This window comes from Scyliorhinus torazame, chromosome 18, assembly GCF_047496885.1.
Source record: "Scyliorhinus torazame isolate Kashiwa2021f chromosome 18, sScyTor2.1, whole genome shotgun sequence".
In the NCBI taxonomy this organism is placed as follows: domain Eukaryota; kingdom Metazoa; phylum Chordata; class Chondrichthyes; order Carcharhiniformes; family Scyliorhinidae; genus Scyliorhinus; species Scyliorhinus torazame.
Window position 1 is genome coordinate 153,839,892 of NC_092724.1, and position 70,676 is coordinate 153,910,567.

The 70,676-nt window shown below is 49.8% G+C and overlaps 2 protein-coding genes across 2 annotated transcripts; both read right to left on the bottom strand.

Moving 5' to 3' along the window:
- Positions 1 to 19,493: 19,493 nt before the first annotated feature.
- On the bottom strand, positions 19,494 to 41,370 carry LOC140395633 (pyrroline-5-carboxylate reductase 1, mitochondrial-like). Its single transcript, XM_072483639.1, has 7 exons — positions 41,089 to 41,370; positions 33,719 to 33,789; positions 30,736 to 30,915; positions 27,619 to 27,840; positions 25,591 to 25,683; positions 24,021 to 24,184; positions 19,494 to 22,902 (listed from the first exon to the last, which is right to left on the bottom strand). The coding sequence occupies exons 1-7, from the start codon at positions 41,153 to 41,155 to the stop codon at positions 22,761 to 22,763; spliced, it is 939 nt and encodes a 312-aa protein (XP_072339740.1). The 5' UTR covers positions 41,156 to 41,370; the 3' UTR covers positions 19,494 to 22,760.
- A 3,016-nt stretch (positions 41,371 to 44,386) lies between these two features.
- LOC140395634 (myeloid-associated differentiation marker-like protein 2) lies at positions 44,387 to 53,646 on the bottom strand. The gene has a single exon (XM_072483640.1). It carries the CDS (start codon positions 52,986 to 52,988, stop codon positions 52,089 to 52,091), a length of 900 nt encoding a protein of 299 aa, XP_072339741.1. The 5' UTR covers positions 52,989 to 53,646; the 3' UTR covers positions 44,387 to 52,088.
- Positions 53,647 to 70,676: the final 17,030 nt, after the last annotated feature.

Here is a 70,676-nt window from a genome sequence, read left to right on the forward strand (position 1 = left end):
CCCTCCCTCCTGATCACACGGCCCTCCCTCCCTCCTGATCACACGGCCCTCCCTCCCTCCTGATCACCCGGCACTCCCTCCCTCCCCCCTCCTGATCACCCGGCACTCCCTCAGTCCCTCCCTCCTGATCACTGGCACTCCCTCAGTCCCTCCCTCCTGATCACTGGCACTCCCTCAGTCCCTCCCTCCTGATCACCGGGCACTCCCTCCCTCCCTCCTCTTGATCACCTGGCCCTCCCTCCTGATCACCCGTACCAGCCTCCCCGAACAGGCGCCGGAATGTGGCGACTAGGGGCTTTTCACAGTAACTTCATTTTGAAGCCTACGTGTGACAATAAGCGATTTTCATTTTTTCTCCTGATCACCGGGCACTCCCTCCCTCCTCCTGATCACCGGGCACTCCCGCAGTCCCTCCCTCCTGATCACCCAGCCCTCCCTCCTCCTGATCACCAGGCACTCCCTCAGTCCCTCCCTCCTGATCACCCAGCCCTCCCTCCTCCTGATCACCCGGCACTCCCTCAGTCCCTCCCTCCTGATCACCCAGCCCTCCCTCCTCCTGATCACCAGGCACTCCCGCAGTCCCTCCCTCCTGATCACCCAGCACTCTCTCCCTCCTCCTGATCACCAGGCACTCCCGCAGTCCCTCCCTCCTGATCACCCAGCCCTCCCTCCTCCTGATCACCCAGCCCTCCCTCCTCCTGATCACCCGGCACTCCCTCAGTCCCTCCCTCCTGATCACCCGGCACTCCCTTCCTCCTCCTGATCACCGGGCACTCCCTCAGTCCCTCCCTCCTGATCACCCAGCCCTTCCTCAGTCCCTCCCTCCTGATCACCAGGCAGTCCCTCCTCCTGATCACCGGGCACTCCCTCCCTCCTCCTGATCAATATACATTGGTCAAAGATGTTACCCCACCCCCTCACCAAGTTAGGAAAGTGGCATTTTGACTCCGCATACCTCATTCCCAATATTCAGAAATGAATGTCTGCTGCTGGGGAGCATGGGGCAATAATGAATTTTGTCAATCGTGCCTCAGGAGTGTTTAACGGAGCCATTTTACAGCCAAGCAGTCATTCCATGTGCCTTAATCTGGTGCCCGTGTCCCGCTGCTGACCTGACCCTCACATAGATCCTGTAATCCCCCTTCTCCATTCCAGAAATCAGGAGCCACCCCCCCCCCCCCCCCACCCCCAGGAATAAGAGATTTGATGTCAAAATCAGGTGTTATTTTCTTTCAAATATAAAACCATTTGCATAGAAAGTGAGTTTGTAATCCTCAATAGTCATTTATTGAACCTCCAACACACCATGTGTTCGTTACAAATATTATATTGATGTATTGGAAATGCTTACCGTTTTTTTAAAAATCCGACTTGCTTTCCCAAGCTTCGCCTGAGGCAGAAAGGCAGGGGATGGTGTCACAGGCCCAGCACCAACACAGATACAGACGATCCCCCCATCCTCAATCAAAACCCAGGGAGCCAGTATGGGGAGGGATTGATTGGGCTTCAAGCACAGCTTGGGTCCAGGGCCCAGGCAGTTCCAGGGTACAAGCATGTATAGAAGGACCGGTTCAACCTGTAAATCAAAGGTCTTGAGATTATAAGGCCCTCTCACAAAATAGCAATTGGGGCTCACTTTTTCTTCAAAAGCTCATCGATAAATTCACAAGAGTTCAGCATGTCTGCAGTTTGTGCATTCTAAGGCAAGCGCTTCCCATGTGTCGATGGGGATGTTGCATTTACTTGGGGAGGCTTTCAGCGTGTCCTTGTAACAATTGCAGAGCTCGGAGTAGAGCGATTTTTTTCAGGATTCTTGTGTCGAGCGTGCGGGCAATATGGCCAGCCAATCGCAGCTGGTCAAGCATAACCAGTGCATCAAAACAGGGGAGATTGGCCTGGGAGAGGATGGTCTTGCTGGTACGCCTATCCTGCCATCTGTTGGTGCTGGGTCTGGAACACCCTCCCCTCCTTGGGACACCCCCTCCCCAGTCTCCCTTTCTGCCTCAGGTCATACTTGGAAAAAAAGTAGGATTTTGCAGGACAAAGTTGGTGATATCTCTACAGGGAATTGAGGTGTCTGCTGTAGATTGTCTATGTTTCTGACGCATACAGGAGACGGGGACCACAGCTGCTCTGTAGACCATGAGCTTGGTACTGGATTTTAAGTCTTGGTCTTCGAACACTCTGTTCCTCAGGCGTCCGAAGACTGCACTGGCGCATTGGAGGCGATGCTGAATTTCATCGTCAGAGTCTGCTCACACCGAGAGGGGGCTCCCAAGTATGGGAAATGATCCACATTGTCCAGGGGCTCACCGTGGATCTTCATGGTCGGGGGGGGGCAGTTTTGTGTGGAAGGGGCAGGTCCGTAGAGGACCGGATGCTTAATATGAGGCCCAGTCTCTCATACGCCTCAGTGAATGCATCGACGATGGTTTGTCGCTCGGTCTCTGAGTGTGCACACACACAGGCGTTGTCTGTGTACTGCAGCTCGATGACCGAGGTTGGGGTGGTCTTGGTTCTGGCCTGGAGGTGTCAGAGGTTGAAAAGTTTCCTGCTTGTCTGGTAGGTTAGCTCCACTGCAGTGGAGAGCTTCAGGTGACTGGGTGGAGTGTTGCTGTGAGGAAGATGGAGGAGAGTGTTGGTGCGATGACTCAGCCCTGTTTGAACCCAGTTTGCACACATATTGGGTCTGTGGTGGTTCCGCTGGTGAGGATCTCGATGTGCATGTCATCGTGGAGCAGGTGGAGAATGGTGAAGAATTTCTGCGGGCAGCTGAATTTGAGAAGGGTGTTCCACAATCCCTCACGGTTGAGAGTCGAAGGTCTTTGCGCGATCAAGGAAGGTCATGTACAGAGGTTGATGCTGCTCCTTGCACTTTTCCTGGATATGTTGCGTGCTGATGATGATGTCCATTGAGACTCTTGATGGGCTGAAGCCACACTGAGACTTAGAGACGGGCACTACAGCCACTGGGAGGAGGTGGCTGATTCTTGAGATGACCTTCCCCGTGGCAGAGAGTAGGGAAATCCCTCTGTAATTTCTGCAGTTGGACCTGTCTCCTTTCTTGAAGATGGTCACAATTTTTTTTAAATATGTAAATTTAGTGTACCCAATTCATTTTTTCCAATTAAGGGGCAATTTAATGTGGCCAATCCACCTAACCTGCACATTTTTGGGTTGTGGGGGTGAAACCCACGCAAACACAGGGAGAATGTGCAAACTCCACACGCACAGTGACCCAGAGCCGGGATCGAACCTGGTACCTCGGCGCCACTTTGCAGCAGGGCTAACCCACTGCGCCACCGTAAGGTGGTCACAATTAAGGCATCTCTGAGATCACCCAGCATGCCCCCTGCCTTCCAGACAAGGGTGATGGGGTTGTGGATTCTGGTTTTAAGAGTGACTCTCTGCCGCATTTTAATACGTCTGCCGGGATTCCATCTGAGCAAGAGGCCTTGTTGTTTTTCAGCTGTCAGGTGGCTTTTTCAAACTCACGGTGAGCTGGGGTTGCGACTGACACGGTGGCGGGTAGCATGTTGCGGGATGGAGTCGAAGGCACTTGAATCAAAGGCTATGTCTTGGTTGAGAAGGTCCTCGATGTACTCTGTCCAGGGGGCGTTGACTGCCTCTCTGTCTTTGATGAGCGCCTCTCCGTTTTTGGCTCTCAGTGGGGTGGGTCCCTGGGTAGTCGGACTGTAGAAGGTTTTAATTGCATTGACGAAGCTGTCCTCATCGTGATTGGCGGCGGGTTATTGAGTCTCCTGCACTCTTTCCACCCACCATCTGCTGTTTAGGTCGCGAGTTCTTTCTTGCATCTTGGCCTTCAGTTGCCTGGAGGTGTGTTTCCTCTCACTCCACACTATTCACCTCAAATATTCCCTGTGGGAGTGAATTCAACATTCTAATCACTCTCTGGAAAAATACATTGTTTTCTGAATTCCCTGATGGATTTATTATCTTACATCTATGGACTCAGGATTTGCACTATCCTTCTGATACAGAAACTGACAGGAAAGATTGAACTAACTGGAGTTCTTTTCTCCAGGAGAGAGGCAACTAAGGAATAAACTAATAGAGGTCTTTGAAGTTGTAACGGGATTTGATGATGTGGATAAGGGAAATAGATGTTTCCACGTGTGAAGAATACAAAACTTCAGCGATGAATGTAAGTGATGTTGGTTGAGGACCAGGGTTGGGCAGGACACCAGGCACCTGAGCTTCTTCACACAATGCCATTTACCTCCATCGGAGAGGGTAAATAGGGTCCTGGTTTAACGTCTCGTCCAAAATACGGTGCCTCCAACTGTGCAGTCCTCCTTCAGTACTGCACTAAAGTGTCAGCCAAGATTATGTGCTCAAATCTCTGGAGTGAATATTGAGCCCACTACCTTCTGATTCAAATAAGGGTGTTACCACAGAATCATGGCTGCACCTTTACAGGCTAAAGTGCTTATTGCAAAGTAACAGTGTTTTCCTAGGTGCCCTGCATTGCAGATGCTGCCATCGCATTCATACACCCAATGATCGAGGAATCTCAAAACTCTTCTGCATGGGCCCAATGCATGAATCATGAAACTATTGAATGGTTACAGTGCAGAGCAGCACGGTGGCGCAGTAGTTAGCACTGTTGCCTCATGCCGTTGCGGACCAGTGTTCAATCCCGGCTCTGGGTCACTGTCCGTGTGGAGTTTTCACATTCTCAACGTGCCTGCGTGTGGGTCTTACCCACTGATGCACGATCAATGACCACTAAAGCGAGGTTGTAGTCCAATTGAAGGCTTTAATAAGCTAGATGTTTCCCCCAGCAGCTCAGGTACAGAAAGAAGGCTGCTGGGTCGGCACGGGCTCTTATACCCCGCCTTGCAGGCCGGAGCTACCATACAGCTTGACCAATAGGAAACATACAATATCTACCAATGGTGTTCCAGCATTACCAGGTACCGTAATACCTCTACACAGACTACCACATTCACCCTCTGTTAAAAAAGAGTCCGGTGGGGGTGGTGGCTTGATATTGCAACATGGTAACGTGGTAGAAATTATAGTTATGGAGGTACCATATTATCTTCGTCCAGCGTTTTGTAACTATTTACAGATTCATAATTAACTATACACTTTAAAATGAAGCAATCAGTCGAATGGGGGCCCTGGTCGTCCTCTGTGATCGTCGAAGCTTCGGTGGTGACTCCGGTGGAGGCTCGGCTGTCTGTGACTCCGGGAGCGTGGCCTCGATCTCTGTGGCAGCTTCAACACCCCTAGACGGTGCTGGTGGGGAAAACGTTTGACCTGGGAAGGAAGCGTCTGCGGGGTCTGTCGGTGGGTGGGGGGGCCTAGACAGGGCCAGCGGAAGGACCGATCCCCCTGTAAGGTGCACTGGTTGGAGGGAGGGTGGGACTGATGGCTGGGGTATGCGTGGGGATCCGGCAGGCGCCAGGTCTCATAGGGAGACCGTATCTTGTCGGCCGTCGGGGTACGCCACGTAGGCGTACTGGGGGTTAGCGTGGAGAAGATGGACCCTCTCGACCAACGGGTCCGACTTGTGCGCCCGCATGTGTGTTCGGAGCAGGATGGGTCCGGGAGCTGCCAGCCAGTTCGGGAGCGAGGTCCCAGAGGAGGACTTCCTGGGGAAGACAAGGAGACGTTTGTGAGGTGTTTGGTTGGTTGTGGTACAAAGCAGTGACCGGATGGAGTGCGGGCATCCAGGAGGACTTCCTGCCAGCGGGAGACTGGGAGATTCCTGGACCGTAGGGCCAGTAGGACGGTCTTCCAGACCCTTCCGTTCTCCCTCTCTACCTGTCCGTTACCCCGGGGGTTGTAACTGGTCGTCCTGCTCGAGGCGATGCCCTTGCTGAGCAGGAACTGACGCAGTTCGTCGCTCATAAAGGAGGACCTCCTATCACTATGTATGTAAGCGGGGAACCCGAACAGTGCAAAGATGCTATGGAGGGCCTTGATGACGGTGGTTGCGGTCATGTCGGGGCAGGGGATGGCGAATGGGAACCGGGAGTACGCGTCAATCACGTTCAGGAAGTACGTGTTGCGGTCGGTGGAGGGGAGGGGGCCTTTGAAGTCCATGCTGAGGCGTTCAAAGGGACGGGAAGCCTTTATCAGGTGCGCTTTCTCTGGCCGGTAGAAGTGCGGTTTGCACTCCGCGCAGATTTGGCAGACCCTGGTGGCTGTCCTGACCTCCTCGATGGAGTAGGGCAGGTTGCGGGTCTTGATAAAGTGGAAAAGGCGAGTGACCCCCGGGTGGCAGAGGTCCTCGTGGAGGGCTCGGAGGCGGTCCACTTGTGCGTTGGCACATGTGCCGCGGGACAGGGCATCAGGAGGCTCGTTTAGCTTCCCGGGACGATTCAAGATCTCGTAGTTGAAGGTGGAGAGTTCGATCCTCCATCGCAAGATCTTATCGCTTTTATCTTGCCCCGCTGTGCATCATCGAACATGAAAGCCACCGACCGTTGGTCAGTGAGGAGAGTGAATCTCCTGTCGGCCAGGTAATGCCTCCAATGTCGCACAGCTTCTACTATGGCCTGGGCCTCCTTTTCGACTGAGGAGTGGTGGATTTCGGAAGCATGGAGGGTACGTGAGAAGAAGGCCACGGGTCTGCCCGCTTGGTTGAGGGTGGCCGCCAGAGCTACGTCAGACGCGTCGCTCTCGACCTGGAAGGGGAGGGACTCGTCGATGGCTTGCATCATGGCGTTTGCAATGTCTGCTTTGATGCGGCTGAAGGCCTGGCGGGCCTCTATCGACAGGGGAAAAGCTGTGGATTGGATCAGGGGAAGGGCCTTGTCCGCATAGCTGGGGACCCACTGGGCATAGTAGGAAAAAAACCTAGGCAGCGCTTCAGGGCCTTGGAGCAGTGAGGGAGGGGGAACTCCATAAGGGGGCGCATGCGTTCAGGGGCAGGGCCTATAACTCCATTTCGCACTACGTAGCCGAGAATGGCTAGACGGTCGGTGCTAAACACGCATTTATCCTTGTTATATGTAAGGTTAAGGGTCTTTGAGGTCTGGAGGAATTTTCGGAGGTGGTGTCGTGGTCCTGCTGGTCGTGGCCGCAGATGGTGACATTATCGAGATACGGGAATGTTGCCCATAAACCGTACCGGTCAACCATTCGGTCCATCTCGTGCTGGAAGACCGAGACCCCGTTGGTGACACCGAAGGGAACCCTTAAGAAGTGATAGAGCCGCCCATCTGCCTCGAAGGCAGTGTATTTGCGGTCACTAGTGCGGATGGGGAGCTGGTGGTAGGCGGACTTAAGATCCACCGTGGAGAAGACCTTGTAATTCGCGACCCTGTTTGCCAGGTTGGATATGCGGGGGAGAGGATACGCGTCCAGCTGCGTAAACCTGTTGATGGTCTGACTGTAGTCGATGACCATCCAATGCTTCTCCCCGGTCTTTACCACCACTATTTGAGCTCTCCAGGGACTGTTGCTAGCTTCAATGACTCCTTCCCTCAGTAGCCTTTGGACCTCTGACCTAATAAAGATCCGATCCTGGGCACTGTACCGTCTGCTCCTGGTGGCGACGGGTTTGCAATCCGGGGTGAGGTTCGCAAACAGGGAAGGCGGATTGACCTTGAGGGTCGCGAGGCCGCAGATAGTGAGGGGGGGGGTATAGGGCCGCCGAATTTGAAAGTTAGACTTTGGAGATTACACTGGAAGTCTAAACCTAGGAGTGTGGCCGCGCAGAGGTGGGGAAGGATGTAGAGCCAGTAATATTTAAACTCCCTTCCCTGGACTGTGAAGTTTGCTACACAAAACCCCTTTATCTCTACTGAGTGGGAACCGGAGGCCAGGGAGATTTTTTGATTAACCGGGTGGACGAGGAGAGAACAGCGCCTTACCGTGTCGGGGTGTATGAAGCTCTCCGTGCTCCCAGAGTTGATTAAGCAGGACGTCTCGTGCCCGTTGATTAGTACTGTTGTTGTAGCAGTTGAGAGTGTTCGAGGCCGGGGCTGGTCCAGGGTCACCGAGGCTAATCGCAGCAGTTGAGTGTTCTCTTCGGGCGGTGTGCGGTCTGCCGAGCTGGGGTCCTGGGGGTTCATCCAAGATGGCGGCTCCCATTGGTCGCACATGGCTGGGGGTGCACAAAATGGAGGCTCCCGTCCATCGAACATGGCGTCCGCGGGGCAAGATGGCAGCGCCCGGGGCCGCACGTGGCCCTGGAGGAGGAAGATGGCGGCGCCCATTGGCTGCACGGGGACAGTGGAGAGGTTTGGGCGGCGGTCCGCATTCGCCACCGGAGACCGCGGCGACTGCACGGGCCTGGCATACCACCACAAAGTGGCCCTTTTTACCACATCCCTTGTGGTGGATGCGCGGGCCGGGCAGCGCTGCCAGGGGTGCTTGGCCTGACCGCAAAAGTAGCAGCGGGGACCCCCGGGGTTGCCAGGCCGCCTTGCAGCACAAGCTTGTGGGGGGATGGGGGATGTCTCAGGGTCGGCTGCGGAGGGGTTCCACGCTGCCCAGGGGGCTGCCGCGCGGTCGGGAACGTAAGCGCGGGCGTTTCTGGAGGCCACATCCAGCGAGTCTGCGAGGGCCCGTGCCTCCTTGAGGCCCAGGGTGTGTTTTTCCAGCAATCGCTGGCGGATTTGGGAGGACAGCATACCTGCCACGAAAGCGTCCCGGATCAAACGTTCTGTGTGGTCGCTCGCCGAAACTGCAGTTTCTCCCCAACACCAGGATCGGTAGAATTCTTCCAGCGATTCCCCAGGGATTTGTCGCCTCGTTGGTAGCAGATGTTGGGCGTAGACCTGGTTTACCGGGCGAATATAATGTCCTTTTAGCATCTCCATTGCTGCATCAAAGTCGTCCGCATCCTCGATGAGGGTGTAAATTTCTGGGCTCACCCTTGAGTGCAGGACTTGCAATTTCTGTTCTCCCGTGGGTGTGTTTTCGGCCGTTCCGAGATATCCTTTAAAACACGCCAGCCAGTGCTTGAAGGTTGCCGCTGAGTTCGCCCCGTGGGGGCTGAGTTGCAGACACTCCGGCTTGATTCGGAGCTCCATCCTTTTAAATCTAGCTTATTAAATTGATGCATGATCAATGGCCACTAAAGCGAGGTTGTAGTCCAGCTGAAGGCTTTAATAAGCTAGATGTTTCCCCCAGCAGCTCAGGTACAGAAAGGAGGCTGCTGGGGCGGCACGGGCTCTTACACCCCGCCTTGCAGGGTGGAGCTACCATACAGCTTGACCAATAGGAAACATACAATATCTACCAATGGTGTTCCAGCATTACCAGGTACTGTAATAGCTCTACACAGACTACCACACCCACACAACCCAAAGATGTTCAGGGTAGGTGGATTGGCCACACTAAATTTTGAAAGAATGGTTACAGTGCGAAGAAGGCCATTTAGCCCATCAAGCCTGAGTCAGAATGAATTACTGGAGGTATTATAATTTAAAGATTTTGGAGGCTGCCTATTCGTACTTAGGGATCAACGGTGAGAGTTATGGGATAATATTTTCTCACAGTCAAGAGGGCCAAATTTAAAACTAAGTAACAACCACACAGCAGCAGCGAGGAACGTTCACTTCGGGATGGGTCACAAACGACACCCATTGTGGGTGACAAAGGCACGTCGAAATATACAGCAGAAAAGTTTCACTAGGATCAGCTGCATTGCCAACTCCTACAATTACAATAATTTACATCTAAAACATTGCCTCGCGATCTTAGACATGAAAGCAATTTCTGCTGAGGTCAATGCCACGTGATATAATTGCTGCAGATATGCAGTGGCAGTCATTATTTCAGCTCATCCGACATGCCACAGCAGAGACACACAGACTGAATGCCTGGATTTGGGAACAAGGCATTAAGAACGTGACCTGGGAACGTTTTTGCAAAACAACTGGAATATTGTCTGTGTTGCTAACCCTTTTCACTAGATTGTGTAAAATGCTCTCAGACCATCCCTCCAGTTTGGGCACAAATGAAGTTTTGAAAGAAATAACACCTTGTCGCTGTTGAACACACTGAATCATCTTCTCGCTTTGATTGAATTTCACACGGTTGGAAGTTGCAATGCATGTCACAAGGTTTCTTCTAAATCTGGAGCACTGCCAATAGGGACCAATCATCCGAACTAATCTAAAATTTAAAAACATCATGCTCTTCTTTGCATTCTGCAGATCAAAAAAAAGATCAAACTGACTGATGTGTTAAGTAAGTTGATTCAACGTTGACTGCAACTGGATGCAGTGAAACTAGAAACAGGCTTCTGACACGAGATGGTCCAACCCTGTTTTATTGAACTTCCTGATCGCTGTACATAGTCTGCTGTGAGTTGACACTCTGTCAATCTAACTGATAACCGACCCATGAAAAACACTTGACCTGCCTACTTGATCCCATTTGCCAGCATTTGACCCATAACCTTGAATGTTATGATGCGCCAAGAGTGCTCATCAGGGTTTAGGCAGCACAGCTGCGCAGTGGTTAGCACTGCTGCCTCATGGCACCACCAGGTTAAGGCTGCACACCGGCGCAGTGGTTAGCACTGCTGCCTCACGGCACCGAAGCCCCAGGTTCCTCGATCCCGGCTCTGGGTCACTGCCCGTGTGGAGTTTGCACATTCTCCCTGTGTTTGCACAGGGTTTCGCCCCCACAACCCAAAGATGTGCTAGGTGGATTGACCATGCTAAGTTGCCTCTTAATTGGAAAAAATGAATTGGACACTCTAAATTTATCAAATTAAAAAGTGCACATCCAGGTACTTTTTAAAGGCTGTGAGGCAACCGGCCTCTACCACACTCCCAGGCATTTCATTCATCAAATAAATTAGCATTTACACAAACTTTTAAAAAATAAATTTAAAGTACCCAATTATTTTTTCCAATTAAAGGGCCATTTAGTGTGGCCAGTCCACCTACCCTGCACATCTTTGCGTCGTGGGGGTGAAACCCATGCAGACACGGGGAAAATGTGCAAACTCCACACGGACAGTGACCCAGAGCCGGGATCGAACCCGGGTCTTCAGTGCCGCAAGGCAACAGTGCTAACCACTGCACCACCTTCATTTCCACCAACACAGTGATTGAAACGTTTCTATTACAGCGAGGCATTGGAGATGAGGTGACAGCTTCATAGCTAGACCTGATGCTAGCCATAAGGGGAAGCAGAACTCTGGAGAATTTGATTTGGGACTGAGTTGTACACCAAACAACTACATCCGGGGAAAGTTAACACTTTAGAAAAGCAGGTTTATTTATTCCTGCTTTATTGTATATATATATTGTATATATATATATATATATATGGTGTCTAGCATTCTTTCAATTCAAAATGGATAGCACACAAATAAAATATAAATGTATTAACCACCAGGAAGCTCTAACGTTTTAATTTACAGAAACTGTATAAAAGCATGCAAGTGTGTGTGAGGAGAAAAATCCATAAACAAACACAAAGTATGATGGAAATAGTCAGCAGGCCAGGTAGCATCTGTGGAGAGAAAAACACAGTTAATGTTTCTGGTCAATGAACTTTTGTTAAAACCAGAAGAGTATACTGTAGGTATCAAAAATGATTAGATCAAATCTATCAGAGCTTAACCTTCCAAGCTGGATTTGTGCTCTGTGACAATGAATTTCTATTTGTCAGCTACTCATCCAGGCAAGTGGAGAGTATTCCACCACTCCTGACTTGTGCTTTGTAGGTGATGGAGAGGCCTTGGGGGTCAGGAGGTGAATTACTCACCGCAGGATTCCTAGCCTTTGACCTGTTCTTGTAGCCACAGTATTTATAAGGCTAGTCCAGTTCAGTCGCGGATCAATGGTTACCCCCAGGATACTGACTGGGGGAATTCAGTGTTGGTCATTTCTTTTTTATTCGTTCATGGGATGTGGGCGTCGCTTGGCTGGGGCCAGCATTTATTGCCCATTCCTGAGGGCATTTAATAGTCAACCACATTGCTGTGGGTCTGGAGTCACATGTAGACCAGTCCAGGTAAGGACGACAGATTTCTTTCCTTAAAGGACATCAGTGAACCAGAACAGTTTTTTTCGACAATCAACAATTGGGCACCTTTAGATTTTTAATTCCAGATTTTTATTGAGTTCTAATTTCACCATCATGGGATTCGAACCGCAGCCAGAAGTCATGATCTGGGTCTCTGGATTACAAGTCCAGCGACAACACCACTATGCCACTGGCTCCCCATAATGATGTGGAGGACGGTGACTGAAGCCTCTTCTTTCAGGGAGTTGTTTAATTATCCACCGCCATTCACGACAGGGTGTGGCAGGACTGCAGAGCCTAGATCTGACCCCCCCCCCCCCCCCAGATCCTCCCCTGCACTCCCGGGACGATGAGGCCTACTTTGCCTCTTTGAGCCCACTGTCAGCAGAGCCCGATCTGGGGGCGTGAAGCGGATGGGGGATTGTCGCTTCCTAGCCGAGCATCAATGGGCCACTGATGGAGGCTCTTCCTCAACGTTGACTTCTAGCTGAGGGTTAGGTACCCCAGTCTCCATTTCTGAGCTTGAGTCTTCTTCCTCTTGGGTTTGACATGGGTTGAGACCCCCACCTGGAGGTAGGTTGCAAAGACATTGAGGACGTCGCCCCGCCCGGAGTAAGTTTCGCTGTAGAGGCTTCTCTGCTCCTGAAATGGTCCACATTATTTTATGGTCCTCTCCCGGGTCTCGACCTTGCTTGGCACGGAGCCAGTCTTTTCCACTCCAACCTCTGGGATCCAAGGGGATCCGTCTCCGAAATGACGAACGTAGGCAGACTCCCCCAGCCTGAAGGTCCTGTCGGGTCGTTGGATATGACTCCATTTCCCCACTTTGGTTGGAAAACAATAGAATGAATCTGGTTCGGGGGTGTTGGCCCATCAGCAATTCCACTGGCCCAATCCCCGTCGTAGTATGTGACATGGTGCTGTCATTGAAGAGGAACCGATTCAATTTGGTGTCGAGCGAGCCGGCATTCTGTTTCTTCATGCCGCTTTTAAATGTTTGGACGGCCCATTCAACCAGGCCAACGGGTGGCACAGCACCATTCGGATGTGTTTCATCCTGTTGGATTTTGCGAATGCCTGGAATTCTCTGCTGGTAAAGGGGGGGGTCCCATTGTCGGACATGAGGACCTCTGGTGTCCCATCGTCTAGCGAGGCCAACGGTAGGAGCTTCTGGTTTTCCTGCCACGATGGCCACTGTTTTACCAAATGTTCAATGTCGGAGTCAAGCCTGGGCTACCAGACGTAGCTCCGTGCGAGCATCTTCATTTGGGAGGCTCCAGGGTGACCACTGTGTCGCCCCCTTGAAGATTGGGCACTTGCTTGGGCGAGGGACGGCCACTTGGGCTCCCCACAGGATGAAGCCATCTTCCATGCTGAGTTCCAGGCATTTAGACCGGAAGGACTTTCGGTCCTCCCTCGGTTGTCCTTGAATTCCACCACTTGGGATCACATAGCGTAGTTTTTGCAGCCTGGGATCTTTCTGGGTCCATGTCTAGATTTGCTTGGCAGATACGGGCATGGTGTCCATGAAGTCTAAAATCATGATAACTTTGTCCATTACTGGCAGGGAGGGGGGAGGGTGCAAACTTGTGGGCAGCGGTAGGTGACTCAGGATGTTGCTATGGGCTATGTGTGTTCCCGGTGATGCTCAAAGGAGTACTCATAGATGCTGACAATAGTGCCCAGCGTTGAATCCGAGCCCAGGCGATGGGAGGGAGTGCTTTGTCCTCCTCAGAAAGGCCCAGTGGTTTATGGTCCGTGATTATCATAAAGTTTGAACGTATATGTACGAATGGAATTTCTTCCCTCCGAATATCACAGCCAGGCCCGATTTGCACATGATGTCGTTCCACATCTGCCAGGGTTTGTGGCGCATATGCGATCAGTCGCTTGGTGCCCTTGTGCCATCGATGGGAGAGGAAAGCCCCTACTCCGTACGGCGAGGCATCACATGTTGCAACCAGCGGTCTTGTGGGATCGTAGTGTGCCAAGATGTTGGGACGACAGAAGCTGTTGCTTCACTTTTGTGAACGTTTCCTCCTGTCGCACCTGCCGCACCCACTTTTGGTTCTTCTTCAACAATGCATGCAGGGATGCCAATCAGGTGGTTAGGTTGGGGATCGATTTCCCGTAATAGTTGATGAGGCCTAGGAATAACTTCAACTTTGCTGTGTTTCGCGGGGTTGGTGCCCTTCTATGGATTTTACTTTGTCCTCTACATGGTGCAGGCCATCTTTATCGATGCAGCACCCGCTTGCCCGCCTGAAAGATGTGCTTTCCCCGATTGAGGCGGACGCCCAATTGGAGAATCGCCGTAGGACTTCCTTCAAGTTTGTCAGGTGTTCTTTTTTGGTGGCTCCTGTGATTAATGCACCATCCAGGTACACTATCACCCTAGGCAATCCTTGAAGGGTGTATTCCATGATGTGCTGGAAAGTGGTGCACAGCAATGAGAATCCAAAAGGTTGGTGGGTGTATTCATATAACCCCTTCTGGGTGTTGAGGTGACATATTTCCTGAATGCTACATCAAGCTCCAGCTGAGGGCATGCATGGCTCATGTCCAGCTTGGTAAATGTGTGGCCTCCTGACAGTTTTGCATACAGGTCTTTGATGCACGGCATGGTGTACCATTCAAGGAGGGAGGCTGTATTGACGGTTCATGCATAGTATCCACAAAGGCAGACCAACTTGTCGGGCTTTAGGACTGGAACTACTAGCACAGCCCATTCCGCAAATTGTACCGGGCATGTCTGGGCAAGGATCTTCCGCCGCCCAAGTTTGGCTCTACCTTGGTGACTAAAGCATAGGGGACTGGTTGGGTACTACTGGATTTACAAATTATTTAGGGGTCCTTTAAGAAATCAACTAAATCTATATTGGAGAATAAAATGATTCTTGAAAAATAATAAGTCTGCAAAAGTATAATCGACTTATAAAAAATGAGTGAACTATTGAACCCTGACCATGACGGTCTATAGGTACTGACAATGTTTCAAAAGATGTACTGTATAAGTATACTTAAAGAAGCAGTATAAAGGCACATTCAGCAGAATTGCAACAACTTAGTAACACAGTAAGGCTAGGCCGGACATGATGCAAAGATTTTGACCGTGAGAGAAAATACATGGGAAACTGTCCTGTGTCAGGGAAACACAAATTAATTTGGAGTAAGTGATTAATGTCTAATTAACCAATCAGATGTTAAGTGATCGGCACCTTTTTGAACGAATTAGGGAGGGGGGCCTCAGCTGAGAATTAGAACCATTGAGAGTAAATAAGGGGCTAAACCATAGATAAGGATTTCCTTAAGAATATGATCGTATGATTGATTATTAGGAGAATTGTAACCTTCCGGAATTCTTGAAGCATCCGCAAAAATTATTTCTTTGAAGTATTTTCTTTCCCTTTATTTTAATGCTAAAATTTCAAAGATTTTTCGCTGTAGTCTGACAAGTTTATGTATCACTTTGATCTAAGTTTTGAATAAATCTTTATGCAAATGTATTAAGTAAATTATTGAAAAAATAAGAGTGTTTTGGATACCTCTTCAACCGGACTGAGTATCTTACTTTTGGAATAAAAAGGTCTTCCAGGCTCTGAAGTACTGAAGGTAGGGCCTCTGGATCTATGTACATTTTTGCCCTTGCTCCTTTGATTTTGCCGAGGCCATCCTGAAATACCTCGGGTATTTCCCGATTAATTTGTATGGGCCACCGGTTGACACTTTGAAAATTTGTTGCCAGTCCAATTGGATTTTTTGCAGCCAGTCTCTGCGCAGGAGACAGGGCCCTGGTCCTTGTACAACTATGAGGGGAGTCAGACCATCTGTTGCCCATGGGTGACCGGGGTCACGGTGGTTCCTAGAATTCATAGATGCTCCCCCGTGTACGTGGCCAGCCTGGCATTGGTGTCTCGCAGGCACAGGGGCTGATGCCCGCTCAGAGGCACCTGAAGGTCTGTTCTCCTATAATGGAGACAGCATCTCCTGTGTCCACTTCCATTTCCAAGGGGTGGCCGTTGACCTGGAGTTTACTTTTGATAGGAGCACCTTTGAGGATGGTAATTCAGATGCAGTTCAGCTGCATCAGTTCATTCTGTTCGGGCTGGTTGTTTTTTTCAAGGCTTGGGCCTGAGGTGGATTTGGCTTCTGGCCCTAGTGGTACCCATACTGATTATTCTGGCCCTCTTGCCATGGGCGTACCCATCGGCCACAGATACAGTACTCTTGCGACTGTTCCCCGAAGTCCCCCGGGGAATCTTCCCTAACATTTCTGGAGTTTCACGGCTGTCAAACCCATATCCTTGCATGCAGTGGCTGAGTGGTGAACAGGTAGTGGGTAGGGTATGGAAGGACTTTCTATGGGGAGCCCGGTTTGCCCACATGAGATGCGTCTGATGTTGAGCACACTACAATCCATTGAGCCTTGAAGTTCCTGGGCCCCTTTCTTGATATTTTCCAGGAACAGTGCCAGTTCTATGGCTCTTTTAAGGTCGAGGGGGGGGGGTTTGCAAGCAGTTTTTTCTGTGTCACAATGTTGTTTATCCCGCATACCAGTCGGTCCCGTGGCATCTCCAGTAGGGATGACCCATGCTCAGTGTCCCACCAGTTTCCTGAGCATGGTCAGGAACTCCATTATGGGTTCTCCAGGGATTCTTCTGGCCATATTAAACCTGTAGCTCTGGAGAATTACCAATGGTCTTGGGTTGTACTGATTTGCCACTATTTCCACCAGATCATTCAAGGTATTTGATTCCGGGGCTGCTGGGTATGTCAAACTCTTAATGATGCAAAACATCGGGCTCCACAAGCAGTCAAAAGGATTACCTTTCGTCGGTTGTCACCTTCTATGCTATTCCCATGAAAGCAATAACACATTCTTTCAGCCGCATCACACGACTTGAGTTTCCCAAATAGTGGCATTCCCAGGTTCTCTTTGTTAGTTTCTTTACCAGAGTTTTTTTCCCCGTAAAATCGGGCTGTCCAGATTCCCATTGTTGCTCCTCATTGCCAGTGTTGTGATCCAGGAGATATGAAGATTTAAGCAGATTTATATTAAATTCAAAAGTAAAGCCACACCTGTGATGCACAACACAAGTGTCCGAGCCTGGAATTAACACCCGGTCTGAGTCTGGGATGGTAGCGAGTACCCGTTGGGCCGGTCTCCACCCAATACCATAGGATCCCGTTCTCAACAAGCTCTGTGGGAAGATTGATGGGTGATTCCCCAAGGTCCTCCTGAGGGTTATCACACCCTCTGCACTCTTCATTGACCACCTGGTTTGATGGTAATGGTCGAGTAGGGGATATGTTGATCCCTGAGATTACAGGGTGTGGCCGAGTACAATTCTGCTGCTGCAGGTACCCACAGTGCCTCAAGGATGCCCAGTGTGGAGTTGCTAGATTTATATGAAATCTATCGCATTTTCGCACAGTGGTAGTGCCACACAACACGGTGGAGGGTATCCTCAATGTGAAGATGGGACTTTGTCCCCACAGTGTCTGCGCAATGGTCACTCTTCCCGATATCGCCATGGACAGATGCATCTATGGCAGGCAGGTTGGTGAGGATAACCAAGTTGTTTTTTCCCTCTTGTTGGTTCCCTCACCAACTGTCGCAGACTTGCTTGACAACTATGTACCTTCAGGATTTATACTTCAAATAATAAGGTAAATTTCACTTTAACTTCTGATTCAATAAAGTCTTCAGCATCCATGTCACTCCACACACAGATGTGGCATGAGATAGCTGCACAGTTCCATCATATGCTATTCTTTATTTACCCAGAGTAGGTCAGGAGACATCAGACAACATCTTTCAACTAAGAGTTTCATGGGTATGATTATCGTTGGCAAGCCACATTTCCATGAATCATTTCTTCCACAGGTCACGACAATCCTGATTGTGCAGCATTCCAGATCCTCTTCAACTGATCAACCAGTAACACCCCAGTTCACAGTTTAACCACTTCTGGGAAAACACCCAGTTCCTCAGCATCTCTGGTCTATTCACACATCTATCCAAATTTTAACCCCTTTTAGCCAGCTTGCACATTACTTCCAAGACCTCCTGTCTCCTTTCGGCCAAAATTTTCTGGTGACCTTCTTGCCATTCTCCCATCCCACCCCTGACCTGTCCTCAACTTTATGTGCGACAGGCAAGCCCTAGGTCAGCCTGCCCAACTGAAGTCCTTAACTGTCCAAATATTAGACACATAAGGGCTGCTTTCCATCCACTTTGAGGCCTTAACCAGCCCCTCAATTTTGAAGCTGGAGCTCAATGGCTTAAGAATGCCCCGCAGATAACCCTGCTTGGGCATCGGAGGAAGGGGAAGGTCCCCTTTTTAACAATGGGCACCCACCTCAAGGTCTGTCCCCTGTTGGTGGTAGTGCCACACAACACTGGCCTTTCTATCAAGAACTCCCCCAACTCCCTGAGGCTTGACCTTCTTTGCCACCATGAGACCCGCTGCATTTACCTCTGGGACTTTAAATCAGTGGACTGCGTGCATTTATGTAGCATCCTTTATGGTGTCAGGCTCTCCCAAACCACTTTACAACCAATTCAGAAATAAAGTCACTGCCCTAATGTATGGCTCGGGCTGCAGATATGCACACAGCACGTTTCCACCAAGAACAATGTGATAATGACCAGATAATGGCTGGGATTTACTATCCTTTCCCACCCGCCAACGGGATCTTCGGATCCTGCCGACTGCGGGTTTCCCGACAGTGGGGAATGCATACAATGGAAAACCCCATCGACAGCTACGGGACCAAAGACTCTGCTGCCACGAAACATGTCACGTGTGTGTGGGGGGGGGGGGGGGGGGGGGGGCGCGGTGGGGGGGCTTGAGGAATAAATATTAACCAGAATATCGCGGAGATTTCCCATGCTCTTGTTCAAAATAGTGCCCCGTGATTGTTCACGCCTGCCTGAGGAAGTAGACAGGGCCTCAGTTTGACATCTGATCCAGAAAAGGGCACGTCCAGCAGGGTAGCACTCGCTCAGTGCTCCACGAGTGTCAACGTCGATTTCTGCATTTAAGTCCCTGAACTAGAATTAGGTCAGCAGCAGAGCCATTCTTGCATTTCGAAACCAGAAGAAGACATCCCTGATAGTACAATGATGCTTCGCTCGGGGCTAATGGACTTGCAAAACTCAGCTTTAATATGTGGTTAGCACTGCTGCTTCACAGCTCCAGGGTCCCAGGTTCGATTCCCGGCTTGGGCCACTGTCTGTGCAGAGTCTGCACGTCCTCCCCGTGTCTGCGTGGGTTTCCTCCGGGTGCTCCGGTTTCCTCCCACAAGTCCCGAAAGACGTGCTTGTTAGGTGAATTGGACATTCTGAATTCTCCCTCAGTGTACCCGAACAGGCGCCGGAGTGTGGCGACTCGGGGATTTTCACAGTAATTTCTTTGCAGTGTTAATGTAAGCCTACTTGAGACACTAATGAAGATTATTATTTTAAGGTTTGTGCGATGTGCTTTTTTTGTGGAACATACACAACTTACTTCTATATCTTAAAATGTCTGTGTTTTTTATTACTAAATTCATGTTGAATTCAAGTTCCACAACTCAGCTGTACATTGCTATCTAAAGTTAAAAAGCTCTTTAAGTACACTGTTTTACATCGACTTTAACAGAATCATACATACTTACGATGCAAGGTCCAACTTAACAAATTCAGATAATTAGGAAATTAACCTCAATCAGAAGCAGTCAAATAAATTGGCAAACTTGATCCCTTTGACATCATGCTCATTGCTGGCCCAAATACACAATGATTCATTGCTAACATCGCAGAGTCTGACCCTGATAAATTAATCGGCAAGCCTCCCTTTTATCAAATTCAGCAAATACCTTTAACCATAGTAGAGTAGAGGTTATTCTATGCTGGATAAGCCGTAACCTCTATAACACTTTTTTTTAAAAATTGAAGCCATGATTTTAAGCAGTATTAAACTAGAAGGGTCATATTGGATTCTCAGGGGTTTGACAGGGTCAATGCTGAGAGGTTGTTTCCCCTTGTGCGAGAGTCTAGGACCAGAGGGCATAATCTCAGCGTAAGGGGTCGCCCATTTCAGACAGAAATGAGGAGGAATTTCTTCTCTCAGAGGGGAGTGAATCTGTGGAATTCCTCACCACAGAGAGCTGCAGAAGCTCGGCCGTTAAGTATGTTCAAACCTGAGATAGACAGATTTTTAATCAGTAAGCGAATCAAGGTTTGGGGGATCAGGTGGGAAAGTAGAGTTGAGGATTATCATATCAGATCGGTCATGATCTCATTCATTGGTGGAGCAGGCTCAGTCAGCTGAATGGCCTACTTCTGCTCCTCCGTCCTATGACTGTATGGTCATGCAAGATTTTATTCTAAAATTTAATGAATTTGACCAAGCAACTATTTGTCTGCAAATCTGTCCTTTTCTGAAATAAATCCTCCGCCTTAAGAGTGTTGGCTTGTAGGATATTTACAGCAATTTGCACGAGAACAAAAGTGTACCGATCTCATTGTTTTCGAACAACGCAAATATCTATCACTCCCAGAATTCACCAAACCAAAGTATCTCATTTTTGTTTAGCTCTGGGCTGTAAGATGCGTGGTAGCTCTACGTGTAAAATGTACATAGAAATAGGACTACAGCTTCACCAATTTAAAATGTTCATAATACACCAGCCAGCCCAGGTTTCTGGGTCACAGGTAAAGTGAACAGAACATCAGAACAGACTGTAGCCCTGTTGTCAGGGATATGCAAGATTATCCAATTATTCAAGATTAGAAAAAGTTCAGACTTCTTAACTCCTATTGAACATGTTCACTCTTTGGTGAATAATCGGATTTTGAAAATCGACAGTTCCACGATTCCAGAAACTAGTTAAATTTTCTAAAGGGCGATTGAGACTAGAGTTCACGCCAAAGTAGACATCTGCTTAAAACCTGTCAGAAAATTAACTTCAGAAAAGATGTCTTCATGTTACACGATTAAAAGCACATCCTGTTTCATCAATTACCCGCTTCCCTCCATTCGCTAAGAATTGAAGAGTACGGTTCCCGTCCCCAAACAGGCTCTACGCATCCCTCTTCCCCACCTTCATCCCAAACCCCTTACTCGAACAAAAACAAATCAGTACGTTATTCCTGTGTCCACTTTGGTTGAGGAAAGGTTTTCCCTATTTTCTTGGTCAATTGGCCACTGTACTTTTATATGACTGAATGCAGTCTTTAGGATCGCATCTAGCTCCGCTTCCTGGTGGCTGGAACGTAACCCGACTCATTGGATCACATATCCATAGCAACATGGGAAGCGGGTTCCTGCATGAAGCGCTCACAAAACAATTTGTGCTCCTTGACTAGCAGCTAGATTCCCCTTTGTAACATTTCTTTTTCAAAGCCCAACGCGGATAGTCCACCTCCAACGCTGATAGTCCACCTCCATTGATTACTTCGAGTTCGGTCTCCTCACCACGCAGTGAGGGGCTTTCAGAAGTGAGTTTATAGTAAGATAAAACTGAAGCATTTCAGCCCCGTTCATCTGATCCAAGAAAGCCCAGGCAACTCATTTAGCATTTCTATTAATGAATATGATATATTCTATCAACGGCTGGTAGATCCTGTTTAACTTTCCGGGGATTCAGTTTACATGCCCCCGTGGATATGTTTGTGCTGGGGGAGGCGCAGGGGCATGCAAAACAGGTCAGGTGGCTACTTTCTACAGTCCCGGCAGTGCCCACAACGGAGCTCTGGTGCTGCCTGGAATGGTGGAACTGCCAGCCAATCTGATTGTTTGGCAGCCTGAGGGCTGCGCTTCCTCCCACTGAGGGGCAGAAGTGGCACTGTTAAACAATTTAGCTGCCCCCCAGCATGGTATGGCTACTGGGCACGTTTCCTCCGTGCACATCAGTGTCTGGCTGACTCTCCTCGGAATGCTGGCTTCGTTACGGACGCACCATCCCTGGCCGTCAAGTCCTGGGGTGGGACTCAAACCCGGAGCTTCTAGCTCAGAGGTAGGGACGCTTGCCCACTGCGCCACAAGACCTCCTGAAACACGAGTGCTGTATCATTATCCATCAACACAAATACCATCATTTCTGGAGAATCCCAGTGCAGAGATGTTTCTGTTCAGTCCCAGGGTAACAATGAATCCCAGAACTCAAATTTGTTTACACTTGGAAAAGTGCATTTGTAAATGACAGAACTGTTAAAGGCAAACATTGTCTGGTAAACTTGATTCAGTTCTTTGAAAGCACAACGGGGAGGGTTGACAAAGGTAGTGTGGTTGATCTTGTGTATAGGGACTTTCAATGAAGTGTCATACAATGGACTTGTTAGCAGATCTAAATTCCATGGGATTAAAAGGCCCATGGAAGTGAAAATGGTTAATGGAGAGAAAGCAAAGAACAGTGCAAAAGAACTGTTGGTCAAGCCATTGTATCAGGAACATTCACAAAAGGAGTCAATTGGTTTTGTGCATTTGGGAACAATAGTCAGGAAGGTAATTTTAAAAAAGTGGAACTCAGACTAGCATAGAAATACATCCAATGTTATTTTGTTTATGTACAGCACACAAATTAACTGTTGGTTTTAAGTGGACACCTTAAATATCTGTTCTTACCTTCATATTACAATTCTAACAAACTTCAGATTCAGGAGCAGTATAGTGTGCTTACAAAAACAAAGTCACTAATCTCCATTTAATGCATTTCAATCTGCCCTTTGGTAACACTACCCGGGTTTCGCTCTCGCCGACCCATTCAACTCCAATAGTCAGTCTTCGTATGCAGCACACTAATCAGTGTTGCTTGCTTCCGGGGTACTTGTTGTTGAAGAGGCTGATGCCAGCTTTAGAGGCGGTCTTTTTCACATTGTCCAGAGTGGTCTTTTTAATGGCGGCAGGGGAAACGGTCTCTTTGTCAGCCAGGCACTGCAGCTCCCTAAACAGCGAGAAAGGCAGAGACTTGTGTACAAAGTGCAAGAGCAGGCGAAGAAACAAGTGGAGTAAATTCCCACAGCGCGCAGGTGAATGGCTGCCCGACAACAACAGGGTCCTACAATCGCTTTATCTGATACACTCATCTCAAAAAACACAGCCGCCATCAGAACAAGTGACCGAACGGTGGCCCATTGCAGTAATCTGTGCTCACTTTCCACAACCAATATTAAATCGAGATGGTTGTCCATTGTTGTTAGTGAAGCAGCACTGGGTGATGGAGATAAAGAGCAGTGAGGGAGCTGGGAACCCAGGCCCGACACAGGTATTTCTCCAAATTAGCCCAGTAAAGCAGACAATCTTAGGAGAAAGAGGCTATCGTGCTGAGAATTATCTTATGTTTTAAAATAAAAGTTACATAAAATATATACTGTTGTTAAGCACAGTGGGTAGCTTTCCTCCAGGTGCTCCAGTTTCCTCCCACATGTCCCGAAAGACACGCTGTTAGGTGAATTGGACATTCTGAATTCTCCCTCTGTGTACCCGAACAGGCGCCGGAATGTGGCGACTAGGGGATTTCCACAGTAACGTCATTGCGGTGTTAATGTAAGCCTACTTGTGACAATAAAGATTATTATTATTATAATAAATGACACAACTGCAGCAGTTTAAAAAAAATTTAGAGTACCCAATTCTTTTCTTTTCCAATGAATGGACAATTTGGCGTGGCCAATTCACCCTGCACATCTTTGGGTTGTGGGGGCGAAACCCACGCAAACACGGGGAGAATATGCAAACTCCACACGGACAGTGACCCGGGGCCGGGATCGAACCCGGGACCTCGGCGCCGTGAGGCAGCAATGCTAACCACTGCGCCACCGTACCGCCCCTCCAACTGAAGCAGTTAACAGCTTCCTCCTCGGCTTTCATTAGACCTCAGCGGTATGAATCAGAGCATCTGACTCCCACAGATTGGAAGCAAAATCCATGCCAAGGCTAAATGTTATTGGTATTTAGTTGGCAAGCTCACAGGAAGAACAAAGGCTGATTTAGAGTTGGGGGGGGGGGGGGGGGAAAGAGAGAGAGAGAGAGAGACATCCACTCATACTGAGAGACACACACCTCGTTCTTACACACGAAGCCTCGACAGCATTGATGAGCAGACTGCGGAAGCCCCCACTTTCCAGGAAGTGTATGGCATGGATCGTTGCACCGCCTGGCGAACACACGTTATCCTTCAGTTGTCCAGGGTGTTGCTCGGACTCCAACAACATCTTAGCGGCTCCCTGTCAAAAGGAAACGACAAAATACACTGATGACCGCGCAAAAAAACCTTAGTGATTTCGAGAAAAGGCGCACAGCACATTTTAAAATTTGAAAATCTAAGTTGCTAAAATTACCGTCAACGTTTGGATTAGGCAATTTGGAACTCATCTGGAACGATCTGGATGGACACGTCCCAGCCTTCCATTCCAAAGGATCCTATTTAATGGGAGGTTTGAGTTCACCAAACCAGGGCTTGCCCAACATGCGGCCAGCGGGCCACTCCACCCATCTACTGGTGTGAGTCAGTGAGAGAATGTGCACGCAACTGAGAGCACAAGTGATGGTGTATGTTGTGAGTGAGAGAGAGAGAGGAGTTTGCCTCACCCCCAGTCTTAGGATTCACACTAATCCTCACCCCCATTCACCGACACGCTCACACCAACGCACACAATGGGTGGGTGAATAAGTACTCTGAGAGCGAGCCAGCGAAAACACAATTTGATCCTCTCACACATAATGGTGATCATTATTAATTGCGGAATATTTTAAATGATCAATTTATCGCTTTGATGTTGCTTTATTTTCGTTCGTCAACTTTTTTCTTTTCTTCCTACCCCAACACTTTATTGAGATTCATGTTTAAATGTTGCCGAAACTCATAATTTCAAAATTCGCTCATTGGGCCCTGGAGTGAGAAAAAATTGGAAATCTGGGGCGGGATTCTCCGAGCCCCCACCGGGTCAGACAATCGCCGGAGGGGGGCGGCGTGAATCCCACCCCCGCCGGCCGCCGAATTCTCCGGCACCGGAGATTCGCCGGGGGCAGAAATTGCACCGCGCCAGTCGTCGGACCCCCGGCGATTCTCCGGCCCGCGATGGGCCGAAGTCCCGCTGCTATAATGCCGGTCCCGCCAGCGTGAATTAAACCACCTCCCTTACTAGCAGGACCAGGCGGCGCGAGCGGGCTCCGGGGTCCTGGGGGGACGTGGGGCGGTGCCCCCACGGTGGCCTGGCCCGCGGTCGGGGCCCACTGATCCGCGGGCGGGCCTGTGCCGTGGGGGCACTCTTTCCTCTCCACGTCGGCCATTGTCCCCGCGCCAAAGGCCTTCCACGCGAGCCGGCGGGACGGCAACCACTCCGGCATGGGCCTAGCCCCTCATGGGGAGGGCTTGGCCCCTAAAGGTGCGGCAAAATCCGCACCTTTGGGCTGCCGACGACGGTGTGGTTCACGCCACTCCATCCCACCAGGGCCCCCTGCCCCGCCGGGTAGGGGAGAATCCCACCCATGGCCTAGTGCATGAAAAGGTTGGACGAGCCTGCGCTAAACTAATGCAGTGGCTTAAACGGAACAGCTCCCTAGCATCAATAAATTAACACTATCCAGATGTATTGTAGGTTAGAGAGAAGACACATTGGAGTTTACTGACCAGCAACGCTTGAGCACCAAGTCGAACAGCCAATCTACGAGTGAGACCCATCTTCACCCCGCCATCTGCCAGGGCATCTATAGCTGTGAAAGCCTGGAAATATTCATGAAGGTTACTCCTCCTTGTCTGAAGGAACATGCAAACATCACCTCACTTATCAATTCTTTCTGCTTCCTTCCCTCTCACCAACCTCCGATCTCCAACTTCCATTAGATGGTCCACGCCTGTCCCGGAATAGCACGTGAACTCACTCTGGAAGCCTGCGACTCGCTCCATCAAGACCCGTGCATCTGCAACGTGGCCAACTTTGGATTGTACAAATCCTTCGAGGCAGTAAAATGTTCCACGGTGCTTTGCAGGAGTGTTACCAAAAATGATGCTGAGCCACTAAAGGAGGTGTCAGGATAGGCAACTAAAAAAGAGGTCTGTGGTTAAGGAGCATCTGAAAGAAGGAGAGAAGGGTGATGGGGACGAGAGGGAGGGAATCCCAGAGCTTGGAGTACAAATAGCTGACGGTGAACATCTGGGATTCACAAAAGGCCAGAATTGAGAATCTTCGCGATCTAAGAGGAATGTAGGGGTGAAGGACATGAGGAGGAGGAGCAGATTTGATAGAGGTATTCAAGATCCTGAGGGGTATGGACAGAGGATAGAGTGAGAAACTGCTCCATCTCAGGAGAGCATCAAGAACTCAATGGCACAGATTCAAAATAATTTGCAAAAGAAGTCGAAGCGATGTGAAGAAAGGGTTTTTCACCCAGAAGGTGGGTGGAATCTGGAACAAACTTCCTGAGAGGGTGGTGGAGGCAGGTTCGATCAATATATTCAAAAGGTAATTTGATTCCTCTCTGAAAAGAGAGAATGTGCAAGGGTACGGGGATAAGGCAGGGGACTGGGCCTGAATCGATTGCTCTTTCCAAGAGCCAGTGGTCTGGATGGACCAAATGGCCTTTTGCTGCGCTGTAAAGATTCTTTTACGGAGAGATGGAGGGATGAGGCTGTCGAGGGCTTTAAAAACAAGGATGAGGATTCTACAGCCGAGGTGTTGCCAGACCTGAAGCCGAGGTAGATTAGAGAGCAAAGAAAGGAGCGTGGAGCCTCGGTGCAAGGTGGGAATGGGCAGTAGATTTTTAGATGAGCTTAAGTTGACAAAGGATGTAGGGTTGGAAGGCTGGCCAGGGGAGTCTTAAAATTGACCGCTTTGACAAAGCTGCCATTCGTCTTTCCTCCTCTCATGGTAGATGTCAAATTTCTTCACATCAATCTCCTTGGGAGGTTCGACTACGTTAAAGGCTTCATATAACAGGAGAACTGCTCAGAGGTGGGAGGCCGTAAGATTCAAGGAGCAGAGACACAAGTTAAGGTCTGCAATTACTTGCATGCAAAAGAGTTGCAGGGGATAATGAAGGGATAGCTGTCTGTGTGCGGGCATGATAAAAAAAATCAATTGATATTTCTTCTGGTCGACAGATTTTTGTTTAGTCACAGAATATTTTACCGAGAGGAAAGATGAATGGAAGAACAGCAAAGGTTTTAACAAGAACAACGAACATTAAAAAAAAATTCCAACCATTAACTTCTTGTTGCTTTTTAAAATTTCATTTTATGGGACGAGGGCATCGCCGGCTGGGTCAGCATCGATTGCCCTCCTTTTCAGAGGGCATTTGAGAGTCAACCACATTGCCGTGGGTCTGGAGTCACGTGTAGGCCAGACCAGGTGAGAACGGCAGATTTCCTTCCCTAAAGGGCAGTAGTGAACTAAATGGGTTTTTATAACAATCTGTAACAGCTTCATGGTTGTCATTCAACTCTTTTCTTTTTAATTCCAGATTTTTATTGAATTCAAATTTCGCCATCTGCCCTGGTGGAATTCGAACCCGGGTCCCCAGATCTTGCCCTGGGGTCTCTGGATTATTAGTCCAGTGACAAATACCACTACGCCACTGAAGCCCCCAATTCCACCCCCTTGGCTTCCTGCCCAGTCCGATTGGTGTGTTGTGCGCACAAGGAGATAGGCTTGATACGTACATAGGCAGGACCACTGCCACTGAGCCCAGTGACGGCGTCGATCGAATCCTCTTCCACTTCCACACAATAGCCGACACTGGCCATCAGCTGCTCCAGCAGGTGTCCATCTTCCACTGCTGCATGCGTTCCCGTGGCGTACACGGTGGCCCCCTCTCGTACAACCACGGGTGTGTTGGTCATTAAGCGGATCACTTTCGGAAACGCACGCACCGCGGACAGTTTCTGTAATACCAAGCAGCTACGTGAGAGAAGTGGCAGAATTGACAGGATCAATGCTACATAGAACGTGCGTTACAGCACAGAAACAGGCTATTCAGCCCATCTGGTCTATCCCTCTTTTTAAAACATTAAAAAAAAAAAAATTTAGAGTACCCAATTATTTTATTTCCCAATGAAGGGTCAATTTAGGGTAGCCAATCCACCTATCCTGCACATCTTTTGGGTTGTAGGGGGTGAGACTCACGCAGACACAGGGAGAATGTGCAAACTCCACATAGTGACCAGGGGCCGAGATCGAACTCAGGTCCTCGGCGCTGTGAGGCAGCAGTGAGCCACTGTGCCCCCGTGCCACCCCTATCTGGTCCACCCCTCTGCCCACTCATCCCTCTTCATCCAATCGGATCATTATATTCTTCTTTTCCTCCCTCGTGTGTTTATCCAGCTTTCCCCTAAATAAATCTCTGCTGTTTACTTGTGGAGCATTTCTTTGAAGAACGTAGGTGGATTCCTTCAATGCAAACTGTTGAGAGGCTGACCAAAGATTGAACGATAACTAGACCAGTGGGGGTTCATTAACTTGGGAATAAACAGTGTACCCAGCTTTCAACATAGAGAAGAAATGGAGGGGAGTGATCATTCAGTCACTCCAGAGAACAGAAAGATCAATTAGATCATGGGTGATTTGTACCACAACTTCATTTAACCATAACTTCCCTTGATACCATACAAAAATATATTGATTTCAGTCCGAAATGTTCTAATTAGTCCAGCACCCACTGTCTTTTGGCAGACCGAATTCCTGATTTCTCTTACCACTAATACCGTGACAAAATTCCTGTTGAAGAGTTCAGGAAGTGTGAGGTAAGGTCACCAAAGTTCCTTAAGCAGCACTTATCAAACCCACGACCACACTGGAAGGACAAGGGCAGTAGTTACCTGGGAACCCCACCACCTGGAGAGTCCCCTCCAAGTCACTCACCACCCTGACTCGGAAATATATCGGCCGTTCCTTCACTGTCGCTGGGGCAAAATCCTGAAACTCCCTCCCTAACAGCACTGCGGGTGTACCTACACCTCAGGAACTGCAGCGATTCAAGGCGGCAGCTCACCACCACCTACGGAAGGGGAACTAGGGATGGACAATAAATGCTGACCTAGCCAGTGACGCGTCCCGTAAATGGATTTTTAAAAATGTAAGGAATGAGGAAACATGGCTACTTGCAGTAGATGGAACTGATTACAATAGAGGCGAGAGAGCATGGGCTGAATGGCCACCTTCTGCGACGTAAATGACTCAAAGATGTTCAGGAACGATAGAAGAGAGTGAAACTCTAGGTCAGATGTTTAGAAAAGGAAGCAGATTCTGGGAATATACCTGTTTAAACCCCTACGAGGACCACAGAGGGAACCATTGTTGATCTCCCCATAGGACCTGCGGATTTAGAGTTTCCCAGATAGGGAGTGGCAGAGGAACGACAGTTTTGCCACAATATACTATCAGTCTTCAAGCAAACTGAATGCAGAGAACGGATTAGCATCAGTACCTGATACAGGTCTGAAAGCACTTTGTGCAAAGGCTGCTCCACCTTTTCAGGGCAAGCACAGCTGGACAGTAAATGCAGCCGTGCCAATACCGCCATGTCCATTCCCTGGATTGGTCTTACAGCTAAGGTGCAGATACAATCTCGAGCCAAATAAATATCGTGTTTGTTAAAGTTAACTTCCTTTTTATTTATAGGCTCGCTGAGATGGGCAGAGCGGTCTCCCTCCTCTGCTTCGCTTCCAAGTAGTGGCTGGCCCCCACATTTAAAAATGGCAAAAATCTCACTCCCACAACCCAAGGGTGTGCAGGGTAGGTAGACTGGCCCTGCTAAATTTCCCCTTTATTGGAAAAAAAAATAACTGAGTACACTTTAAAAAAAAAATTGAAAGCAAAACCGTTCCAATAAATAGGAACCTCTGGACGGATGTTGACCGAATTAACAATATCACTTGATGAGGTTACAGTTGCATGGACATCAAAGGATAAATTGATACAAAATGAATGGAATCCCACCAGGTTCACATCATGCTGATCATGATCACTTTATGCTGTGATGAGTCACTCTTGATATTTAAACTGTGCTTTCTAAAAGCTGTCCAATGGTATTGCAGCTGTTTGGAATAATCAGCAGAGTTCATCGCACTTGGCAACTTTGTAACACGCCCCTCTATTGTTGCAAGATAGTTATCAACATCGTTAAGCTCCAGGGCAGCACGGTGGCGCAGTGGTAGCACTGTAGTCTCACGGCACCGAGGTCCCAGGTTCAATCCCGGCTCTGGGTCACTGCCCGTGTGGAGTTTGCACATTCTCCCCGTGTTTGCGTGGGTTTCGCTCCCACAGCCCAAAGATGTGCAAGGTAGGTGGATTGAACCCGCTAAATTGCCCCTCAATGGGAAAAAATGAATTGGGTACTCTAAATTTCTTAATTCTTTTAAAAAGAAAAAAAAAAACATCGTTAAGCTCCATGATTTTGGAGGTGAAAAAGTAGTGTCCAGGGATGTACACACACACACACACGCGCGCGCGCGCGCGCGCGTACAGCCCCCACCCCGGGTCATTCATTATGTGAAGCAATGTGGGCTATTTGAGAGACAATAGGCATTCATAGAATTTTTCAGCTCAGAAGGAGCGTAATCATCCCAGCGAACCTGTGCAACTCTCTGAAACTTTGACCGGTTTCCCATAAACTCATTTAATTTATCAAATAATTCACATGTTTTAAAGTCATTGTACAGAAATGATTACATTTCAGCAAATATCATAAATCACAAACATAGGCCATCCTATTTCACACTCCCACTGGCATTTTGGTGAATGCGTTGGCGCTGGAACAAAGTTTCAGAAAGAACCCTCACCTTTTCGATGGAGCTAATGGTGACTCCAGCAGCACAAGACACAATTAAGTGACGTTCTTCGATATCCGGTGCAATCTCATCCAGTACGAAAGGGATAATGGGTGGTTTGACAGCAAGGAACAGCACATCGCTCTTCTGAACAGTCTCCTTGTTGCTCAAGGTAAAATTGACACCAAGCTTCTACCAAACAGAATTTAAAGAAACTAATTAGGAAGATTGGATTGACATGGTATAACGAACGCACAGAGTCAGAACGCCATTCCCTGCACCCCCATCATTTCCCTCAAGTTAAAATACAATTGCTGTTAAATGATGGGGTATCGTGTGGGCAGCATGGCAGCACAGTGGTTAGCACAGTGTTGCTTCATGTGCCGGGGTCCCAGGTTCGATTCCATCTTGGGTCACTGTCTGTGTGGAGTCTGCACGTTCTCCCCGTGTCTGCGTGGGTTTCCTCCGGGTGCTCCGGTTTCCTCCCACAAGTCCTGGAAGACGTGCTTGTTAGGTGAATTGGACATTCTGAATTTTCCCTCTGTGTACCTGAGCAGTGTGGCAACTGAGGCATTTTCACAGTAACTTCATTGAAATGAAAATGAAAATGGCTTATTGTCACAAGTAGGCTTCAAATGAAGTTACTGTGCAAAAGCCCCTAGTCGCCACATTCCGGCGCCTGTTAGGGGAGGCTGGTACGGGAGGTGAACCGTGCTGCTGGTCTGCCTGGGTCTGCTTTAAAAGCCAGCTCTTTCGCCCTGTGCTAAACCAACCCCTGGTTGCAGTGTTACTGTAAGCCTGCTTGTGACAATAATAATAGATTAGGTCAATGGAGGGCAGCACGGTGGTGCAGTGGGTTAGCCCTGCTGCCTCACGGCACCGAGGTCCCAGGTTCGATCCCGGCTCTGGGTAACTCTCCGCGTGGAGTTTGCACATTCTCCCCGTGTTTGCGAGGGTTTCGCCCCCACAACCCAAAAGATGTGCAGGGTAGGTGGATTGGCCACGCTAAATTGCCCCTTAATTGCAAAAAATGAATTGGGTACTCTAAATTTATTTATTTTTAATTAGGTCAATGGATATTCTGCCTGATCATCTTTATGGCATTTTAATCATGCAATGTGATCAGCGCTTAGATTGGACCCGGTGATCTCAGGGTCTCCCACCTTTATCAGCAACAGCTTTGACAAAAATAAATGGTCGTAGGAACAATATTGGGATATTCAGACCCTTGAGCATATTCCACCTCTCAACTGGACCATGGCTGACCTGTACCTCTATTGATGTGCCTTGGTTCTGAAACATATATCATTGCCCAACAAATGTCTTTATCAGTCTCAATTTTCAACTAACCCACAGACTTTGTGAGGGAAGAGAGTTCCAGATTCTTCACTGTCCTTTATTGCGAAGAAATATTTTCTGACATAACCCAGGATTGTCCTCACTCTGACGTGAAGGTCACGTCCCCTGGGAGAAAGCAGAAGCTGCTCCCAATTTAAAATCTGAGGAAAGTGCCAGATGATAAACAGACTGGTGACACCTTTGTGCTTATTCAGGAGAATTGACTCGGAGGGTGGAGGAAACCACAACCGAGGTAGGTCTCTGTGCCTGCCTTTTGTCCCTTCACCTCAAAGTTAGACAGAAATCGGAATCTGCAACCCTCCCCGCTCTCTTCGTTTTAGGAGTGAGACTGGAAACGCAATGCCCATTTTTAATACTCACTAATTATCTAAATGTGGGAACTGTACTGAGTGCAACTGTACTTAGACAACAGCCTCTGACGACCAAGAACAGCAGATTATTAAATGAGGAGCAATAAACTTGCCACTGTCTGATCTTTCTGCCACGCTTTCAGGTTGGCATGTGTTTGAGAGGGCACACTAGCTCACCTGCTTTCTGCAGTGGGCAAATCGGTACATGCTTCTTTTAGCCGAGTTGAGATGTGTTTGGAGTTTTAGTAAACTGCTCCCAAGCAAACAAGATCCTTTCACAGCTGGGTAGGTCAGAGTGAGATTAAAACTGGGATTGAAAGTTAAAGGTGACCAGAACAGAGGAGGCAATGTGTTGTTCCAGCTGAAATAACTGAAGCATTTGGAAAAGAGCTCTTCCGGGGCAGCACGGCCGCACAGTGGTTAGCACTGCTGCTTCACAGCGGCAGGGTCCCAGGTTCGATTCCCGCTTGGGTCACTTGTCTGTGCGGAGTCTGCACGTTCTCCCGGTGTCTCTACGGGTTTCCTCCGGGTGCTCCGGTTTCCTCCCACAAGTCCCGAAAGACGTGCTGTTAGGTGAATTGGACATTCTGAATTCTCCCTCTGTGTACCCGAACAGGCGCCGGAATGTGGCAACTAGGGGATTTTCACAGTAACTTCATTGCAGTGTTAATGTAAGCCTACTTGTGACAATAATAAAGGTTATTATCAGTACATACCAGGATTGTCTGACAGTTACCACAAAATCAACGTTTTACCAACTTCTGACGTGTGGCCTCTGGTGAGAGCGCTGGTGATCCACACACGCGAGCAACGCACCTTGCCCGTTACTGCCAAGTAACACATAGTCAGCCAATGTTGTACTGGCAAGATTTAATAAGCTCTATCACATGTTGTTGTGAAAGCTAGCCGGAAGTGGATGGGGCAGCATTTGTTGGCCATTCTGAATTGTCCATGAAATTTGCTCGGCCATCTCAACCACAATGTTGTGGGTCTGGAGTCACATGTAGGCCAGACTGGGTAAGGGTGGCGGATTTCCTTCCCGAAAGGGCATTTGTGTACCCGACGGGTTTCTGATAGTTTCACGGTCACTATTACTGACTAGTTTTCAATTCCGGCTCTCATTAATTGAATGAATGAACCCCTGCCCCCAGGGCATTAGCCTGGGCCTCTGGGTTACTAGCCCAGTGACATTACCTCCGCGCTACCATCTCCCCATAATAATCATCTCACTGTTCAAAAGAGACAGTGTTACAGTGAATTGTTTAAGCCAACATGATGATCCCTACCCTCAGGCCTCCGACAGTGGGTAATTCCTGGTCTGGGGAACTTGCTGTAATCTTGTGAGCAGCTAAGACACCTGAGGATGAAAAAACCATGAGTTAAATAAATGGGGGGAGAAAAAGCACCATCCAATGCTTTTCCAGTTCTTGGCCGCAGCCCTGTAAATTATGGCAACCCAAGTGCGTACCCGAGTACTTTTCCAAATGCAACCAGGGTTTGGGCTTCAACCGCCCTCTCAAGAAGCGAGTTCCAGGCCTTACCTCCCACTGGGTGAAAATGCATTTCCTCAAATTCTCACTAATCCTGGGGCGTTGGCGCAGTGGCTAGCACTGCTGCCTCATGGCACCGAGGACCCGGGTTCAATCCCGGCCCTGGGTCACTATCCGCGTGGAATTTGCACATTCTCCCCGTTTCTGCATGGGTCTCGCCCCCACAGACCCCCAAAATGCGCAGGGTAGGTGGACTGGCCATGCTAAATCACGCTATTCAGTTAGAACAAACAACAACACCCCCTCCACAATAGTCCTCAATACCGGGACCCTGCAATGCTACGTACTTATCCCCCGACTGTACTCCCTATACACACACATGACTGCGTGGCAAAATTTGGTTCCAACTCCATCTACAGGTTTGCTGACGACACGACCATAGTGGGCCAGATCTCGAACAACGACGAGTCAGAATACAGGAGGGAGATGGAGAACCTAGTAGAGAGGTGCAGCGACAACAATCTCTCTCTCAATGCCAGCAAAACTAAAGAGCAGATCATTGACTTCAGGAAGCAAAGTACTGTACACACCCCTGTCAGCATCAACGGGACCGAGGTGGAGATGGTTAGCAGCTTCAAATTCGTAGGAGTCCACATCTCCAAAAATCTGCCCTGGTCCACCCACGTCGACGCTACCACCAAGAAAGCACAACAGCGCCTATACTTCCTCAGGAAACTAAGGAAATTCGGCATGTCCACACTAACTCTTACCAACTTTTACAAATGCACCACAGAAAGCATCCTATCTGGCTGCATCACAGCCTGGTATGGCAACTGCTCGGCCCAAGACCGCAGGTAACTTCAGAGTTGTGAACACCGCCCAGTCCACGAACCTGCCTCCCATCCATTGACTCTATCTACACGTCCCACTCCCTTGGGAAAGCGAGCAGCATAATCAAAGACCCCTCCCACCCGGCTTACTCACTTTTCCAACTTCTTCTATCGGGCAGGAGATACAAACATCTGAGAACACGCACGAACAGACTCAAAAACAGCTTCTTCCCCCCTGTTACCAGACTCCAAAACGACCCTCTTATGGATTGACCTGATTAACACTACACCCCTGTATGCTTCACCCGATGCAGGTGTCTGTGTAATTACATTGTGGACCTTGTGTTGCCTTATTATGTATTTTATTTTTATTTTATTTTCGTGTACTAAACGATCTGTTTGAGCTGCTCGCAGAAAAATACTTTTCCCTGTACCTCGGTACACGTGACAATAAACAAATCCAAATAAATTGCCCCTTAGAACAAAGAAAAGTACAGCACAGGAACAGGCCCTTCGGCCCTCCAAGCCTGCGCCAACCATGCTGCCCGGTTTAAACTAAAATCTTCTATACTTCCGGGGTCCGTATCCCTCTATTCCCATCCTATTCATGTATTTAATTGGAAAACAATTTTTATTTTAAATTAGGAGAATGGATTTGATGTGATCTATATTGACTTTAGCAAGGTTTTGGCCCTCATGGCAGACTGGTCAATAAAGTAAGGGCCCATGGGATCTTTAGAGACCACAGACAAGTTCGAGGCTTGTGGATAAAGAGAAACTAGATTTATTGCAAAGTAATAATATGTACAAAACTCTTCAGATCCCATCCGGGTCAGGCATGTCGGTTCCAAACCTGGCCCACTTTCATATCCAAGTCTATTACCCTGTCCATGGGTAACCCTGTCCTCAGCGGGGGAGCTCGTACTCAACGAGACGCCTGGGGAGAGTAATTGCTCCGACCCTGAAGCACTCGTGTGAGTTCTAACAGGATCCAAGGCAAGGTGGCACATGGGATCCAATATTGGCTGGGAGGCAGGAAGCAGAGGGTGATGGCAGAGGGATGTTTCTGTGACTGGAAGGATTTTGCCCGTGGGCTTCCACAGGCCTCGGTGCTGGAGCCCTGGCTATTTGTGCTGCACATGAATGATTAAACGTAAGAAGTATAATCAAGAGGGTGAGGGATGACACGGAAATTGGCAGGGTGGTAAATCGTGAGGAGGAGAGCCGTGGACGACAGGAGGATATCAATGGACTGGTCAGGCGGCTAGAGTAGTGGCAAGTGGGAATTTAATCTGGAAAAGTGTGAGCTGATTCACTTGGAAAGAGCTAATAATGCAAAGGATTATTATGATAGGACCCTGGAAAGTACTGAAGGTCAGAGTGCACATCCACAGATCCCTGAAGGTGGCAGGGTAGGTAGATAACGTGGTTAAGAAGGCACATGGTGTAGAGTCAACGCGACCGCAACTTGTGCCAGGCTCAGCCTGATACAATTCAAGGTTGTTCACCGGGCCCACATGACAGTGACCCGGATGAGCAGATTCTTTGGGGTGGAAGACAGGTGTGCAAAATGTGCGGGACGACCAGCGAACCATGTCCACATGTTCTGGGCATGTCCAAAGCTTAGGGGATTTTGGCAGGGGTTTGCGGACGTCATGTCCACAGTGTTAAAAACAAGGGTGGCGCTGAGTCCAGAGGTGGCGATTTTCAGGGTGCGGAAGACCCGGGAATCCAGGAGGAGAAAGAGGCAGACGTTCTGGCCTTTGCTTCCCCGGTAGCCCGGAGACAGATACTATTAGCTTGGAGGGACTCAAAGCCCCCCAAGTCGGAGATCTGGCTATCAGACAAGGCTAGCTTTCGCTGTTTGGAGAAAATAAAGTTCACCTTGAGAGGGTCACTATTAGGGTTCGCCCGGAGGTGGCAACCGTTCGTCGACTTCTTCGCGGAAAATTAATCGTCAGCAGAGGAGGGGAGTGGGGGTGAGGAGGGGGCTAGGTCAGCGTAAATTAGGGGGTTAATTAATGGTGGGACCTGTGGTATTTGCACTATGTTTATATTCTCATGTACATTGTTTATATTGCTGCTGTTACAATGCCAAAAAAAAATCAATAAAATGTTTATTAAAAAAAAAGAAGGCATATGGGATGCCTTTATTAGCCGAGGCATAGAATACAAGAGCAGGGAGGTCATGTTGGGACTGTATAAAACACAGGTTAGGCCACAACTGGTGTACTGTGTGCAGTTCTGGTCACCACATTCTAGGAAGGATGCGATTGCACTGGAGAAGGTGCAGAGGAGATTTACCAGAATGCTGCCTGGGATGGAGAGGCTGAACTATGCAGAAAGATTGGAAAAGCTGGGGCTGTTTTCCTTGGAGCAGAAAAGGTTGAGGAGGAACCTGATAGAGGTGTATAAGATTATGAGTGGCATCCATGGGGTGGATCGGAACTCCAGGCTGAACAGCAGTCTGCTCCTCGAAGCCTGTCTCCGCAGGGAGACTTCCGACCATTGCCCGCAGCACAGACCCAATCTCTGGGTCCAATGTCACCTTGTGGTATCAGCACCAATTGTAGAGAGAACTCTACAACTCGGGTCTCCAGCCAGCTGATTAAGCTCCTATGTGAAATAAATCCTTACTGGACTCTGACTCTGGACATCATGTGAACTAGTATTCATTTCTGTGGTTAACTGTTACCATCCATAGTTGTAAAACTTTTTGTTTTTCTGTTCCCTCCACAGATGACACAAAGCTTGGTGGTGTAAACAGCGAGGAGGAAAGCCTCAGATTACAGGATGATATAGGCAGGCTGGTCAGATTGGCAGAACAGAGGCAAATGGAATTTAATCCTGAAAAGTGTGAGGTGGTGCAGTTTGGGAGGACTAACGAGGAGAGGGAATATACAATGAACGGTCGGACACTAGGAAGTAGTGAGGACCAGAGGGACCTTGGAGTGCATGCCCAGACGTCCCTGAAGGCAGCAGGACAGGTAGACAATGTGGTTAATAAAGCTGATGGGATACTTGGCTTTATTAGCCGGGACGCAGAATATAAGCGCAAGGAAGTTATGATGGAGCTGCATAAACACTGGTTAGGCCACAGTGAGAGTATTGTGTGCAGATCCAGTTGCCACATCAAGAAGGATGTGGTTCCACTAGAAACAGTGCAGAGGAAATTTGCCAGGATGTTGCCTGGGCTGGAGCATTTCAGCTGTGAAGAGAGGCTGGCTAAACTGGGGTTGCTTCCCTTACAACAAAGGAGGCCGAGGACAGGCCTGATTGAGATGCACAAAATTATGAGGGACATAGATAGGAAGGAACTTTACCACTTAGGAGAGGTGTCAACAACCATGAATTTACGGGGCAGAAGACTTTTAGGGGATTTGACAACATTTTTTCACCCAGAGATGGTAGAGGCGGGAACCCTCACAACATTTAAGAAGCATTTAGATGATCACTTAAAAGGGCCGCAGCACCCGGGATCGCAGGAGGCGAAAGAGGCCGGTATTCTGGCCTTTTGCGTCCCTGGTAGCCCGGCGGAGGATTCTGCTACAGTGGAAGGATGCGAGGCCCCCCCAAGCGTGGAAGCCTGGATCAGTGACATGGCAGGGTTCATTAAATTGGAGAGGGTAAATTTTGCCTGAAGAGGATCTGTGCAAGGGTTCTTCAGGCGGTGGCAACCGTTCCTTGACTTTCTAGCGGAGCGTTAGGAGGTTGACAGCAGCAGCGGCAACCCGGGGGGTGGAGGGTACTTTGTGTTTACTACTGTGTGACATAGCTACAAGATGTTTATTTATGTGGTCTTTGTTTTTTGTAAGGAGGGGTGGTTTTGTTGAAAATATTAAAAAATTTGAATAAATTTTTTTTTCTTTTATGTACCGTAGCACACAAGTGCTGGTGAATGGGATTCGAATAGATAGGTGCTTGATGGCTGGCACAGATACGATGGGCTGAAGGGCCTCTTTCTGTGCTGTAAACCTCCATGGGCGCAATTCTCAAGAAAGATTTCTAAGTGTGGTAGCGAGCAGCAATTGCCGTGAGCTTCCCCACGCGTTGCCTCGCGAGGCCGGCAACGCAATTCAACGTTAATTGGTCCCCTTAACAAGCCTCACCACAACTGGCTTCTCGCCACAAATGAAGACGCGCCAGCTGATTCACCGGGACCGCCCTCGCCAGCCCCACGCTAACAACGTTGAGCAGCACTTAAGCTGCACTTGCTCGGGCAAACCCAGCCAGCTCGCAAAAATGGCACCCAGGAGACCAGCCCCAAGATTCGGGGCGCCGATCTGGGGAGGCTCCTGGACAGGGTGGACTGTTCCTCCAAGGTTCCCAGAGGATAGGCCAGGAGGCACTGCTGCCTGGGATGAGGGGTCGGCAGCAGTCAGCTCGGGGAGTGTGACCGGGAGAACTGGCCTCCAGTGCAGGAGGTCAACGACCTACATCGGGCAGCATGAGTGGGTAGACACCAATGCCCCCCCACCCTCAAGGGAGCACCCACCCCCCCCAACTCCCCATGCTACCTACAGCACCCCCCCCTCCCCTGTGAACCATGCGCATGACTAACGGTGCCCTCTCTGTGTCTCCTCAGGAAAAGCTCTCCCATAATGGCTGGGAGAGGGCCCAGACTGGAGGAGGTGTGCCAGACATAAGAATCCTCACCTCCTTCGAGGAACAGGCCCTGGTGACCAGTATGGCCGAGGATAGAACGCTCAGCCACGTGGAGGCTGGCGGACACCGCAGAGGTGAGGAACCACCGGGCTCCAGCTGGGGGACCTGTCACACGGGAGTTGTTATTGCCTTGTTGATATTGTTACTGACCCATCCCTCCCACTGACCACATGTTCATTCTCCCGCAGGTCCTCCAGCCGATGCAGCCAGCCCATCCCGGGCAGCACCCTCTCCGGACTCCGGGGAGAACATCTCGGAGGAGAGCTCTGACGATGCAAGCGTGGTAGCGGCACAGCTGTCATCCCCGCCACCCACCAACGCAGATATACACACCTCAGTGGGACATGTTAGTGGACAGGTTTCGGGGGCACAATCGGGTGAGCATCAGGAGGGGGGTTTGTACAGCAGGTTAAACACCTTTTCACAACACCATTATGATGCCTCTGTCACTTCCTTGCGCAATGTTGACTGAACCCCGGACCCTTTGCCCATCTCCCCAGTGCACCCTCCCCCCCCCCCCCCCCATCGCGGGTGGCCCCTGCGGAGAGTCCCCCTCTCCCCCCCCCCCCCTGCTGAGCATTGGGGCGGCAAGCCCAGCGCCCCTGGGCTCTTTACCTGTGAGTAAAGGTGGCTACTCACCTCCCCACAGAAGCCCTTCCACCAGGTTCAGGATTTTTAAAAAGGAGCACTAATCGGAGCCAGCGTGAGCACTTGCTGGGGAGGGCGATGAATGACGAGAGGATGTTGGAAATGGGGTCACTCTCATTAATTGTATGGGAATGGGGCCTCAGTGGCGATAATTGGTATCTTGCCATGGAATAGTCACGATCCCGATTTTGCCGAGGGGACCGGGCCGGGGGCATCGCAAACTGTTTGCTGCCTGGTGCGGATCTCGTTTTTGGCCTCTCCCGCTATTCACCGGCCTCGTTACGCTTGGGCGAGAGCGTAACGAGGCTGGAGAATCGCGCTTGATGACATAGCAAGACCAAGATAGAACAGGTCAGGAAGGGCTGGAGGATCGGCGGGTGTGAGGGCGGCGGGTGTGAGGGCGGCGGGTGTGAGGGCGAGCAACAAGTGTTCTTCGATTGAGCGGGGGAGGAGGGAGTTAAAGCTCAAATTTGGGCTGGACATTAAAGTTACTGATGATCTGGTTCAGACCAGGACAGTGGCTCGGGAGCGAGGGAAGGGGGTGGGGGGAGAAGGATAAAGGCATGGCGGACTGGGGTGGTGAGGCGAGGGAAGGAGTGGAGGAGGAGGGGTGAAGGAAGGGGGTGCAGAGGAGAGGGACGTCAGATTGGGGAGGGGATGGAGGGAGCTGAATTTGGGACAAAGACCAATAACTATGCCATTACTTTCCTCGTGGTCGAATGGTCCCAGACTTGATGTCAGACAAAATATGTAAATAGTGAAGAGATGGAGATGGGAAAGTTAGACCATCAGCTGTTGTATAACCGCTTTACCTGGGATATATGTCAGAGACAACTTAACCCCTTCAAACAATCTGGCCAACTGTTCTGTATGGATGCTGGGGTGCCCTGCTGACGAGAACCTACATGTCAGACCCTCAGCAGGGTTTCCCAGTGAGCCCTGAAGATGGGGCAAGCAGCAATCCCACTCCACAGCCGAGCTACCTGCCCCCCCCCCCCCCCCCCCCCAACCCCAACCTCTCACCTGCAGCAGTGAATCCCCGGGCTAAAGCGAAGGCCAGCTGTCCCGCTCCAATGAATCCCACGCTCATTTCCCTTGTCCTTTTGTCAGAGCAATTCCGGAAGCCCTTCGGCAGCCCTTATCTGGAACACAAAACCCAGGCAGAAATCAGAGGCAGGGGCGCAGTGACCCAGCCTGGAAGGGTGGAGGAGAGAAGGAGGGAGGGAGAGAGAGGGTGGAGGGACAGAGGCAGTAAGGAGGGAGTAGCTACAGCTCCGGGAAGTAGCGCTGCCAACGTGGCTACATTGAGATGTATCAATTGAAGCAACTTGTCACTTCCTGCTCCTGACGGCCCCCTCCACCAATCAGGGTGGGGGCCGCAGCTGGGTCCCGCCCATCTGCTGGGCATCCGCCAATGGGTGAAGAGATGGGCGGGGTCTCTGGAAGACAGCTGGCCCATCCTCGCAACAGGAGCTCAGGATTGCATCACTTTCCAGCAGAGTGGGGAAGGGGCTGGTGTATCCAGCAGAGTGGGGAAGGGGCTGGAGTATCCAGCAGAGTGGGGCAGGGGCCCCGCAGAGTGGGGCAGGGGCCCCGCAGAGTGGGGCAGGGGCCCCGCAGAGTGGGGAAGGGACTCAGCAGAGTGGGGAAGGGGCTGGTGTATCCAGCAGAGTGGGGCAGGGGCCCAGCAGAGGGGGGCAGGGGCCCAGCAGAGTGGGGCAGGGGCCCAGCAGAGTGGGGCAGGGGCCCAGCAGAGTGGGGCAGGGGCCCAGCAGAGAGGGGAAGGGGCTGGTGTATCCAGCAGAGTGGGACAGGGGCCCAGCAGAGTGGGGTAGGGGCCCAGCAGAGTGGGGAAGGGGCTCAGCAGAGTGGGGAAGGGGCTGGTGGATCCCAGCAGAGTGGGGAAGGGGCTGGTGGATCCCAGCAGAGTGGGGAAGGGGCCGAGCAGAGTGGGGAAGGGGCCGAGCAGAGTGGGGAAGGGGCCGAGCAGAGTGGGGAAGGGGCCGAGCAGAGTGGGGAAGGGGCCGAGCAGAGTGGGGAAGGGGTCCAGCAGAGTGGGGAAGGGGCCCAGCAGAGTGGGGAAGGTGCCCAACAGAGTGGGGAAGGTGCCCAGCAGAGTGGGGAAGGGGCTCAACAGAGTGGGGGAGGTGCCCAGCAGAGTAGGGAAGGGGCTGGCGTATCCCAGCAGAGTGGGGAAGGGGCCCAGCAGAGTGGGAAGGGGCTGGTGTATCCAGCAAAGTGGGGAAGTGGCCCAGCAGAGTGGGGAAGGGCCCCCGCAGAGTGGGGAACGTGCCCTGCAGAGTGGGGAAGGGCCCCCGCAGAGTGGGGAACGTGCCCTTCAGAGTGGGGAAGGGCCCCCGCAGAGTGGGGAACGTGCCCTGCAGAGTGGGGAAGGGGCTGGTGTATCCAGCAGAGTGGGGCAGGGGCCCAGCAGAGGGGGGCAGGGGCCCAGCAGAGTGGGGCAGGGGCCCAGCAGAGTGGGGCAGGGGCCCAGCAGAGTGGGGCAGGGGCCCAGCAGAGAGGGGAAGGGGCTGGTGTATCCAGCAGAGTGGGACAGGGGCCCAGCAGAGTGGGGTAGGGGCCCAGCAGAGTGGGGAAGGGGCTCAGCAGAGTGGGGAAGGGGCTGGTGGATCCCAGCAGAGTGGGGAAGGGGCTGGTGGATCCCAGCAGAGTGGGGAAGGGGCCGAGCAGAGTGGGGAAGGGGCCGAGCAGAGTGGGGAAGGGGCCGAGCAGAGTGGGGAAGGGGCCCAGCAGAGTGGGGAAGGGGCCCAGCAGAGTGGGGAAGGTGCCCAACAGAGTGGGGAAGGTGCCCAGCAGAGTGGGGAAGGGGCTCAACAGAGTGGGGGAGGTGCCCAGCAGAGTAGGGAAGGGGCTGGCGTATCCCAGCAGAGTGGGGAAGGGGCCCAGCAGAGTGGGAAGGGGCTGGTGTATCCAGCAAAGTGGGGAAGTGGCCCAGCAGAGTGGGGAAGGGCCCCCGCAGAGTGGGGAACGTGCCCTGCAGAGTGGGGAAGGGCCCCCGCAGAGTGGGGAACGTGCCCTTCAGAGTGGGGAAGGGCCCCCGCAGAGTGGGGAACGTGCCCTGCAGAGTGGGGAAGGGCACCGATTAGCACTGGCCTCCAAAAGCGAAGACCAGGCATGGTGGCCACTCTGGGGGTCTCAGAGACCATTGGAACCCCCTGGTGGTCTGGGCAGGGCACTGCCCCTGGAACCATGACAGTTCCAACCTGGGTGTCAGGTTACCGGTGCCAGGGACAGGGGACAAGGGTGGGGTGGTGAAGGGGGGGTATGAAGGGGCATCGTGAAGGTTTGGGGGGTTGAAGGGGGGTCTTAATGGTGGGGGGGGGGAGCTCTGCGACCTCATAGCATGGTATGTTCACTTGTGGGTGGCAGTGCCCACATGGATGGGGGGCAGAATCACCCTCAAGCCTGGGTGGTTGGGGGGGGCTCACGCTAACTTTTATTGATGGGGCGGAGGTTGCCCCTCGGGGTTCGAGGGTTTGGGGTGCTGCCAGTGCCTATGCGTGGGTCACATCGTCCGTAGGTTGGAGGGTGTGGGTGACCCTCAACCTCACTTTGCATCCGGGCACCCTTTCAAAATAGCGTCCCGACCCGGAGGAGCCCGTCTGGCGGTGGGTTCAGCTCCCCGCTGCAGACAAAAATTCTCAGGGCTGGATTCTCCCGCCCCACCTGACGCAAGAACGCCACGGTCGAGACGTGTAGAAGGGAGAACTCCATTGACCTCGGGCGGGAATCTCCGGTCGGACGCGCCCGGAGAATCCCGCCTTGACCAGTGAGAAACTCCCCAAGCCCCCAAAAATGACCAAATGTGGATGAATCCAGGTCTGGATCTCACCCAATAAAACCGGCGGTAAACATCCTGCCAAACCCGCCCAGAATGACACCTCGTCAATTGTTGGGTGAATTGCGCCTAGATCACTGCATCCGAAAAGAACATTTCAGAAATCCTGAAGAAGATTCAGGGCGGGATTGTCCAACCCCGCCGTTGTCAACGGGAATTCCCGGTGACAGCACCCCTCGTCGCCGGGGGGGGGCAGGATGAAGGGGCATCATGAGGGTTGGGTGGGGGCGTTGAAGGGGGGGTCACGGCACAAGACTCCCAGGAGGACAGCGTGAATGTTTTATGGATGTCCTCAAAGCAACACTGAAGAGGTCAAACATGCCCACCATGGGTCTTCCTGTCTTGTGTCCGACCAAAATGGAGAAGGAGCCTTCGGGAAGGCACCAAGAGACATCATCAGGAACATGCATAGACAAAGTGGAGTAAAGGTTATCGGAAGCATTTTGTTGCGCAAAGCATTAACGGCATTCAATCTTTTATTAAAAGTACAATAAATATGTACAATATACCAACCCACCTCCCACACAGATAGTTGGAGAGCTACACAGAGACTGTTGAGGAGAAAACCAACAAGGGGGGAATGATGCAACAGGAATACCATAAAACATGTCTTTACATTTTGTAATATATCCCATACAGTTGCACTAACTAAATTTCTTTTAGTTACGTGTGCGCTTCAGAATAAAAAATGACCATTGCTCATGTAACCATATCCTGGAAGGATCATATTATTGATCAAGCTCGGAGGGAAGTTAAATTTAACGCGGAGTTAAATTTGTACACTTTAGTAAGAGACGAGAGGAACTGGGATCATTCCCCTTAGGGCACAGATTAAGGAGAGATTTGACAGAGGGGTTCACAGAATCATAGAATTTACAGTGTAGAAGGAGGCCATTCGGCCCATCGCTTCTGCACCGGCCCTTGGAAAGAGCACCCTACTTAAGCCCAGGCTTAAAATCATGAATTGCTCAAATGGTGAATTGCTTGGACAGGAGTAAATCAGGAGACACTGCTCCCAGTGGCAGAGGGTCAGTAAGCAGAGGACATAGATTTAAGATAATTGGCCAAAAGATCCAGAGGGAAATGAGGAGAATTTGTTTTAAGCAACGCATCATTACCATCTGGGATGCACTGTCTTAAACAATTCGTTTTTTGTTTGTTTTTTAAATTTAGAGTACCCAATTCATTTTTTCCAATTAAGGGGCAATTTAGTGTGGCCAATCCACCTACCCTGCACATCTTTGGGTTGTGGGGGCGAAACCCACGCAAACACGGGGAGAGTATACAAACTCCACACGGACGGTGACCCAGAGCCGGGATCGAACCTGGGACCTCGGCGCCATGAGGCAGGAGTGCTAACCACTGTGCCGCCATGCTGCCCGTGTGGCAGCAATGCTAACCACTGTGCCACCGTGCTGGCCTGTCTTAAACAATTGTGGCAATAGATTCAATAATAACTTTCAAAATTGGAATTGGATATACATAGATACTTGGGAAGGAGAATTTGTTTATTTTTAAAAAATAAATTTAGAGTACCCAATTATTTTTTTTCCAAATTAAGGGGCAATTTAGTGTGGCCATTCCACCTTTGAGTTGTGGGGGTGAAACCCACGCAGACACGGGGGGAATGTGCAAACTCCACACGGACAGTGGCCCAGGGCCGGGTCCTCAGCGCCGTAGTCCCAGTACTAACCACTGCGGTTAAAGTGGTTAAAAGTGCTGCCCTGGAAAGGAGAATTTTTCAGGGCCATGTGGAAAGAGTGGAGGAACAGAACTAATTGGATTACTCTTCAAAGAACTGGAACAGACATCTGGTACAGACGAGATGGGCTGAATGGGCTCCTTTCGTCCTGTATGATACTATTCGATGAATCCATGACTCATACATATATATCTTGCAATAAATGCGCATCCATTACTTGTCGAACACCAAGTTCTGTACAGACAAAACAATTGCTTTAAATATTACAATTTAAGCAGCCTAGACCTGATAGAAGGGAAAATAATTGTATTAATGTAACAGTTGAGAATTAGAAAATCTGCTGCAGCTGTTCTACTAAATGTCTTTGTAGGCGAGGCAAATGTTTTAATCTGCATATTTCTTCGTTCACAGAATGTTCTGTAGCAGAGAAAACAATGCATTTTTCAAAGTTTAGGAAAAAAAGAGGTCACGTTGGCGACAGGCTGACTGGGGATCCGCATTTCTGAGTCTTTTCTTTCCTTTCTCAAAGGAATCTGTGCATCAACATTACTTTGCTTCGAAATCTAGGCTACACTAGATAACCAAATGTGCAGGGTATATTTATACATTATATATTATTGTAGTCAGTGAGGTGTCTCGGAACGGTCAGTCAAAAGTAGTTTATTTCCTACCCACAGCTAGGAAATACAGCAGCCAAGCAACAGTCCCAGTCTCAGCCGGGACTATCCGGAGATACCGGCTCCTTCCTGGGCTGGCTTTTATCTGCGGGAATTAACGATCCCGCTTTGGGCTTTCGCCCCTTATTGGGGGAGCTCGTACCCCACAAGCCCCACCGGGAGATCAATCAGGTTGTCCCCGTGGATCTAGTGGGGGTTATAACAATACACGTAAGAGTGAAATAGAAATATATATGTGAGTGAGAAACAGTCAACTGAAGAGTCCCAGTTCTCATTAAAACCCAATGTGTCTTTGACCAAAACTTTGGTCACCTGCCCTAATATCTCGTTATGTGGCTCAGTGTTACAATTTAGTTGAAAATGCTTCTCCAACACCTTGGGATGCTTTGCAGCATTACCCGTGCTATATATTCCTTTTTAATTTAGAGTACTCAATTCATTTTTTCCAATTAAGGGGCAATTTAGTGTGGCCAATCCACCTACCCTGCACATCTTTGGGTTGTGGGGGCGAAACCCACGCAAACACGGGGAGAATGTGCAAACTCCACAAGGACAGTGACTCAGAGCTGGGATCGAACCTAGGACTTCGGCGCCGTGAGGCAGCAGGGCTAACCCACTGCGCCACCATGCTGCCCCACCCGAGCTATGTTGACATGAGCTTTTGTTGTTTCTGTGTCTTCTGCTTGCATACTCTTCTAATCCCATCTAATGTACAAAACTCTATTGACTGATTTCTAAATGCCTACGGCAATGTGTTGCATCAACGCACATCCTGAGAATCGCGGGTGAGCCCCGAAACGGGGTTGGCACCGGACGCCCAACGGAGCACCATGCTTCTGGCCCGCAGCAGCTGGTGGCTTCAAGATAAAGGCCCCTGCTGCAGGCTCCATCTTGAGGGTGGGTGTGAGCATGCTGTCAGCAGACAGACAGGAATCTGACTTAATCAGGTCCTGAGGAGCAGCCGAGCTTTCGTCACGGTGAGTAGTCATCACTCTCCTGCCTTGTATAGGGATCCACTGACAGACAAATCACTCTGGAGTGATGTTACATAGACCGTTGGAGTGGGAAAGAGGGTGGTTGGGGTAGGGATGGTGTGTGGTGGTGGGGTGGCGTTGACCTGACGGACTCAGTCTTGTCTCAGGACAATCTGGAGACCCGGAGGACCTTCCTGGTCCTCCAGGAACGTCGCACCCTTGCCACCACCTATCCTGCACTCTCTGGCTCCTCCTAGGGGTCATCCTGCAGCTCCTCCTGGTTCTCAGATGAGGCCACATGTCATTCCCCCTCCTCCAGCATGTCGCCCCCCTGCTGTGGCAGTTTGTGGAGGGCAGAACAGACCACCACAAAGCGGGAGACCCTCTGGGGGGGGGGGGGGGGGGGGGGGGATGTACTGTAGAGCGCCGCCAGAGTGGCCAAGGCATTGGAACTGCATTTTGAGCAGCCCAATGCACCACTCAATGACAGCACAGGTGGCAACATGGGCCTCATTATAACGGGGCCCCGCCTCGCTCTCAGGCCTCCGCACTGGTGTCATCAGCCATGGCTTCAGCGGGTATCCCTTGACAAACACGAGCCAACCCGTCGTCCTAGGGTGGAGTTAAAGACACTGGGATCTCCGAGGGCCCAGGATGTAGCTGTCATGCACACTCCCAGGCCAGAGGGCACAAACGTGCCAATTCCTCAGCCGGTGGTCGCACACGATCTGACCATTCAGAGAGTAGAACCGGGGCACTCCCTGATGCCCCGGTGCTTACAGATTGATGTGCGTGATATCGATGGGCCCCTGGACCTGGGGAATCCCAGCGATGGCGGCGAATCCTGCAGCCCGGGCATCTTGTTGGGCCTGGTCCAGGTTGAAGGTGATATAGTCTGGTGCCCGGGCATACAGGGCATCCGTCACCGGCCAGATGCAGCTGTGGGCTGAAGGTTGTGATATGCCACACAGGTCCCTGTTCGAGCCCTGAAATGACCCGGTGACATAGAAATTTAGGGCTGCAGTGACCTTCATGGCCACCGGGAGCAGGTGTCCTCCTCCTCCATGGGGTGCCATGTTCGCGTGGACATGGCACGGGTACCGCAATGTCTCCCTGCTGAGACGCAGTCCTGCGCGGCTTGTGCAATCCATCAGCTCATTTAACGGCTGCCAACCTCCTTCCCAGGCCGGGGTACAGGGTGACCTGCTTCTCCTCCATAGTGTCCAGGAGGGTCTCGAACCCGGCCTCCGTAAATCGTGGGGCCGCGCATATTGCTGCCAACTTGTTGGCTGGGATGGTGTGTATGGAGAGTGAAGTGTGTATATGTGGCTGCAACTCGTCAGCCTGCAGAGTGTCAATCACGGATCTGGCGAATCCCCCACCGCTTCTCATTGGAACCAATTGTGTTCCACGTGGCACTGGTGCGAGCCCCTCCGCAGTCGCTGAATCGGTCCAGCTCGGCGCCAGCTTTGATGTGGTGGAACTCCACGAATCCTGCCCCAGTGCCAACACTTAGTCTCAGGAACGGAGACTCATTCTCAGTCAATCAAACGGTTAACATTGTCAGATACTTAGAGGTTACTGGTTGTACACTGCCTGAATTCTCTATGCCCAGATGTCATAAATGTTATTATGTTGAAGGTCAGCAGGAAGATCTGATTTTCTATCAAGATATACCTTGGTTGAAAAGCTCAAAGGTGATCAATGTATCAGATGACAGTCCTGAGACCACGACCTCATCTATTCCCAACACTGCATGTCATTTCACATGGGGTGGTACAGCACAGGTGGCACAGTGGTTAGCACTGCTGCCTCGCCGTGCCAGAGACCCGGGTTCAATTCCGAAATCAGGTGACTGCCTGCGTGGAGTCTGCACGTTCTCCCCGTGTCTGCATGGGTTTCCTCTGGGTGCTCCGGTCTCCTCCCACAGTCCCAAGATGTGCAGGTTAGGTGGGGTTAAGGGGATAGGGCGGGTGAGTGAGCCTAGGTTGGGTGCTCTTTCAGAGGATCGGTGAAGACATCAATGGGCCGAATGGTCTCCTTCTGCAGGGATTTGATGACGACTCTGCCATTCTCTTCAAAGTTGCTGTCTGCCGTGCCCTGTTTAAGATAGTCAGCCTTCCCTGCATCTGATAATAATACCCGTAAAGGGCAGGATAGACACAGGAGGCAATGTGCAGCTTTGATTTTGGTTACACAGTGCCTGCAAATTGTTTTTATTTATTTGTTTAGTTCACGGGATGTGGATGTTGCAGGCTGTGTGACCATTTACTGCCCATCCCCAATGGGGGCAGGTAGAAGTCAACCACATTGCTGTGGGTCTGGAGTAACATGTAGGCCAGACCAGGTAAGGGCGGCAGATTTCCTTCCCAAAAGGACATTGGTGAACCAGGTGTTTTTATTATGACAATCGTTTCATGGTCATCATTAGACTTTTTAATTCCAGATATTTTATGATATCCATTTATTTAAATTCGAACCCAGGTCCCCAGATCATCCTCCTGGGTCGCTGGATTACTCGTCCAGCAACAATACCAATACCACCGCCTCCGCTGTGAATCCAGGATTAATTGATGTTCGTTTTGATGGCAATGTTTACTCTTTGCGTTTTTCTCCCCTCAAATGGAATTGAACAATTTGTCCTCTATTGCTTTTCAATGAGATTTCATTGCAGTGTTGTTACGCAATAGGCTGTGGTACACATTATTTAAGAACGATTTTAGTTCAGATTTTAAGGCACTAAATCTGAGGAACTGTAGATTTAAAATGTACTCATGCACTCAGAAGCCAGATAATGGGAGTCGTGGGTGCTTTTCACCATTTGAAAGTATTCAGTAGATTCTATTATTTCGCTGGACTAGATGGGTACCCAATCCTGCTTCAGGCTCTCTGATGCACGAGTAAAACTTGCTGATTCCACCAAAATAGAACAAAGGAGGCCCTTTTATCACCTCGTCTGGCTGAGATTCAACCACATTTCAAACAACAGCCAAGTGTCCCATGTGTTCCATCCTCCCCAAATAAAAATCCACATCATCTAAACATTAATTGGACTTAACTCCTGAGATATGCATTCAGCACAGCCTTGTAAAGCAGAACAGCCCGAGGTTTAATTTCATGAGGTAACTCAAGCTACTTCTGTGCACAATTAGTTGCTGCCGGCGATTTGGCTTCTTGTTTAGAATGTAAACGTCTGCTGCGTGACAAACAAGCTCCTGCTTGCATGCATCAAGCCTATGTGTTGCCTGGTGTACAGACCCCAGCCTCCAACATCACAGTGAAGTACCTCTGCCACATCCCAAAAATACAAATCAAGTCAGACAAAGATAAGACAAATCACATTTCATAATTTAGGGCATGTTGCCGCGTCGCTTTAAAGGAGATTAGCGCACAGCTGCAAAGCAGGTACGATAGAGGTTTCTCTTAAAGTGTGATGGGCCAAATGGCTTCCTTTGGCACTACAAAATGTTACATTACTGAGCAGCAACACTGCTTTATTTTAGGTTAATCTATTTGTATGTTACCACAGTTAGAGGTCAACGAAGCACTGGGGTTTATTGCCAGAGGGCACAGCTGAAAAGCAGAGAGGCGATGCTAAGATTGTGTAGAACCTGGATTACAGCGCACAAACAGTGCGGTGAACAATTCTGCTCTTTCCTGGTTATAAAAATAGGTGCAAAAAAATTACCAGAATGATAATAGGACTGTGAGGTTATACCTAACGGGAAGGGTTGAAGAAGGTGGACCATTTTTTGTAAAGAAGCGAAGACTGAGGGTGAGCCGAAATAGGTCTTCAGGATTATGACTGTATCTGACAGGATAGAATCCCTATAGTGCAGAAGGAGGCCATTCGGCCCTTCGAGTCTGCACCCACCCTTTGAAAGAGCACCCTACTTAAGTCCACGCCTCCACCACCTTATCCCCGTAACCCTACCTACCCTTTTGGACACGAAGGGACAATTTAGCACGGCCAATCCACCTAGCCTACCCATCTTTGGACTGTGGGAGGAAACCCACGCAGACACGGGGAGAACGTGCAGACTCCACACAAACACAGATGGATGTCGAATGAGACCAGAAAGTAGATGAGGTTCTATAAAGAGGGATCGGAGGAAGCTGATGTGGAGGATAAACACCACCAAGGTCACAGGACCTGTTTCCACACTCTGAATCACCCGCAATGCTGTACCCAAAAAGATAGGAGCAAGGAAGAGTCCCATCCCTTTATGGCAAGTCTGTCAGCCTCCAAAATGGTGAGCTGGAATAAGGTTCATGCAAAACAGAACGGCAAGGCTTAAATTTCTGCGTTACTATTTATGGGCCGGTTTTGCAGTATGGACAAACATATTAGAAGAAATCTGTGAATTTTAAATTAGCCGGGGCGAAAATGCAGTGGACAGAATGCGCTCACTTCATTGCCATGCTCCTTCCTAAAATGTATCACTCATTTCCCTGTCGTCTCGTATTTGGATTCAGTACAAACCCGGAGACCAGATTTTGCCCTCAAAGAAACCAAAAATATAAATACTCCCCCATACAATAAATAACAGTACCCAGCTGCTTTACAACTATGTCACTTTCTATAATAACATTGTTCAGTCCACACACACTCACAAACACCCCTGATATCCTGGATGGGGCAGTTCAAGAATGCTTCCAGGTTATCACCCAAAAATAGGGGTCGATTGCATTTGAACTTGAATAGAAGAGATGAGCTGCAAGTCCTGTTCTTTCAGGCATCTCATTTCCCACAGAGAGCATCATCATCACAAAATCCAACATGACTTTTTGTTTGTTTTCAAAGAGTTTCTTCAAGGTTCTGCGATGTAGCGGATCTTTTGCGAGTAGATCAGGTCGACGGTGTAGAGGATGAGGTTGATGTAGGTGAAGATGGCGATGATGAGCTGGCTGTCCCAGGCGCAGTCCCCCAGGGAGCAGCTGGCCGGCCTCTCCATCGAGCCGTACTTGTTGTCGAAGCAGAACACTGGCCAGATGACGGCGGCGCTCAGGTAGAGCAGGGTGGCCAGGAAGGTGTAGAGGACCACCACCCTGTCGAAGGGGCACCTCAGCAGCCCAGCCCTCCCGGACACGTTGAGGGCGATGACCAGGGCGGTGACGATGAAGCAGAGGGAGTAGACCCCCACACACCACTGGGTGGCTGGGTAGCGGCTGTACTCGCTGCCGCTCAGCAGGGCACCAAACAAGATGCAGGCGACATAAGCCTGGACCACCTTGAGCAGCCCAGAGGTGGTGGCCATGTAGGCGCCGGTCTGGCCCGGTTTGGCCCGGGTCAGGTGGATCTCCACCGCGTAGGCAATGCAGGCCAGGGCCGAGGAGGAGGTGGCAGAGATCCTGAAGTTCCTGGACTGGCATTGATCACATTCCAGCTCCACAAAGTAGATGGGGTAGATGATGGTGGCTGTCACATACATGAGTGTGGCCAGCATGGCGAAGGCGATGGTGAAGTTGTCCCAGGAGATGCTCAGGCAGCTGTGCAGCCGGGTGAACTCGAAGGAGAGGATTAGGGCGGTGAGGGCCAGGCACCAGCCCCAGGCAAACATGCAGAAGTGGCCGGAGGCAGCGCCAAAACCCCCGTCGTGAGCCACCAGGCTGAGGGTGATGCAGCCGAACAGAGCCTGTAGGCAGCGGAGCACCCCCAGTGGGGACAGCAGAGCCGAACTGTCCAGATAGGGACCCCCTGGCTCCATCATGGCAAAGACTCAGCCCGGACCAGGCAGACAGCCCCAGACACAGCCGCAGACAGCCCCAGCCAGGCAGCTCCAGACACAGCCCCAGCCAGGCAGCCCCAGACACAGCCCCAGACACAGCCGCAGACAGCCCCAGCCAGGCAGCTCCAGACACAGCCGCAGACTGCCCCAGACAGCCCAAGGCAGGCAGCCCCAGACACAGCCCCAGCCAGGCAGCCCCAGACACAGCCGCAGACAGCCCCAGCCAGGCAGCTCCAGACACAGCCGCAGACAGCCCCAGCCAGGCAGCCCCAGACACAGCCCCAGGCAGCCCCAGACACAGCCGCAGACAGCCCCAGACACAGCCCCAGCCAGGCAGCCCCAGACACAGCCGCAGACAGCCCCAGCCAGGCAGCCCCAGACACAGCCGCAGACAGCCCCAGACAGCCCAAGGCAGGCAGCCCCAGACACAGCCGCAGACTGCCCCAGACACTGCCCCTGGCAAGCAGCTCCAGACACAGCCCAAGACTCACCCCCGGCCACACAGCCAAAGCCAGGCAGGCAGCCGCCTTCAGCCGCAGCTCCTCTCCCTCAGCCAGAGCAGCAGCACAGCCTCACACACACACACTGCCCGCTGACATTACCACAGCTGCCGCCTGCTTTGCTCCTGGAATTTAACCAGCCGCTATTAATAAAGCAGCAATGTCAGTGTGGGAGTGAGGACACTCCACACCCCAGTGAGTGAGGACACTCCACGCCCCCAGTGAGTGAGTGAGGACACGCCACACCCCCAGTGAGTGAGTGAGTGAGGACACTCCACACCCCCAGTGAGTGAGGACACTCCACATCCCCAGTGAGTGAGTGAGGACACTCCACACCCCAGTGAGTGAGTGAGTGAGGACACTCCACATCCCCAGTGAGTGAGTGAGGACACTCCACACCCCAGTGAGTGAGTGAGGACTCTCCACATCCCCAGTGAGTGAGTGAGTGAGGACACTCCACACCCCCAGTGAGTGAGGACATTCCACATCCCCAGTGAGTGAGTGAGGACTCTCCACATCCCCAGTGAGTGTGGACACGCCACACCCCCAGTGAGTGAGTGAGTGAGGACACTCCACAACCCAGTGAGTGAGTGAGGACACTCCACACCCCCAGTGAGTGAGTGAGTGAGGACACTCCACCCCCCCCAGTGAGTGAGGACACTCCACACCCCCAGTGAGTGAGTGAGTGAGGACACTCCACACCCCCAGTGAGTGAGTGAGGACTCTCCACACCCCCAGTGAGTGAGTGAGTGAGGACACTCCACACCCCCAGTGAGTGAGTGAGGACTCTCCACACCCCCAGTGAGTGAGTGAGTGAGGACACTCCACACCCCCAGTGAGTGAGGACACTCCACACCCCAGTGAGTGAGTGAGGACTCTCCACATCCCCAGTGAGTGAGGACACTCCACACCCCCAGTGAGTGAGTGAGGACACTCCACATCCCCAGTGAGTGAGTGAGTGAGGACACTCCACACCCCCAGTGAGTGAGTGAGTGAGGACACTCCACCCCCCCAGTGAGTGAGGACACTCCACACCCCGAGTGAGTGAGTGAGGACACTCCACATCCCCAGTGAGTGAGTGAGGACACTCCACATCCCCAGTGAGTGAGGACACTCCACATCCCCAGTGAGTGAGTGAGTGAGGACACTCCACATCCCCAGTGAGTGAGGACACTCCACACCCCCAGTGAGTGAGTGAGGACACTCCACACCCCCAGTGAGTGAGTGAGGACACTCCACACCCCCAGTGAGTGAGTGAGTGAGGACACTCCACCCCCCCCAGTGAGTGAGGACACTCCACACCCCCAGTGAGTGAGTGAGTGAGGACACTCCACCCCCCCAGTGAGTGAGGACACTCCACATTCCCAGTGAGTGAGTGAGCGAGGACACGCCACATCCCCAGTGAGTGAGTGAGTGAGGACACTCCACATTCCCAGTGAGTGAGTGAGTGAGGACACTCCACATCCCCAGTGAGTAAGTGAGGACACTCCACACCCCCAGTGAGTGAGTGAGGACACTCCATACCCCCAGTGAGTGAGTGAGGACACGCCACATCCCCAGTGAGTGAGTGAGTGAGGACACTCCACATTCCCAGTGAGTGAGTGAGTGAGGACACTCCACATTCCCAGTGAGTGAGTGAGGACACTCCACATCCCCAGTGAGTAAGTGAGGACACTCCACATTCCCAGTGAGTGAGTGAGGACACTCCACATTCCCAGTGAGTAAGTGAGTGAGGACACTCCACATCCCCAGTGAGTGAGTGAGGACACTCCACATCCCCATTGAGTGAGTGAGTGAGGACACTCCACATCCCCAGTGAGTGAGTGAGTGAGGACACTCCACATTCCCAGTGAGTGAGTGAGTGAGGACACTCCACATCCCCAGTGAGTAAGTGAGTGAGGACACTCCACATTCCCAGTGAGTGAGGAACTCCACACCCCCAGTGAGTGAGTGAGTGAGGACACTCCACATCCCCAGTGAGTGAGTGAGGACACTCCACATTCCCAGTGAGTGAGTGAGTGAGGACACTCCACATCCCCAGTGAGTAAGTGAGTGAGGACACTCCACACCCCCAGTGAGTGAGGACACACCACATTCCCAGTGAGGTAGTGAGGACACTCCACATTCCCAGTGAGTGAGTGAGTGAGGATACTCCACACCCCCAGTGAGTGAGTGAGTGAGGATACTCCACACCCCCAGTGAGTGGGTGAGTGAGGACACTCCACACCCCCAGTGAGTGAGTGAGTGAAGACACTCCACATCCCCATTGAGTGAGTGAGGACACTCCACATCTCAGTGAGTGAGTGAGTGAGGACACTCCCCACCCCAGTGAATGAGTGAGTGAGCATACTCCACATCTCAGTGAGTGAGTGAGTTGTCATGTTCTTGTCAGATGGCCTGATTTAACGTCGCCAATCCACCCACTCTGCACATCTTTGGATTGTGGGGGTGAAACTACGCAAACATGGGGAGAATGTGCAAACTCCACACGGACAGTGACCCAGAGCCGGGATCGAACCTGGGACCTCGGCTGCCCACATGGCCTGATTTATATTACAGGAACGCCTGTAGCTAAAGCTATAGACAATTTATTGACATTAACTGTGGGTCAACTATATACAAAACAACAGATGAATAACAGTATGAACATGCATAAACAAACTCTCTCTCCCAGCTCCCCAGTCAGTCTGAGGTCACCTGACTCTAACATTCACACTCAATCTGGCTTACCAAATATATATGTATATATATAAGAACAGCAAGCACAGTACCTTTCTTCTGATTCTGCTTGTTCTCAAAGGTTGACCTTGCTGCTCAGAACTTATAGACTCAACAGTCTTCCTGACATTCTCATGCTCAGGATCTGCAGAACTATCTGACGTTGATTCTAACGTAGGTTCAGCATCCATCACATTGTTGCGAAAGTCTTCTCTGGTTTTCAAAAGCGCGACAATTGTTTCTTAAAACCAACCCTTCCTCTCTCTGTACATTGTAGGAGCGAGCTGCTACTTCCTGAAGTACGATGGCTTTTCTCGATCAATTGCCTGAATCTTCTATTCTCACAATATCATCACTACTCAGAGTTGGTAAAGTTCGAGACACACTATCATGGAACTGCTTTTGTTTTGCTTTAATGTTTTGCATTTCCTGCAGTACCATAGCATTCTCTCCTTCCTTTCCAAGGATGGAAATGTGGAATTCAACCTTCTATTCAGGAGTAACTCTGCTGGCGATCTACCCTGTGACAACGGTAATGTTTTGCACCGTGATTTTGCGAGATATGGATCAGATTGGCTGTCCATTGCTTTCTGTAATGATTGTTTTACAATGTGTACACTCTTTTTGTTAAGATCTTTGAGCTCCAAGCCTATCCGAGCATCACCATTTTTTTGGTTTAGACATACCATGGCATTTACCCCATTGTTAGGTTCTATCTTCTTCATAACTTGTGGTTTTGTATCTGATATGGGTAGTAGGGTAGAAATGAGATTGACATGCAGATCCACATCTTCAGAGGGTAGCACGGTGGCCTAATGGTTAGCACAGCTGCCTCACGGCGCTGAAGTCCCAGGATCGATCCCGGCTCTGGGTCACTGTCCGTGTGGAGTTTACACATTCTCCCCGTGTTTGCGTGGATTTCACCCCCACAACCCAAAAATGTGTTTGGTAGGTGGATTGGCCACGCTAAATTGCCCCTTCATTGGAAAAAATAATTGGGTAGTTTAAATTTATAAATAAAAAAAGATCTACATCTTCAGCAATTTCACGACTAATAGTTTGATTTGGTGCTTTTGATAATGCATCTTCTTTAAATTGTATCTTGTTGGCGAATGGCAGTGCACTAAAATCAGGGAACACATCGCTGAATTTGCTAACAATGTTCTCAGAATCGTTGCAGTGCTGATCCAATCCTTTGTGGATTCTATACACCAATAGCACTAGACCTAATTCTTCACAGGACTGATCACCTAATAATGAATCCAAGCCCCGCAGATATAATACAAAATGGGATGGAATAAACTGTTTTCTGCACCACCAAACTCAGATCACAAACACCATAACATTCCATGCTTCAACCCTTATAATCGTTCACAGATATTTTGTGATTTCTCCTCATCGACAGAATTTTTTGATTTTTAAAATAAGTCATGCTTATTAAATTGGCTTTGGCACAAGCGTCTAACTTCAATTGGACCACAATACTTTTCATTTCAGCTGTCTTCATCAAGCTAATTTATTTTAAATGGAGTATCAGTTTGCATTTTTTTTTTAAGTGTAGGAGAATTTTTTGATGTCTCCAAAAAATTAACCTCTCTTATTACTCCAACAAACAATGATGTTTCATCACTGGAGACTGTGTCTTCCACCGTGCTGACTGATCCGGGGTTGAGCTTAGGGTAACAATTCTGAGCAAAGTGATTTTTTTCCTTTGCATCTGGAACAAAACTTGCCAAACGCTGGACGCGGCCTTAATTTGTGCCTTCGACCACATCTTTTACAAAAACACTGTGCCCTGATCTTTAACCTGTTTGTTGGTGTGCAAGGAACTGTAGGAAAGTTGACATTTCCTGCCTTTTTTTGGAAAAAGGTTGGCAACCAGAGTTTTCTCCTCCAAGAAGATGCTGCCATTACTTTCTTTTAATAAATTTAGAGAACCCAATTAATTTTTTTTCCCAATTAAGGGGCAATTTAGCGTGGCTAGTCCACCTGCCCTGCACATTTTTGGGTTGTGTGGGTGAAACCCACGCAGACACGGGGTGAATGTGTAAACGCACACATTGCCACAGTAAACAGAGTCAGTTTTCGAAATCATTTAATTAACACAGCCATTCTGAAACAGATTACAGAAAATTTTAAACAGAAAAAAAAATTATTTATTTTTCTTTGAATGTCTATTTTTACACATTTTTAAGGTGGTAAATACCTGACCCTCCTTAGCAGCGCAATGATTCCTATGGGTCACAATTCGTTTTGGAATTGCAGAGGTGCATTTGCCACTGGAGATTCTATCTCTTTGCCAGTGGGGATTGTGTCTCTTTGCCAGTGGAGATTGTGTTTCTTTGCCAGTGCAGATTGTGTCCCTTTGTCAGTGGAGATTCTATCGCTTTGCCAGTGGAGATTGTGCCTCCTTGCCAGTGCAGATTGTATTTCTTTGCCAGTGCAGATTGTGTCTCTTTGCCAGTGGAGACTGTGTATCTTTGTCAGTGCAGGTTATGTCCCTCTGCCGGTGCAGATTGTGTCTCTTTGCCAGTGTAGATTGTGTCTCTTTGCCAGTGGAGATTGTGTTTCTTTGCCAGTGTGGATTGTGTCCCTTTGCCAGTACAGATTGTGTCTCTTTGCCAGTGGAGATTGTGTCTCTTTGCCAGTACAGGTTGTGTCTCTTTGCCAGTGGAGATTGTGTCTCTTTGCCAGTGGAGATTGTGTCTCTTCACCAGTGCAGATCATGTCCTTTTGCTAGTGGAGATTGTGTCTCTTTGCCAGTGGGGATTGTGTTTCTTTGCCAGTGCAGATTGTATCCCTTTGCCAGCGCAGATTGTATCCCTTTCCCAGTGGATATCGTGTCCCGTTGCCAGTGCAGATTGTGTTTCTTTGCCAGTGCAGATTGTGTCTCTTTGCCGGTGTAGCTTGTGTCTCTTTGCCAGTGCAGATTGTGTCCCTTTGCCAGTGCAGATTGTGTTTCTTTGCCAGTGCAGATTGTGTCTCTTTGCCAGTGCAGATTGTGTCCCTTTGCCAATGCAGATTGTGTCTCTTTGCCAGTGCAGATTGTGCCTCTTTGCCAATGCAGATTGTGTCTCTTTGCCAGGGGAGATTGTGTACCTTTGCCAGTGCAGATTGTGTTTCTTTGCCAGTGCAGATTGTGTCCCTTTTGCCCGTGGAGTTTGTGTCTCTTTGCCAGTGCAGATTGTGTTTCTTTGCCAGTGCAGACTGTGTCTCTTTGCCAGTGCAGATTGTGTCCCTTTGCCAATGCAGATTGTGTCTCTTTGCCAGTGCAGATTGTGTTTCTTTGCCAGTGCAGATTGTGTCTCTTTGCCAGGGGAGATTGTGTCTCTTTGCCAGTGCAGATTGTGTCCCTTTGCCAATGCAGATTGTGTCCTTTGCCAGTGCAGATTGTGTCCCTTTGCCAGTGCAGATTGTGTCTCTTTGCCAATGCAGATTGTGTCTCTTTGCCAGTGCAGATTGTGTCTCTTTGCCAATGCAGATTGTGTCCTTTGCCAGTGCAGATTGTGTCCCTTTGCCAGTGCAGATTGTGTCCCTTTGCCAGTGCAGATTGTGTCTCTTTGCCAATGCAGATTGTGTCTCTTTGCCAGTGCAGATTGTGTCTCTTTGCCAGTGCAGATTGTGTCCCTTTGCCAGTGCAGATTGTGTCTCTTTGCCAATGCAGATTGTGTCCCTTTGCCAATGCAGTTTGTGTCTCTTTGCCAGTGCAGATTGTGTCCCTTTGCCAGTGCAGATTGTGTCTCTTTGCCAGTGCAGATTGTGTCTCTTTGCCAGTGCAGATTGTGTACCTTTGCCAGTGCAGATTGTGTTTCTTTGCCAATGCAGATTGTGTCTCTTTGCCAGTGCAGATTGTGTCTCTTTGCCAGTGCAGATTGTGTCCCTTTGCCAGTGCAGATTTTGTCTCTTTGCCGGAGGAGTTTGTGTCTCTTTGCCAGTGCAGATTGTGTCCTTTGCCAGTGCAGATTGTGTCCCTTTGCCAATGCAGATTGTGTCTCTTTGCCAATGCAGATTGTGTCTCTTTGCCAGTGCAGATTGTGTCTCTTTGCCAGTGCAGATTGTGTCTCTTTGCCAGTGCAGATTGTGTCTCTTTGCCAGTGCAGATTGTGTCTCTTTGCCAGTGCAGATTGTGTCTCTTTGCCAGTGCAGATTGTGTTTCTTTGCCAGTGCAGATTGTGTCTATTTGCCAATGCAGATTGTGTCTCTTTGCCAGTGCAGGTTGTGTTTCTTTGCCAGTGCAGATTGTGTCTCTTTGCCACTGCTGATTGTGTCTCTTTGCCAGTGCGAGATTGTGTCTCTTTGCCGGTGGAGTTTGTGTCTCTTTGCCAGTGCAGATTGTGTCCCTTTGCCAATGCAGATTATGACTATTTGCCGGTGGAGTTTGTGTCTCTTTGCCAGTGTGAGATTGTGTCTCTTTGCCAATGCAGATTGTGTCTCTTTGCCAGTGCAGATTGTGTCTCTTTGCCGGTGGAGTTTGTGTCTCTTTGCCAGTGCGAGATTGTGTCTCTTTGCCAATGCAGATTGTGTCTCTTTGCCAATGCACATTGTGTCTCTTTGCCAGTGCAGATTGTGACTCTTTGCCGGTGGAGTTTGTGTCTCTTTGCCAGTGCAGATTGCGTCCCTTTGCCAATGCAGATTGTGACTCTTTGCCGGTGGAGTTTGTGTCTCTTTGCCAGTGCGGATTGTGTCTCTTTGCCAGTGCAGATTGTGTCTCTTTGCCAGTGCAGATTGTGTCTCTTTGCCAATGCAGATTGTGTCTCTTTGCCAGTGCAGATTGTGTCTCTTTGCCAATGCAGATTGTGTCTCTTTGCCGGTGGAATTTGTGTCTCTTTGCCAGTCCAGATTGTGTCCCTTTGCCAATGCAGATTGTGACTCTTTGCCGGTGGAGTTTGTGTCTCTTTGCCAGTGCGGATTGTGTCTCTTTGCCAGTGCAGATTGTGTCTCTTTGCCAGTGCAGATTTTGTCTCTTTGCCAGTCCAGATTGTGTCTCTTTGCCGGTGGAGTTTGTGTCTCTTTGCCAGTCCAGATTGTGTCTCTTTGCCAGTGCAGATTGTGTCTCTTTGCCAGTGCAGGTTGTGTTTCTTTGCCAGTGCAGATTGTGTTTCTTTGCCAATGCAGATTGTGTCCCTTTGCCAATGCAGATTATGACTCTTTGCCGGTGGAGTTTGTGTCTCTTTGCCAGTGTGAGATTGTGTCTCTTTGCCAGTGCGAGATTGTGTCTCTTTGCCAGTGCAGATTGTGTCTCTTTGCCAATGCACATTGTGTCTCTTTGCCAGTGCAGATTGTGACTCTTTGCCGGTGGAGTTTGTGTCTCTTTGCCAGTGCAGATTGCGTCCCTTTGCCAATGCAGATTGTGACTCTTTGCCGGTGGAGTTTGTGTCTCTTTGCCAGTGCGGATTGTGTCTCTTTGCCAGTGCAGATTGTGTCTCTTTGCCAGTGCAGATTGTGTCTCTTTGCCAATGCAGATTGTGTCTCTTTGCCAGTGCAGATTGTGTCTCTTTGCCAATGCAGATTGTGTCTCTTTGCCGGTGGAATTTGTGTCTCTTTGCCAGTCCAGATTGTGTCCCTTTGCCAATGCAGATTGTGACTCTTTGCCGGTGGAGTTTGTGTCTCTTTGCCAGTGCGGATTGTGTCTCTTTGCCAGTGCAGATTGTGTCTCTTTGCCAGTGCAGATTTTGTCTCTTTGCCAGTCCAGATTGTGTCTCTTTGCCGGTGGAGTTTGTGTCTCTTTGCCAGTCCAGATTGTGTCTCTTTGCCAATGCAGATTGTGACTCTTTGCCGGTGGAGTTTGTGTCTCTTTGCCAGTGCGGATTGTGTCTCTTTGCCAGTGCAGATTGTGTCTCTTTGCCAGTGCAGATTGTGTCTCTTTGCCAATGCAGATTGTGTCTCTTTGCCAGTGCAGATTGTGTCTCTTTGCCAATGCAGATTGTGTCTCTTTGCCGGTGGAATTTGTGTCTCTTTGCCAGTCCAGATTGTGTCCCTTTGCCAATGCAGATTGTGACTCTTTGCCGGTGGAGTTTGTGTCTCTTTGCCAGTGCGGATTGTGTCTCTTTGCCAGTGCAGATTGTGTCTCTTTGCCAGTGCAGATTTTGTCTCTTTGCCAGTCCAGATTGTGTCTCTTTGCCGGTGGAGTTTGTGTCTCTTTGCCAGTCCAGATTGTGTCTCTTTGCCAGTGCAGATTGTGTCTCTTTGCCAGTGCAGGTTGTGTTTCTTTGCCAGTGCAGATTGTGTTTCTTTGCCAATGCAGATTGTGTCCCTTTGCCAATGCAGATTATGACTCTTTGCCGGTGGAGTTTGTGTCTCTTTGCCAGTGTGAGATTGTGTCTCTTTGCCAGTGCGAGATTGTGTCTCTTTGCCAGTGCAGATTGTGTCTCTTTGCCAATGCACATTGTGTCTCTTTGCCAGTGCAGATTGTGACTCTTTGCCGGTGGAGTTTGTGTCTCTTTGCCAGTGCAGATTGCGTCCCTTTGCCAATGCAGATTGTGACTCTTTGCCGGTGGAGTTTGTGTCTCTTTGCCAGTGCGGATTGTGTCTCTTTGCCAGTGCAGATTGTGTCTCTTTGCCAGTGCAGATTGTGTCTCTTTGCCAATGCAGATTGTGTCTCTTTGCCAGTGCAGATTGTGTCTCTTTGCCAATGCAGATTGTGTCTCTTTGCCGGTGGAATTTGTGTCTCTTTGCCAGTCCAGATTGTGTCCCTTTGCCAATGCAGATTGTGACTCTTTGCCGGTGGAGTTTGTGTCTCTTTGCCAGTGCGGATTGTGTCTCTTTGCCAGTGCAGATTGTGTCTCTTTGCCAGTGCAGATTTTGTCTCTTTGCCAGTCCAGATTGTGTCTCTTTGCCGGTGGAGTTTGTGTCTCTTTGCCAGTCCAGATTGTGTCTCTTTGCCAGTGCAGATTGTGTCTCTTTGCCAGTGCAGGTTGTGTTTCTTTGCCAGTGCAGATTGTGTTTCTTTGCCAATGCAGATTGTGTCTCTTTGCCAATGCACATTGTGTCTCTTTGCCGGTGGAGTTTGTGTCACTTTGCCAGTGCAGATTGTGCCTCTTTGCTAATGCAGATTGTGTCTCTTTGCCAGTCCAGATTGTGTCTCTTTGCCGGTGGAGTTTGTGTCTCTTTGCCAGTCCAGATTGTGTCTCTTGCCAGTGCAGATTGTGTCTCTTTGCCAGTGCAGATTGTGTCTCTTTGCCAGTGCAGATTGTGTCCCTTTGCCAGTGCAGATTGTGTCTCTTTGCCGGTGGAGTTTGTGTCTCTTTGCCAGTGGAGATTGTGTCTCTTTGCCAGTGCAGATTGTGTCTCTTTGCCAGTGCAGATTGTGTCTCTTTGCCAGTGCAGATTGTGTCCCTTTGCCAGTGCAGATTGTGTCTCTTTGCCAGTGCAGATTGTGTCTCTTTGCCAATGCAGATTGTGTCTCTTTGCCAGTGGAGTTTGTGTCTCTTTGCCGGTGGAGATTGTGTCTCTTTGCCGGTGGAGTTTGTGTCTCTTTGCCAGTCCAGATTGTGTCTCTTTGCCAGTGCAGATTGTGTCTCTTTGCCAGTGCAGATTGTGTCTCTTTGCCAGTGCAGATTGTGTCCCTTTGCCAGTGCAGATTGTGTCTCTTTGCCAGTGCAGATTGTGTCTCTTTGCCAATGCAGATTGTGTCTCTTTGCCAGTGGAGTTTGTGTCTCTTTGCCAGTGCAGATTGTGTCTCTTTGCCGGTGGAGTTTGTGTCTCTTTGCCAGTGCAGATTGTGTCTCTTTGCCGGTGGAGTTTGTGTCTCTTTGCCAGTGCAGATTGTGTCTCTTTGCCAGTGCAGATTGTGTCTCTTTGCCAGTGCAGATTGTGTCTCTTTGCCAATGCAGATTGTGTCTCTTTGCTAGTGGAGATTGTGTCTCTTTGCCAGGGCAGATTGTGTCTCTTTGCCAGTGCAGATTGTGTCTCTTTGCCAATGCAGATTGTGTCTCTTTGCCGGTGGAGTTTGTGTCTCTTTGCCAGTGCAGATTGTGTCTCTTTGCCAGTGCAGATTGTGTCTCTTTGCCAGTGCAGATTGTGTCCCTTTGCCAGTGCAGATTTTGTCTCTTTGCCAGTCCAGATTGTGTCTCTTTGCCAGTGCAGATTGTGTCTCTTTGCCAGTCCAGATTGTGTCTCTTTGCCAATGCAGATTGTGTCTCTTTGCCAGTGCAGATTGTGTTTCTTTGCCAGTGCAGATTGTGTCTCTTTGCCAGTGCAGATTGTGTCTCTTTGCCAGTGCAGATTGTGTCCTTTTGCCAGTGAAGATTGTGTCTCTTTGCCAGTGCAAGTTGTGTCGCTTTGCCAGTGCAGATTGCATCCCTTTGCCAGTGCAGATTGTGTCTCTTTGGCAGTGCAGATTGTGTCCCTTTGGCAGTGCAGATTGTGTCCCTTTGCCAGTGCAGATTGTGTCTCTTTGCTAGGGCAGATTGTGTCACTTTGCCAGTGCAGATTGTGTCACTTTGCCAGTACAGGTTGTTTGCCACTTTGCCAGTGCAGATTGTGACCCTTTGCCAGTGCAGATTGTGTCTCCTTGCCAGTGGAGATTGTGTTTCCTTGCCAGTGCAGATTGTGTTTCTTTCTCAGTGCAGATTGTGTTTCTTTGCCAGTGCAGATTGTGCCTCTTTGGCAGTGCAGATTGTGTCTCTTTGCCGGTGGAGTTTTGTCTCTTTGCCAGTGCAGATTGTGTCTCTTTGCCAGTGCAGATTGTGTCCCTTTGCCAGTGCAGATTGTGTCCCTTTGCCAGTGCAGATTGTGTCTCTTTGCCAGTGCAGATTGTGTCTCTTTGCCAGTGCAGATTGTGTCTCTTTGCCAATGCAGATTGTGTCTCTTTGCCAGTGGAGTTTGTGTCTCTTTGCCAGTGCAGATTGTGTCTCTTTGCCGGTGGAGTTTGTGTCTCTTTGCCAGTGCAGATTGTGTCTCTTTGCCGGTGGAGTTTGTGTCTCTTTGCCAGTGCAGATTGTGTCTCTTTGCCAGTGCAGATTGTGTCTCTTTGCCAGTGGGGATTGTGTCTCTTTGCCAGTGGAGATTGTGTTTCTTTGCCAGTGCAGATTGTGTCCCTTTGTCAGTGGAGATTCTATCGCTTTGCCAGTGGAGATTGTGCCTCCTTGCCAGTGCAGATTGTATTTCTTTGCCAGTGCAGATTGTGTCTCTTTGCCAGTGGAGACTGTGTATCTTTGTCAGTGCAGGTTATGTCCCTCTGCCGGTGCAGATTGTGTCTCTTTTCCAGTGTAGATTGTGTCTCTTTGCCAGTGGAGATTGTGTTTCTTTGCCAGTGTGGATTGTGTCCCTTTGCCAGTACGGATTGTGTCTCTTTGCCAGTGGAGATTGTGTCTCTTTGCCAGTACAGGTTGTGTCTCTTTGCCAGTGGAGATTGTGTCTCTTTGCCAGTGGAGATTGTGTCTCTCCACCAGTGCAGATCATGTCCTTTTGCTAGTGGAGATTGTGTCTCTTTGCCAGTGGGGATTGTGTTTCTTTGCCAGTGCAGATTGTATCCCTTTGCCAGCGCAGATTGTATCCCTTTCCCAGTGGATATCGTGTCCCGTTGCCAGTGCAGATTGTGTTTCTTTGCCAGTGCAGATTGTGTCTCTTTGCCGGTGTAGCTTGTGTCTCTTTGCCAGTGCAGATTGTGTCCCTTTGCCAGTGCAGATTGTGTTTCTTTGCCAGTGCAGATTGTGTCTCTTTGCCAGTGCAGATTGTGTCCCTTTGCCAATGCAGATTGTGTCTCTTTGCCAGTGCAGATTGTGCCTCTTTGCCAATGCAGATTGTGTCTCTTTGCCAGGGGAGATTGTGTACCTTTGCCAGTGCAGATTGTGTTTCTTTGCCAGTGCAGATTGTGTCCCTTTTGCCCGTGGAGTTTGTGTCTCTTTGCCAGTGCAGATTGTGTTTCTTTGCCAGTGCAGACTGTGTCTCTTTGCCAGTGCAGATTGTGTCCCTTTGCCAATGCAGATTGTGTCTCTTTGCCAGTGCAGATTGTGTTTCTTTGCCAGTGCAGATTGTGTCTCTTTGCCAGGGGAGATTGTGTCTCTTTGCCAGTGCAGATTGTGTCCCTTTGCCAATGCAGATTGTGTCCTTTGCCAGTGCAGATTGTGTCCCTTTGCCAGTGCAGATTGTGTCTCTTTGCCAATGCAGATTGTGTCTCTTTGCCAGTGCAGATTGTGTCTCTTTGCCAATGCAGATTGTGTCCTTTGCCAGTGCAGATTGTGTCCCTTTGCCAGTGCAGATTGTGTCCCTTTGCCAGTGCAGATTGTGTCTCTTTGCCAATGCAGATTGTGTCTCTTTGCCAGTGCAGATTGTGTCTCTTTGCCAGTGCAGATTGTGTCCCTTTGCCAGTGCAGATTGTGTCTCTTTGCCAATGCAGATTGTGTCCCTTTGCCAATGCAGTTTGTGTCTCTTTGCCAGTGCAGATTGTGTCCCTTTGCCAGTGCAGATTGTGTCTCTTTGCCAGTGCAGATTGTGTCTCTTTGCCAGTGCAGATTGTGTACCTTTGCCAGTGCAGATTGTGTTTCTTTGCCAATGCAGATTGTGTCTCTTTGCCAGTGCAGATTGTGTCTCTTTGCCAGTGCAGATTGTGTCCCTTTGCCAGTGCAGATTTTGTCTCTTTGCCGGAGGAGTTTGTGTCTCTTTGCCAGTGCAGATTGTGTCCTTTGCCAGTGCAGATTGTGTCCCTTTGCCAATGCAGATTGTGTCTCTTTGCCAATGCAGATTGTGTCTCTTTGCCAGTGCAGATTGTGTCTCTTTGCCAGTGCAGATTGTGTCTCTTTGCCAGTGCAGATTGTGTCTCTTTGCCAGTGCAGATTGTGTCTCTTTGCCAGTGCAGTTTGTGTCTCTTTGCCAGTGCAGATTGTGTTTCTTTGCCAGTGCAGATTGTGTCTATTTGCCAATGCAGATTGTGTCTCTTTGCCAGTGCAGGTTGTGTTTCTTTGCCAGTGCAGATTGTGTCTCTTTGCCACTGCTGATTGTGTCTCTTTGCCAGTGCGAGATTGTGTCTCTTTGCCGGTGGAGTTTGTGTCTCTTTGCCAGTGCAGATTGTGTCCCTTTGCCAATGCAGATTATGACTATTTGCCGGTGGAGTTTGTGTCTCTTTGCCAGTGTGAGATTGTGTCTCTTTGCCAATGCAGATTGTGTCTCTTTGCCAGTGCAGATTGTGTCTCTTTGCCGGTGGAGTTTGTGTCTCTTTGCCAGTGCGAGATTGTGTCTCTTTGCCAATGCAGATTGTGTCTCTTTGCCAATGCACATTGTGTCTCTTTGCCAGTGCAGATTGTGACTCTTTGCCGGTGGAGTTTGTGTCTCTTTGCCAGTGCAGATTGCGTCCCTTTGCCAATGCAGATTGTGACTCTTTGCCGGTGGAGTTTGTGTCTCTTTGCCAGTGCGGATTGTGTCTCTTTGCCAGTGCAGATTGTGTCTCTTTGCCAGTGCAGTTTGTGTCTCTTTGCCAATGCAGATTGTGTCTCTTTGCCAGTGCAGATTGTGTCTCTTTGCCAATGCAGATTGTGTCTCTTTGCCGGTGGAATTTGTGTCTCTTTGCCAGTCCAGATTGTGTCCCTTTGCCAATGCAGATTGTGACTCTTTGCCGGTGGAGTTTGTGTCTCTTTGCCAGTGCGGATTGTGTCTCTTTGCCAGTGCAGATTGTGTCTCTTTGCCAGTGCAGATTTTGTCTCTTTGCCAGTCCAGATTGTGTCTCTTTGCCGGTGGAGTTTGTGTCTCTTTGCCAGTCCAGATTGTGTCTCTTTGCCAGTGCAGATTGTGTCTCTTTGCCAGTGCAGGTTGTGTTTCTTTGCCAGTGCAGATTGTGTTTCTTTGCCGGTGGAATTTGTGTCTCTTTGCCAGTCCAGATTGTGTCCCTTTGCCAATGCAGATTGTGACTCTTTGCCGGTGGAGTTTGTGTCTCTTTGCCAGTGCGGATTGTGTCTCTTTGCCAGTGCAGATTGTGTCTCTTTGCCAGTGCAGATTTTGTCTCTTTGCCAGTCCAGATTGTGTCTCTTTGCCGGTGGAGTTTGTGTCTCTTTGCCAGTCCAGATTGTGTCTCTTTGCCAGTGCAGATTGTGTCTCTTTGCCAGTGCAGGTTGTGTTTCTTTGCCAGTGCAGATTGTGTTTCTTTGCCAATGCAGATTGTGTCCCTTTGCCAATGCAGATTATGACTCTTTGTCGGTGGAGTTTGTGTCTCTTTGCCAGTGTGAGATTGTGTCTCTTTGCCAGTGCGAGATTGTGTCTCTTTGCCAGTGCAGATTGTGTCTCTTTGCCAATGCACATTGTGTCTCTTTGCCAGTGCAGATTGTGACTCTTTGCCGGTGGAGTTTGTGTCTCTTTGCCAGTGCAGATTGCGTCCCTTTGCCAATGCAGATTGTGACTCTTTGCCGGTGGAGTTTGTGTCTCTTTGCCAGTGCGGATTGTGTCTCTTTGCCAGTGCAGATTGTGTCTCTTTGCCAGTGCAGATTGTGTCTCTTTGCCAATGCAGATTGTGTCTCTTTGCCAGTGCAGATTGTGTCTCTTTGCCAGTGCAGATTGTGTCCCTTTGCCAGTGCAGATTGTGTCTCTTTGCCAATGCAGATTGTGTCCCTTTGCCAATGCAGTTTGTGTCTCTTTGCCAGTGCAGATTGTGTCCCTTTGCCAGTGCAGATTGTGTCTCTTTGCCAGTGCAGATTGTGTCTCTTTGCCAGTGCAGATTTTGTCTCTTTGCCAGTCCAGATTGTGTCTCTTTGCCGGTGGAGTTTGTGTCTCTTTGCCAGTCCAGATTGTGTCTCTTTGCCAGTGCAGATTGTGTCTCTTTGCCAGTGCAGGTTGTGTTTCTTTGCCAGTGCAGATTGTGTTTCTTTGCCAATGCAGATTGTGTATCTTTGCCAATGCACATTGTGTCTCTTTGCCGGTGGAGTTTGTGTCACTTTGCCAGTGCAGATTGTGCCTCTTTGCTAATGCAGATTGTGTCTCTTTGCCAGTCCAGATTGTGTCTCTTTGCCGGTGGAGTTTGTGTCTCTTTGCCAGTCCAGATTGTGTCTCTTGCCAGTGCAGATTGTGTCTCTTTGCCAGTGCAGATTGTGTCTCTTTGCCAGTGCAGATTGTGTCCCTTTGCCAGTGCAGATTGTGTCTCTTTGCCGGTGGAGTTTGTGTCTCTTTGCCAGTGGAGATTGTGTCTCTTTGCCAGTGCAGATTGTGTCTCTTTGCCAGTGCAGATTGTGTCTCTTTGCCAGTGCAGATTGTGTCCCTTTGCCAGTGCAGATTGTGTCTCTTTGCCAGTGCAGATTGTGTCTCTTTGCCAATGCAGATTGTGTCTCTTTGCCAGTGGAGTTTGTGTCTCTTTGCCGGTGGAGATTGTGTCTCTTTGCCGGTGGAGTTTGTGTCTCTTTGCCAGTCCAGATTGTGTCTCTTTGCCAGTGCAGATTGTGTCTCTTTGCCAGTGCAGATTGTGTCTCTTTGCCAGTGCAGATTGTGTTTCTTTGCCAATGCAGATTGTATCTCTTTGCCAGTGCAGATTGTGTCTCTTTGCCAATGCAGATTGTGTCTCTTTGCCAGTGGAGTTTGTGTCTCTTTGCCAGTGCAGATTGTGTCTCTTTGCCGGTGGAGTTTGTGTCTCTTTGCCAGTGCAGATTGTGTCTCTTTGCCGGTGGAGTTTGTGTCTCTTTGCCAGTGCAGATTGTGTCTCTTTGCCAGTGCAGATTGTGTCTCTTTGCCAGTGCAGATTGTGTCTCTTTGCCAATGCAGATTGTGTCTCTTTGCTAGTGGAGATTGTGTCTCTTTGCCAGTGCAGATTGTGTCTCTTTGCCAGTGCAGATTGTGTCTCTTTGCCAATGCAGATTGTGTCTCTTTGCCGGTGGAGTTTGTGTCTCTTTGCCAGTGCAGATTGTGTCTCTTTGCCAGTGCAGATTGTGTCTCTTTGCCAGTGCAGATTGTGTCCCTTTGCCAGTGCAGATTTTGTCTCTTTGCCAGTCCAGATTGTGTCTCTTTGCCAGTGCAGATTGTGTCTCTTTGCCAGTCCAGATTGTGTCTCTTTGCCAATGCAGATTGTGTCTCTTTGCCAGTGCAGATTGTGTTTCTTTGCCAGTGCAGATTGTGTCTCTTTGCCAGTGCAGATTGTGTCTCTTTGCCAGTGCAGATTGTGTCCTTTTGCCAGTGAAGATTGTGTCTCTTTGCCAGTGCAAGTTGTGTCGCTTTGCCAGTGCAGATTGCATCCCTTTGCCAGTGCAGATTGTGTCTCTTTGGCAGTGCAGATTGTGTCCCTTTGGCAGTGCAGATTGTGTCCCTTTGCCAGTGCTGATTGTGTCTCTTTGCTAGGGCAGATTGTGTCACTTTGCCAGTGCAGATTGTGTCACTTTGCCAGTACAGGTTGTTTGCCACTTTGCCAGTGCAGATTGTGACCCTTTGCCAGTGCAGATTGTGTCTCCTTGCCAGTGGAGATTGTGTTTCCTTGCCAGTGCAGATTGTGTTTCTTTCTCAGTGCAGATTGTGTCTCTTTGCCAGTGCAGATTGTGCCTCTTTG

Bases quoted from the DNA above. Each gene is read 5' to 3' on its own strand.
- LOC140395633 (XM_072483639.1), bottom strand. From the start codon at position 41,155: ATGAGCGTGGGATTCATTGGAGCGGGACAGCTGGCCTTCGCTTTAGCC. The intron at 33,790-41,088 runs GTGAGAGGTTGG...TTTCATCCTCAG, and splicing joins CCGGGGATTCACTGCTGCAG to GTGTCTTAGCTGCTCACAAG. The intron at 27,841-30,735 runs GTGAGGGTTCTT...TTGGTATTACAG, and splicing joins CCATTAGCTCCATCGAAAAG to AAACTGTCCGCGGTGCGTGC.
- LOC140395634 (XM_072483640.1), bottom strand. From the start codon at position 52,988: ATGATGGAGCCAGGGGGTCCCTATCTGGACAGTTCGGCTCTGCTGTCC.